Source organism: Peromyscus californicus, unplaced genomic scaffold (assembly GCF_007827085.1).
Source record: "Peromyscus californicus insignis strain IS unplaced genomic scaffold, ASM782708v3 Scaffold_11__1_contigs__length_118956290, whole genome shotgun sequence".
NCBI classification, from domain to species: domain Eukaryota; kingdom Metazoa; phylum Chordata; class Mammalia; order Rodentia; family Cricetidae; genus Peromyscus; species Peromyscus californicus.
In genome coordinates, this window is record NW_026294402.1 from 105,322,584 (window position 1) to 105,394,335 (window position 71,752).

General features: G+C 46.0%; 2 protein-coding genes across 2 annotated transcripts; one reads left to right on the forward strand and one right to left on the reverse strand.

Moving 5' to 3' along the window:
• The first annotated feature begins 317 nt into the window (after positions 1 to 317).
• On the forward strand, positions 318 to 28,706 carry Ltf (lactotransferrin). Its single transcript, XM_052729839.1, has 17 exons — positions 318 to 389; positions 2,863 to 3,023; positions 3,970 to 4,078; positions 4,337 to 4,519; positions 4,864 to 5,011; positions 5,832 to 5,887; positions 8,475 to 8,653; positions 9,090 to 9,261; positions 10,303 to 10,457; positions 11,804 to 11,894; positions 12,942 to 12,989; positions 13,986 to 14,141; positions 16,712 to 16,853; positions 21,492 to 21,559; positions 24,491 to 24,675; positions 26,317 to 26,506; positions 28,530 to 28,706. Exons 1-17 carry the CDS (start codon positions 347 to 349, stop codon positions 28,562 to 28,564), a joined length of 2,121 nt encoding a protein of 706 aa, XP_052585799.1. The 5' UTR covers positions 318 to 346; the 3' UTR covers positions 28,565 to 28,706.
• An 11,301-nt stretch (positions 28,707 to 40,007) lies between these two features.
• On the reverse strand, positions 40,008 to 41,657 carry Ccrl2 (C-C motif chemokine receptor like 2). The gene is made up of 2 exons (XM_052729840.1): positions 41,466 to 41,657; positions 40,008 to 41,162 (listed from the first exon to the last, which is right to left on the reverse strand). The coding sequence occupies exon 2, from the start codon at positions 41,149 to 41,151 to the stop codon at positions 40,078 to 40,080; it is 1,074 nt and encodes a 357-aa protein (XP_052585800.1). The 5' UTR covers positions 41,152 to 41,162; positions 41,466 to 41,657; the 3' UTR covers positions 40,008 to 40,077.
• Positions 41,658 to 71,752: the final 30,095 nt, after the last annotated feature.

Sequence of the window (71,752 nt, forward strand, 5' to 3'; positions counted from 1 at the left end):
GCGTCCCACCTCTAGAAGGCACTGGAAACAGAGAAAGAGTAATAATTCAGGACTGTGACTGTGGCAATGACCCTGCAGAAGCTGGGTGGGGACTGAGGAAATCATTAGGTTTCCTGTACCAGCAGAGACTGTGTAGGAGGGACTGGAGTCCCTGCTTCCTCCTTCCTAGCTCCAGGAGCCTGGCCTCTAAGAGCCAGCATACCTGGCTGAGGGGAATGCGGATGGGAGGCAGGTCTATTGGGCAACAGGGCAGGGCCAGTCCGGTGAGGTCATCCAGCATGGATAAAGGGCCCCAGGATGGGTGCAGAAGCCAGGCTTGTTCTCTAGGTCCCCCAAGACCACAGACATGAGGCTGCTCATCCCTGCCTTGCTGTTTCTTGAGGCCCTTGGTGAGTACAGATGTCACCTGCTGGGAAGGTGGGCTTCCCTATCCCTGCTTCTACTTGTAGGCACCTTGAACTCTTACCTAACGATTTGAACACATGAGTCCTTGCACCTGTAGTCTGGAAGATGGTCAGTCCGTGGACATGGTCCTGCCTGCCCTTGTCTAGATTGGGGACAGGAACTCACTCCACTGATCCAGGACAGTGTTATGCTTAGGGTTGCTCAGAGCTTCCCCAGAGAATCTCTGAGGATGCTGTCCCCTTGTGTCCTTCCAGAACTTTCGGCACCAAATGTACTGTTTTGTCAGGGAGGAATGTAAGGCTCAGAGAGGGTGAACTGCTTGCTTAAGACACACAGGGGACCTGAGTCTAGATACTAGCTTCTGCAAGGACTGTGCTACTGTGGCAAGACATTGCCATACTGACCCTCAATTTCTTCCTTTTAAAAATGATACAGAATGAGAGGGGAGGACTCAGACCCGCTTCAGGGAGTATTTGTCTGCTGTAGTGGCACCCAATTCCATCGGGAAATACCTGGCTACTGAGGGAACGCCCACCTCCTTCCAGAACTCTGGCTGCTGAGAGCATGTTCAGCACAGGGCTACAGAGGGCTGGCTGGGAGGGAGCGTGTTCAGTACCCAACACTGGTATTAGTGAGGTGGGAAATTGGGGAGCTTGACATAACAGTCTTTCAGCACCCTGGTCACACCTCTCAGGAGCAGGAAGGAGCTCCCCCATTGGCTTCTTGCCTTCCATATGTCACTCCTTGGTTTGAGACGTGGTTCCCTTTGCTGGCTCTTTTCATGTCCAGAGTTCATCCATTACCCAGCTACCCCAGCTCCCTATTCCTGTGCCCCTTTCTGTCCCCAGTGCTGTCCCCCTATTGCATACAGACCATCTTTTCCCTCACAGATTCTCTGGCCACGCCTTCTCCGCTTACTCGGTGTCACCTACTCTGCCCTTTCCTGAGGCAGCACTCCCATCTCTATCCTCTCCCGTGAGTCCCAGCTTCACTGCCCCCAGAGAAAGTCTCTTTGTACCCACACTGGGGACCCCACACGGTCTGATCCTACACCCTCTCTTAGCCCTGCTGCAGCTGAACCCCATATCTAACCCAGGGATCTTAAACAGGCAGGCTAGCCTAATGGTCAGTGGTGCTGGAGCCCAGCTGCGTAGGTTCAAATTCTAGAGCCAACACTACTTAGCTAGAAAGTCATATAACTCGATAAAGCTACAAAATCCTGGAACTATGAGGGTGTTGACAGACATCACACTGAAGGGTGGATGAGGTGACTCACTGGGTAAAGGTGCTTGTTGCCAAGACTGAAGACCTGAGTTCAAATCCCAGAACTCACACAGTGGAACTACTAATTTACTTTCTATCTATAAGTTTACATTTTCTCATCAAGTGTGGTGGTACACGCCTTTGATTCCAGCACTTGGAAGGCAGAGGCAGAGGTAGATCTCTATGAGTTCAAGGCCAGTCTGGTCTACATTGTGAATTTCAGGATAGCCAAGGCTACATACAGAGACTTTGTCCAAAAAAAAAAAAAGCCTTTCTGACCTTTCCCATTATTAGAATCATCCAGTATTTTGTCTTGTACGTGGCTTCCCTCACCTAGAATAAATGAGGCTTACTCATGTTATAGCATATATGTATTTCTTTCCATCTTATAGTTGAAGAATAGTCCATTGAATGGATGTACAACATTTTGTTCGGCCATTCACTAGTGTTGGAATTTAGGTACTTACACATTTTTTGTTTTGTTTTTTGATATTCTAAATAATGCTACTATGAATATTAACGCAAAATTTTTATGTAAATAGTGGTTGGTTTTTGTTTGTTTGTTTTGGGTTTTTGAGACAGGGTTTCTCTGTGTAACAGCTCTGGCTGTCCTGGAACTCTCTTTGTAGACCAGGCTGGCCTCGAAATCATGGAGATCCACCTCCTTCTGCCTCCTGAGTGCTGGGATTAAAGGCATGCACCACCACAGCATGGTGGAAATCTATGTTCTTATTTCTATGTGCAACTGCCAAATGGCTACATCATTTTACAGTCTCAGCAATGCATGAAGTTTCCCGTGTTTGCAGCATTAAGACCCAGTTTGCACATAAGTAAAATATGAGCTACAATCCCTTTCCTGCTTCCCTGCCAGGTTCATCTAGCAGGTAGACGTTAATAAAGTGATTTTTAGAGTGGACCATCTTTTGGGGGGTAGGAAACATGTTAACCATAAGAAGAAAAATAATCTAGGTCCTCCATCACCTCTAACTTGCTGACTCTCAGTCCTCTGGCCTGGACAGAGTTCCCTGTGGTCCAGCAGCTTAGCTTAACTAGAGAAGAGTAGCTGGACATGACCATGTAACATGGAGGGAAGGAGGGCAGTGGCCATGGGCAGTCTACAGAACTCCATTAGACAGGGAAGAGGTCTTCTCCACAGACATTGCTGGGCTCCTAACTCCTTTCTCTTTTCCCCAGGACTCTGTCTGGCTAGGACAACAACTGTTAGATGGTGTGCCGTGTCAAAATTTGAGGCCCAGAAATGTTCCAGGTGGCAGAAAGCGATGAAAATAGTTGGTGGCCAGCCACTCAGTTGTGTCAAGAGATCCTCCACCAGCCAGTGCATCCAGGCCATCGTGGTAAGTTAATACCCAACTCGAATAAAGGAAGGCAGGGAGAGCAGTGGAGTCCAGCCAAAAATTCTCACCTCTGTTCCCTCGTGTATCACAACTGGGTTCTTATTTCACGTTGTTCATAAGAACTATTGAAAACAAAGCAGAGGCAGTCATATTTGGTGAGTGTGCAATGTCTCTAAATCCTTGAGAAATAAACCTGACCTAGGCATAGGTGCCATATGCCAACTGTTGGGCAGGATGGCCAGGACTCTAGACATTAAAAAGATACACTTTCGCCTTCCAGCACCTGTGTGGCTTTCACACATGGTCCCAGCATCCAGGAAACAGAGGCAGGGGGGGCCTCTGGAGTCTAGACAAACCAGTGAGTTTCAGGTTTGGCAAAATAGTTTGTCTCAAAAAAGTAAGGTGGAGAGAGATGGAGAAAGACAACAGAAATCAAGCTCTGGCCTCCACATGTTCATGTACTCTCATGTGTGTGCTCACACACTGCATACATCCTCAAGACTGAAAATACATATGAAGTCAAAACAGGGGATAAAGTATGTAAAACAAACAACTTCAAATACAAATGATTGTGTCAGTGTGACCAAGAGTGACTGAAGTGGATAGGCATATGTAGAGGAAGCATACAACTTCAGGAGTTCAGGGCCTGGGGATGCTTACTCCTCACAGCAAATGACCTCTGACCTGTGCCATCATCTTCTAGTTAACTCATTCTGGAGCCCCAAAATACCATTTGCAGAGTTGGGTTGCTTTTCTCTTGAAGCATGTCTGGTCCATTTCCTTTTTCTTCAAGACAGGGTATCTCTGTGTAGCCCTGGCTGTCTTGTAACTTGCTTTGCAGACCAGGCTGGCCTCAAACTCAGAGATCCACTTACCTCTGCCTCCCGCATGCTGGGATTGCAGGCATGTGTCTCCACCACCTGGTGTCTGGTCTATTTTCTTTCAGACAAATAAAGCTGATGCTATGACTCTCGATGGTGGTTCGATGTTCGATGCAGGATCACCCCCCTACAAATTGCGGCCTATAGCAGCAGAAGTCTATGGGACCAAAGAGCGTGAGTTCTTCCTAGGGACTCTGAAGCCTGGTGGCCATGTTGTGGCTGTGGACCAGGCTCTGTGGAGTCAGAATGCATGAGCACAAAGAGGCCGACCTAGTCAGCATCTTACATTGGGGAACCAAGTCTCTGAACTCTGGATGAAGACAGAATTTCCTGATGCATGGGTCCCCTTCCTTAAGGGGCTTGGGTGGAGTGGTTTGTTCCTCCCTCTCTTACCCAGACTAAGCTCTGCCTATTCCCTCTGTTCCTTTGCAGAACCCCGGACTCACTATTACGCTGTAGCGGTTGTGAAGGCAAGTAGTAACTTTCATCTGAACCAACTACAAGGCCTGAAGTCCTGCCACACAGGCCTTGGCAGGAGTGCTGGGTGGAAGATCCCCATAGGGACACTTCGTCCATTCCTGAATTGGGATGGGCCACCTGCATCCCTTGAGGAAGGTAAAATGGCCTGGGGGATCCTGGGTGGTCTCAGATGGGAGTTTCCATTCTCATTGTAGACACAGGCCACTTTGGGATGGGTGTGTGTATATGGGATGAGTCCAAGGTTGGACAGAGGGTGGCTGACCAACTAGAAACAGGGGCCAACACACCAACAGATCTGGGAGGTGCCAGTGAGTACTCTCTGGGCAAAGATGCATGTCTGAGTTCTCAAGACCACACCAGTGCTGTCCTGTCCTGCAGATGGAGGAAGGCGACTGTCTGTGGGGACCCCTGCTAGGAGACAGGCCTGCAGTGGCTGGGACTGGCTCACATTCTGTGGTCTACTCTTCTGTGTTTGACAGCGGTGTCTAAGTTCTTCTCAGAGAGCTGCGTTCCTGGTGCCAACAAGGACCGCTTTCCCAACCTGTGTAGCTTGTGTGCAGGGACCGGCGCAAACAAGTGTGCCTCTTCCCCGGAGGAACCATACTCTGGCTACGCAGGTGCCTTCAAGTGAGTGGTACCGCTTTCTTCTCCCCACGGGTCGGTCCATGGTTATACAGCTTCAGGGCAGGGTGCCATTTCCCTCATCCCCATTAGTGCGCAGCCTGCTAGGGGATGGAGATGTGGTTCTACTGCTGTTCAGATTGAGAGCCTGAGTCCTAGGAAGTGCCTGGCCTCGGGCTGGAGAGATGGCTCAGAGGTTAAGAGCACTGGCTGCTCTTCCAGAGGTTCTGAGTTCAATTCCCAGTAACCACATGGTGGCTCACAACCATCTGTAATGAGATCTGGTGCCCTCTTCTGGACTGTAATCATACATGCTGTATACAAAATAAATAATCTTTAGAAGGAGAAGGAGAAGAAGAAGAAGAAGAAGTGGCTGGCCTCTCTCCTGCATGTTCTTCTCTAGCCCCTAGAAGCCCAGCAAGGCCCCAAACTCTGTACCGTGTTGATAAAAGCCAACCTGGGTATGGCCCTTTCTGACCACCTCTGATCCGACTTTGCTGTCCTATTGTCTTGGGTTAGCCTGCCAACTTCTGCTCTCCCCAGTCTGGGCAGGGCAGCTACTGTGGCCATGCCATCTTGTCCAACTCAAGCCTCTCTCTAGAGTAGGAGAGTGTGACCTCTGGTGACACTCTTCCACCCTCTCCACCTTTACCCAGGCTCAGCACCCCCTCTCCAGGCTACTCCTGGTGCTCAGCGCTCAGACACTTTTGTGGAGTGACTTCCCTACCTGCTTGCTGGCCCAAGCACATTTGCACACTCAGCCTGGATAGAAAGATCCACATGGTAGGGGACACCAATCTTTAACTGCTTTTGTCTCACTTCACAGGTGTCTGAGGGACAACGTTGGGGATGTGGCTTTTACCAGGGGAAGCACGATATTAGGTAAGGGCGAGGGAGAAGCTATGGGTGCAGCCCCCCTCTTAGGTCCTTTCATCCTCTGACGTGCAGGTCGCCAGAGTCCTCAGTTTCCAGCCACACTACTATCAAGTTGCCTTCAGGGTCCAGCCCTTATTTTAAGTGTTTTCTTTAAAAAACAAAAATCTTCAAAATTAATTTTTATGTTATGTGCATGGGTGTTTTGTCTGCATGTATGTCTGTTCGCCACGGGAATACCTGGTGTCTTAGGAGGCCAGAAGAAGGTGTCAGGTCCCTTGGAACTGGAGTTACAAATGGTTGTGAGCCACTATGTGGGTGTTGGGAATTGAACCCGGATCCTCTGGAAGAGCAGCTAGTGCTCTTAACCACTGAGCCACTTCTCCAGCCCCCACCTCACGCTCTTGAAATCCCCCACTCCTATTCCCACTCCCTTTTCCCCCAGACACGCCCACCAAAGAGCTTGTCATGTCTTCTCCAAGATGTACACGGCTCTGCAAAATGACCTTCACTGGCTTGTGTCTCTGGATTCTAAGTTCACACACATTTCACTGAACGTTAGAAGCTCTGCTGGCCAGAAGTTTCCACTCATCCTTGAGGGTCAGAGATTGGTCCATGGTTTTAATCTATGGGCAGCTTAGTGGTTCTGACAGTAGAGGAGTGATCCGTGGAACACGTCCATCATTGTTTACTTCTCTGTCACTCTAATGATGGACAGCCAGGGACGTTGTCCTCCTTTCTGCCACCCACAGTCATGTGTCTGTCTTCTTATTGTGCTGTCAGAGGGTCTCCATTATGAACATGATTGCTAGGTATGTACAGGCTGAAAGCAGCATTGGCCCAGGTTGACCCCAGACAGGGCATCGCAGTCCTAGGACCCTAAGGGCTAGGCCTCCACAATCCCAGGATCTCCAGAGAAGCCTAGCACAGTGGTGCATGCCTTTAATCCCAGAACTCAGAAGGCACAGTGGTGAGAATTATTTTGTTGAACTTCTTCATAAAATAACACTTCCATGTGGACTGGGATTGCATGGAATTTAAATTGATCTATGAAAATTTAACTTACTTATAATGTTATGACGAGAATGTGACTTCTCCCTTTTTGATTTTTTTCTTTCTTTTTAAAATAAGGCTGAACATAGCATGACCTGCTGGCCTTGAATTCCAAATGCAGCCGAAGATAACCTTGAACTCCTGAGCCAAGTGCTGGTATTTCAGGGCAGGTGCCATAATGCCAGGCTATACCCTTTAAAAATATCATTTGACAGGCTGTGCATTTTTTTTCTTATTGTGGATCTTGTGCAGTTTTTTTGAGTAGAATTATCTTATTCTATATAAATTAGTTGCTATAGTACCCAATTCTGTATTATTTTGTGTTTTGTTATTACTAAAAATTATTGAGTATTACAGGTTGACCCTGTAACATCTTGCCTTCTGAACTTGCTTTTAGTTTTATTAGTAGCCTGTTGGTTTTATAAGCCTCTCTCTCTCTTTCTCTCTCCTTCTTTCTTTCCCACCCTCCCATTGAACTATATCCCCAGCACCTACCATTTTTTTCACTTAAAACAAAAAAGTATTTATTTGTGTGTGTGTGTGTGTGTGTGTGTGTGTGTGTGTGTGTGTGTGTATGGTGTATGTGTGCATGTACTTGTGTGTGCAGGCAGAGTCCAGAGGAGGACTTCATGAGTCTTCCTCTATTGCTCTCTTTTGAGCAGGTTTTTTTTTTTTTTTTTTTTCCGAGACAGGGTTTCTCAGTGTAGCTTTGCACCTTTCCTGGAACTCGCTTTGTAGACCAGGCTGGCCTCGAACTCACAGAGATCCGCCTGCCTCTGCCTCCCGAGTGCTGGGATTAAAGGCCTGCGCCACCACCGCCCGGCTTGAGCAGGTTTTTAAGACAGGCTCACTCACTGAACCTTAAGCCTGCCTTCTCGACTAGTCTGGGTGGCCAGTGAGCTCCAGGGATCCTCTGTCTCTGCCTCCTCAGCACTGGGTTGATAAGTGTGGATCCCCCCTTATAAAAGTGAGTTTTGAGGGCTTGCACTCAGGTTGTCATGCTCATGAAGCAAGCACTTTAATGACTGAGCCATCTCCCCAGGCCCACAACTGTGTCACTTTTACTCTTCTAGAGGTATGGGTGACGTAACTTCCCTTGACACACCGCCCCTGCCCCCATCACCTCCTCTTTCTGTTTTTTGAGACAGGGTCTCATGTAGCTCAGGCTGGCCTTAAACTTGCTATGTAGACAATGCCGGCCTTGAACTCCTGATCTACCTCTCAAGTACTGGGATTGTGTGTGCATACCATGACAACTGACTTACCAGGCCGTCTCATTGTGATGACCTTTTTGTCAGAGGCTGTAGGGACCTTGACAGAACTCAATCTGCCTCCTGGAATCACAGGATTCAGGGCTGAACTCAACACACCCGGGTACTTTCTGGAGACTTCTCTCGACCTTTCTGAGCATCCAGGAGCAATTCAGTCTTTTTAACTCAGTTTTGTCAACCCTGTGGTCAGAATTCTGTTGGGGAGAAGGGGAGTCAGAGCTCATGGTCACGGCCAAATGTCGGCTCACTTTTCACCTCTCCCTTCCTCTCAGAGGAGCTACCAGATAAAGCCGAAAGGGCCCAGTACAAGCTGCTTTGCCCAGACAACACCTGGAAGTCAGTGGAAGAGTACAAGGAGTGTCACCTGGCCCAAGTCCCTTCTCACGCTGTTGTGGCCCGAAGTGTGAACGGCAAGGGAGATGCCATCTGGAAACTTCTCAGCCAGGCACAGGTACACCCACCCTCAGTCCCCCAGGCCTGCTTAAGTTTAGGGGTGTGTGTGTGGGGGGTCTGTTCATCCCTAACTTCTGCAGCAGAGAGAGTTCTCTAGCCTAAGGACTGTGGCCTCGACCCCCTCTGGACAACAGAAACATTGGACGCTTCTCCAGTGTCAGCCCCTGGCAGGCTCTCCTGGGCTCCAGCAGAAGCAGGGGTGGAGGGGGAGGGGACAAGGTGATATTCTTAGGTCCCCAAGGACCCAGGGACACAATTTTCTAGGGCGTAAGCTATAGCTGAGCTTGTGTCTCTGTAATGGGAAGAGTCCCCGTGAGAGAGGATGTCAACTCTGCCTCCTGCTCCGTTAGAATTGTCCTCAAGTCCTGGGCAGCCATTTCCCAGTTCCTTGCTGCCTACTGCTGATGACCATAATTCGACTTTTCCCCAAACAGGAGAAGTTTGGAAAGGACAAGTCTTCCAAATTCCAGCTCTTTGCCTCCCCTGAGTCAAGGGACTTGCTGTTCAAGGACTCTGCCATTGGGTTTTCAAGGGTTCCCCCAAAGGTAGATGTTGGCCTCTACCTGACCTTCAACTATATCACATCCATCGAGAACCTGAGGAGAAGTAAGTGAAGCCCAGGCACGGACCCAAGGGTGCCCTGGGCAGGCAGGAAATAGGGTGGACGGACACACACCTTGTCTTCTGTCAGCCAAGTCAAGGCCACTGTGACAAGTGTCTCCAAAACCTGCCCCAGACACTGGATTAATGTTTCCATGTTCCTCTGTGTATGTCAGGATCCCAAGGCCTCTTATAAAGTGAGAAACAGAGACATGAACCAAGAAAACCAGGATTTGGGGGGATTACCCCAGAAGCTAGGTGGAGCACCCTTGTGTGCTGGGATTTGAACTTGGCTCGGGAGATTACAATGGGTTGAGTGAATGTGGCTATGTTTATCTTACCGTTGGGACTTAGGGAGCCTGAGTGAGTGAGGAGGTTATGCTGTGGTATGTGATGGTGACTATGGCCTTATGGGTGGTCAGGGCTGAGTCTTTTTTTTTAAAATTTTTTTTTAAACTTTCTTTTCTTTCTTTTTTAGATTTTTTTTTAAAGATTTATTTATTATGTATACAGTGTTCTGCCTACATGTATGCCTGCAGGCCAGAAGAGAGCACCAGATCTCATTATAGATGGTTGTGAGCCACCATGTGGTTGCTGGGAATTGAACTCAGGACCTCTGAAAGAGCAGCCAGTGCTCTTAACCGCTGAGCCATCTCTCCAGCCCCAATAATTTCCACGTTCATGATTTTTTTTTTTTCCGGAGCTGAGGACCAAACCCAAGGCCTTGCGCTTGCTCCGCAAGCACTCTACCACTGAGCTAAATCCCCAACCCACACAGGGCTGAGTCTTCTAAGCCAGCTGTTGGGGTATACACTAGTCTCTCAGAAGCCAGGAAACCCACCAAAAGAACAGGAGTGAGAAACATAGAAAACCTTCATTAAGGCTGGAAGCGGTTTGGGAGCTGTGATGTGGGGAAGTTAATAATGAATGGGTCTCACACAGAGTCTTCTGTCTCAGAAGATCTGGGCAGCAACCTGATCCCCAGGGAGGACAGAGGTGGGAATGAGCCAGCGCCTAAGTGCTCCTCACTATTGTCCCTTCCCGCAGAGGAACAGGATGTGGCAGCCATACGTGCCCGGGTCACGTGGTGTGCAGTGAGCAGTGAGGAGAAGCGCAAGTGTGACCTGTGGAACAGAGCGAGCAAGGGCAGGGTGACCTGCACCTCATTCTCCACCACGGAAGACTGTATTATCTCAATCATGGTAGGGAGCTGGTGTCACGTGTGGTGTGGGCAGCGGGCTTCTTGGGCACAGGCATGGTCGTCTGCTTACAGTGAGGTTGGTCACCCGGGAGACCACTGGGAAGGAGGAATGCCCAGAGAGGGTGGGCTTGGGGCAACGCATGCACATGTGCCGCACGCAGGAGCACCTTCAAGGTCTGAAAAGCAGTTTGTTGTAGAATTTCTTCCCTTTTCATTAAAAGAACAATTTAGGGTTATTGGGGTAGTTTAGAAAATATGAAATGATTTTCCTCTCTCTCTCTCTCTCTCTCTCTCTCTCTCTCTCTCTCTCTCTCTCTCTCTCTCATACACACACACACACACACACACACACACACACACACCCCACCTGTATGTAGCTTCATACAGAGATATCTACAATGAAAGTTTTGAAATTCCCCATTCCAGGTTCCTTTGTGTGTGCAACCTAGAGCAATTCTGGATTGCATGGGTTATATACTTTGATCCATTTTAAAAATAAACAGCATATCATGGTTTCCCCACATCAATAGTTATTCTTGGGAAACTATGTGTGTGTGTGTGTGTGTGTGTGTGTGTGTGTGTGTGTGTGTGTGTGTGTGTGTTTCAAGACAGGGTCTCTGTGTAGCCTTGGCTGTCCTGGAACTCACTTTGTAAACCAGGCTGGCCTTGAACTCATAGAAATTCACTTCCCTCTGCCAAGATTGAAGGCGTGTGCAGGAAACATGTTTTAATTTTTATGTGTATGTGTGAGTACAGGAGTGTACGTATGGGAACCACGTGGATGCAGTGCCCTCAGAGGCCAGAAGAGGGTGCCGGGTCCCTGGAACTAGACTTAGAGACAGGTCTGAGCTGCCATGTTGCTGCTGGAACTGAATTCAGGTCCTCTGGGAGAGTAGTGGGACCTTTAACTGCTGAGCCAATCTCCAGCCGCCTCTAATTATTTTTAATGTAGTTGTGAAAAGATGGCGCCCGGGCAAAGGAACATGGCAGCCTTGATGATCCGTGTTTCTGTACTGGGGTGTAGCTTGTTCATTCTAGTCATGAGTCAATTTGATTAGCCAACTTCTGGGCACTACGTCGTGTTGAGCTAATAAACAGAAGATAGATGAGAGCAGTTGTTCTCATCATGTCAGGCTGGTTCAGAAAGGAGTTGCCGAGAGTTCGTGTCTCAGGTGCGTGGGTGACGGTCCAAAGGCCCTGGGGTTGGCAGAGGATTGAGAGTGCCAGTGGCATTTCCTTGGGGTGTTTGGTTCAAGCGTGTGGCTTGAGGCCATCCCTCAGAGCTGTGAAGACAGCAGGTTGGAAGACGGCTGTCTGTAGTGTGTGTGACCCTCTCTGTCCCCACAGAAAGGAGACGCTGATGCCATGAGCTTGGATGGAGGGTATATCTACACGGCCGGCAAGTGTGGTTTAGTTCCCGTGCTGGCGGAGAGCCAGAGTAAGTGGAGTTGATATCCTTTCTGGGTTATTCCATACGAGGCTGACATGTGAATGGGGAGGCATGACCCCACTCACTAGATCCTGGAGAAGACGGCTGAGAGACTCAGAAGAAAGGGTAAATGAAAGGGCCTTGCAATCCGCTTTGCCGCCCCATCCCCCCAAGTGACAAACCGTGGGTAGCTTACTTCTTGTCAAAACAAAAACAAAGACATTTTTTGGGATGGTGAGAGAACTCAGCTGGTAAAGGCACTTGCTGACAAGCCCGATGAGCTGAGTTCAATGCCCAGAAGGAGATGACTCTTACAAATTGTGTTCTGGCACCACACATGCACCACACATGTCATGTGCACCTGCACACACACACACACACACACACACACACACACACACACACACACACACACACAATAAATAAATAAATAAATAAATAAAATTTAAACTTTTTTTCCATAAAAACAACATAGAAAAATATATAAGTAAACACCTCAGTGGCATTTTACAAATTGCACCCATGTACTGGCACCCAGATGAGGAGTCAGCAGGCCTCAGAAGTCACCTTGTGCCCTGCTATCAGCACACTCCTGAAGAGTAGTGACTCCTGATTTCCAAAGACACAGATCACCACACCTCTCTCTCTTTTTTTTGCCACACCTCTCTTTTAAATTAAGGGAAAAAGAATTGCATGTTTAATGTCTGCTGTATCTTGCTCAGGATTATTTTTTGTGATTTTTACTCATATAAATGTGTGGCTGTTGATTAATCAGTCTCATAGTTGCATAATATTCTATTATGTGACTACCATAATTCTTCACCATTGTCCTTGTGGATGGAATTCCGGTAATTTCCATTTGGTAGTTATCATGAACAATACTACTATGGCCAGCCATGTCCTTGTCGATGATGGAAACGTCTATTTATTTCTCTTGCATTGAAATACCAAGTCATTCTCTTTGAATTTGATCTTGTATTGTGGGGATTTAAAAGTTTGTGGCCTCTCAGTAAATCTGGGTATTCAATGATGTTTTGTTTGTCTTTGCTCTTTCAGAATCACCCCAAAACAGTGGCTCTGGTTGTGTGGATAGACCAGTGGAAGGTGAGTCAGGGTCAAAAATAAGTCACTGCTCAGGAAGAGGCATAACCTAATCACAGAAAGAGGTTGAGTCTGGAAATCATCATTGACAGCTTCAAATGATTCATGGAGGAATAATTATGATTAATGTTTGTATGGACCTTCACACTTGATGGGGAACTTCCATATGGTCACTCAGTGCAGGCTTAGGTGGAAAGAGAAATGTTACTCCCCCATTTGATTCATGCGAGGAAACAGTGGCCTGGAGGATTTCCCAGTGCCTCGGATCCCACTCATAGCTATAGACAATGCTGGTACAGACCCTGGCTTTGAACCAGGACTTCTAGCATCAGCAAGCCTGTGGCTCTGTGCACTAGCTCCAGCTGCTAGTCAGAGTCGGAGCTTGCTAAGCCTGGGAAGACTTGGTACTTGCCCTCAGAGGGGGTGTAGGATACCTTTGACAGAAGGGGGACTCATCACGTCAACTTCCTCACCATGCTGGGTTGGTTGCGCTCAGCTCTGGGTGGTCCTTGTGCGCATGTCCCCAGCATTCCTGCAGCAGCTGATCTAGGTCATGACTGCTCTTGCCTGATGCAGCTGCAGGTGGCAATTTGTGCATTGTTGAGGCCACTCTCGTTGTTCAGTGTCTGTGCCCACAGATAAAGGCTTAGAACGCAGCAACATTATGTGGCTGGTTGGGGATAGTTCCCTGTAATCACTTTTTTCTGTAATCACCTTTTAAGATCAATTTTTCATACTTCTTTATTCCATAGCTCAGATCAATCTCCCCTTGATATAGAACAACGTAGAACAATTTCTCTCTCTCTCTCTCTCTCTCTCTCTCTCTCTCTCTCTCTCTCTCTCTCTCTCTCTCTCTCTCTCTCTGTCTTCCTAATAATGGCCAAAGATCCATGGTAATCTAAACCTGTTGTTTTTTGGCCTGGGTTGGAGGCACTGTACTAGAACTAGAACCCACGTGCATCCTGGAGGTTAAGATCGCCTCTGTCCTCTGTTGTACAGGGTACTTGGCAGTAGCAGCAGTTAGAAAGCAAGATGCTGGCTTCAGCTGGAGCTCCCTGATAGGCAAGAAGTCCTGCCACACTGCTGTGGACAGGACTGCAGGCTGGAACATCCCGGTAGGCCTGCTCGTCAACCAGACCGGATCCTGCAAATTTGGTAAGAATGTGGGAGGGTCTCACGAGAGGGCCATCCTGGGGAGGGGTGAGTACTTGAGCCTCAGGGAAGCGAGTGGGCAGGAGGATTGCTGCCTGGCTGTGGCTTGCTGGTCTATTTTAGAATAGTTAGGGTCTCTTGTGGTCACCTCATGGAGCCTTGGATGCACAGGGTGTTTCTTACAGAACATTTCCTAACCTTCCCCAACTCCACCCGACTGCTATGGAGATCCAGATCTCAACATCAGCCTGCTTCCCTGTGTCCTAAGAATGGATACAGGCTTGGAGAAGCACACACTTTTATTTCTTGGTGTCCCTCACATTGTACCTAAATTCCTCTTAGAGCCCAGCCTGTTTCTGGAGCCTGGTCATTCCACTCCATCCAGTGCCCACCTTGGTCAGCGTGAACCACGTCCTTCCTGCTGCAGGCTTGGTCATGCCAGGCCACACGGCACCTCTTAGGTGTGAGCCCCATTGTGTTATGATTGGGTCTTAGGTTCTGGTTGGGACATATTTGGGGCACATGGTTGCTGTTCTTGCCAATCATCACGGTGCCCCCTGAGTCATAGGACAGCTGCCACGAAGTGTAAAGCTCAGCCTTTCCAGAGACCGACACACATTGTGGCTCTTCCAGCAGCATAGGCTTCTGGAGTCTGACAGCAGAAACCCCTGCTTGGGGAACAGGGCTTCTGTGTCACCTCTATCTTCTCTTTTCTTTTTCTTTTTCTTTCTTGGTTTTTTGAGACAAGGTTTCTCTGCCCTAGCCGTCCTTGAACTCGCTCTGTAGACCAGGCTGGTCTCGAACTCACGGAGATCCGCCTGCCTCTGCCTCCCGAGTGCTGGAGTTAAAGGCATGCACCACCATGCCCGACTATTTCCTCTTTTCTTGAGTTAAATCACACAATGGGTACACTTAAGTTAGGTCTAGCTGCAAGGAACAGAAACTCTCCAAACGTCAGAGCCTTAGGCAAGATGGGTGCTTATTTCTCTCTCACATAAGAGAAATCCAGAAGTATGTTATCTAGAGCGGGTACAGTGACAGCTTGGGCTTGGGGACCTGGGCCTTACATATCTGGTTATTCTGTTGGATGTGGCTGGTCCAGTACCCGTTTCTACCATGTCATGCAGAGTGAAGGAAAGAGAGGGGGAGGGGACAATGGTGCCCCCACCCCCCATGTGTGTGCATGTGTGTGGATGCCAGAGGACAACCTTGGGTGTCATCCTCACAAACAAAGTCTCCCTCAGACCCAGAGCTCACCAATTAGGCTAGACTGACTAGCTAGCCTGTTGTAGGAACCTCCTGTCTACTGCCCCAGGGTTGGAATCACAATCGCATGCTGCCACACCCAGTTTTTTTTTTTTTTTTGGTTCTGGCGATCGAACTCAGCTCCTCATGCTTGTATAGCAAATACTTTATGGACTGAACTTTCTTCCCAGCCCATGCCACGCCCCCCAACAGCAGGTTTATTGTTTATTAAGCCTCTGTAGTACATTATCAATTAGAACAATGTCATACATATATGAATAATATCATTACAAATGACCTTTTGTTGTTGTTGTTGTTATTTTGAGACAGGGTTTCTCTGTGTAGTTTTTGGTGCCTGTCCTGGATCTTGCTCTGTAGACCAGGCTGGCCTCAAATTCACAGAGATCTGCCTGGCTCTGCCTCCCGAGTGCTAGGACTAAAGGCGTGCGCCACCACCGCCCGGCAAATGACCATTTTTAATTAAAAAATTAAAATATGTCCAATCTTATGAGTTAGCAGCTAGCCGAATTATTAATAGTCAGATATATCTTTTTGTAATCATAAGTCTAGTAAGATAGCTTGAGTTTTCTAATGTAGGCGAAAATGTGATAAAATAGACATTTCCAAGTGTTTTGGTGTGTATAAAAATCCCATACCTTTTAGGAATGTTTCCAGAGAGTTGGCACCCAGCGCTCCTGAACATGCCATTATACTTAGTACCGATGGTGTACCTGGCCACAGGGGTGTACTCAGTCACAGGGGTGTACCAGCCACAGGGGTGTACCAGCCACAGGGTTGTACTGGCCACAGGATTGTACTGGCCACAGGGTTGTACTGGCCACAGGGTTGTACCGGCCACAGGGGTGTACTCAGTCACAGGAGTGTACTCAGCCACAGGGGTGTACTCAGCCACAGGGTACTTTCTTTCTATTGAGAAGCCAGGCACCCAGGAAGAAGGCAGTATTTCTATTTCTGATTTAAAAATAAAAATAAGAAGTCAGATTGTGGAACAGGTGGCCAGCAGGTGGCCCTGCTGAAGACCCTGATGTCGTGGTCTTCAGCAGAGTTCCCGCTAAAGGCTGTGACGACAGGGCCCCCGGGGTGACTCCCCAAGCACCAGGAATATCCTGCCCATGCCTACAGTCTGAAGCTTTTCTGATTCCCAGTGGGTCTCTGGTTGGTGGTAGAATGTCGTTCCGTGATGATGAGTGTCCTACCTCTCCTGTCTACATACTGAGCTGAAACCACGCTACGTCATATGAGGGTAAAGACCTCGTGTTGATTCTGCTCCAAAGCACTAATTAATGCGCATTCTTCCTCCTGTCCAGATGAATTCTTCAGCCAAAGCTGTGCCCCTGGGGCTGACCCCAAATCCAATCTCTGCGCTCTGTGTGTTGGCGATGAGAAGGGTGAGAATAAGTGTGCCGCCAACAGCCAAGAGCGATACCACGGCTACACTGGGGCTCTGAGGTGAGTGAGTCTGCGACAGGGCACCGCCAGCATAGGGCCTTAGGCCTCATTCTCAGCATGTGGCATGTGGTCCTAGGGGGCCAGGTGTGGCCTGCCATAGGACGGTCGAGAATCAAGTAGACAGCAGAAGCAAGAGCCTCCTATTATACCCGACACCCCGAGAGTGGAGGTTGGATGGCAGAGCTGCAGGGGCTCAGCTTAACTGTCCAGCCAGCAACCCACGTGGAGCCTCGGTGTTCTCAGCAGGCAGCTGAGTGTTTCAGTGTTTTCTGGGGAGACATTTAATAACTGCCACCTTCCCCTCATCAGGTCATCATTATATCTTATGTCTTCACTTTCTCCTTGACTTTGGCCTTAAAGGGCCTGAGAGATGGCTCAGCGGCTGAGAGCTTGCTGCTATTGCAGAAGAACTGAATTCAGCTCCAGGACCCCTATCAGGCTCACAGCTCCAGGGGATCCAACGCCCTCCTCTGGCCTCCACGGATACCCACACACACATATGCACACACAGACACACATACACATAAACAAAAAATGTAGTCGGGCAATAGTGGTGCACGCCTTAAATCCCAGCACTTGGGGGGCAGAGGCAGGTGGATCTCTGTGAGTTCCAGGACAGCCAGGGCTGTTACACAGAGAGAAACCCTGTCTTGAAAAACAAAACAAAACAAAACAAAACAACAAATTTAAATAGGTCTTTTTTAAAAAAAATGACAAGGAGAAAGCCACCAATAGTACTATCAAAAATGAGCTTCCAGATTTCATTCATTTTAAGTGCTGCATGGGTCAGAAAGACTGTACAACTCACATTTATTGGGGTATTGTTCTCATGGTCCTGTGTAGGGAGGGTGTGATATGTGTAGAGGCTCCTTCTCCCATCCCAAGAGTATGCTTTACCACTAGATGGTGTCACAGGTCCTCAGATGACAGTAGTCAACTGGACTTTGAGCCTTTAAGTATAAATTCGATAATTTTTCTCCCACTCAGAAATATTAAGTAGACAAGTTTATAAGAACCCGAGGGAGTCCTGTGACTCATTTTCCTCAGACTTGCACCACGATATCGTTTCTCTGAAAATAGCTGCACGTCGGTGTTCCTGTTTATACTAAAAACACTATTTTATCTTCTTCCCATTTATATCTAGAACCCAGACTGGGAGTGTATAACAAAAGAGTCAAAAGCCAGAGCCAGGAGTCCTGTTTTCTCTTCTATCTATCTAAAACTCTCTTAGGTTAGCGTACAACCTATCAGCTTTCATCACGTGTCTTCAGACACGCACGGCGTTGTATTTGCCCCTGCACTCTGTCCAGCTCTTCTCTCTCTTCCCAGCTCATGCCACGTTTGCTCCCCTGGTACATGTGCTGCGTCACTCTCTCGTTCCCCGGCTTCTGGCTTCTTTACGATCTCTCCCTTGCAGGGCTGCAGAGATGGCTCAGCCGTTAAGAGTCCTGACTGCTCTTGCAGAGGGCCTGGGTGTGATTCTCAGCATCCACATGGCAGCTCACAGCCTTCTTCTGGCCTTGACAGGCGTTCATGTGGCTCACAGACTCCAAAGCAAACAGCCATACACATAAAATAAAATAGAAAGTCTTTTTAAAAACATCTCTTCCTTCCGTCTTGTGTTCTTCATTCTGGCTACACACACACACACACACACACACACACACACACACACACACACACACACACTTTTACACTTAGGCTCCACATCTGAGAGAAAACATGTACTATTTCTCTTTCTGAATCTGGCTTATTAACACAATAATCTCCAGTTTCATGCATTTTTTACAAACAATGGTCTCCTTTTTCTTTATACCTCCATTGTGAATATGTAGACCATTTTATTTACCCATTCTGTTGAGGGACATCTTGGCTGCTTCTCTTTCTTGTCTATACACATGGATATGCAAATGTCTCTGTCCTCGTGTATATACCCGGGTGTGGTATAGCTGGGCCAGATGGTGATTTTAGTTTCCGGTTTGTAAGGCACGTCCACAGTGCCTGCGCTGGTTTCAGTCTTGTATTCATAACTAGCGTACGAAAGCTACTGGTTCTTCATTTTTACCTTTCAAGTATTTTTTCTGTCTTGCTGCTGTGGTGTAAGACCTAGCCTCTCACACTGCCTCCTGTCTGTCTGTCCTCAGCCTCTCACAGTGCCTCCTGTCTGTCTGTCCTCAGCCTCTCACACTGCCTCCTGTCTGTCTGTCCTCAGCCTCTCACCCTGCCTCCTGTCTGTCTGTCCTCAGCCTCTCACACTGCCTCCTGTCTGTCTGTCCTCAGCCTCTCACAGCACCTCCTGTCTGTCTGTCCTCAGCCTCTCACAGCACCTCCTGTCTGTCTGTCCTCAGCCTCTCACAGCGCCTCCTGTCTGTCTGTCCTCAGCCTCTCACAGTGCCTCCTGTCCGTCTGTCCTCAGCCTCTCACAGTGCCTCCTGTCGCCTGTCTTAACACCTGGACTCATTTTATTGATGCCTGCGTTGCTGTGACTACTCCAGCATCACTTTCATATTAAGTATGTGACATAAGAGTGTGTGTCCCTAGCCAGGCACAGAGGTGCCTAGGAATCGAACTCACATCATCAGGCTTTTGAGGCAAGAGTTTTTACCCACTGAGCCATTTCCTCAGCCCATGTTTTTATTCCAAGTGTTCTGACACTTGATTTCTCTATGTGAATCCTCTCTACTTTATTAGATTGGGCAGTGGGTGGGCATTTCATTTAATTATTCAGTCTGGGAAAACAATTATTTTGTTGACAATTTCTAGCCTCTTTTCTGCAACTTCTCTTTAAGCCTTGTTTTTTAAACCATGGACTCCTGTGGATTGAGATCTGATTTCCTACTATTCATTAGCTGGCCCTTTACTTCCAGTTTCTGCAAAATTTGCTTGGTTGAGGGTTTTTTTTTTTTTTTTTCTTCTGAGACAGGGTTTCTCTGTGTAGTTTTGGTGCCTGTCTTGGATCTCACTCTGTATTTTTATCTTGTATCATTTTAAAGCATTTTTATGGCAAGGACTATTTATTTCTTTTTAAAAAATATATCTATCTATTTATTTATTTATTTTTTTCGAGACAGGGTTTCTCTGTGTAGCTTTGCGCCTTTCCTGGAACTCACTTTGGAGACCAGGATGGCCTCAAACTCACAGAGATCCGCCTGGCTCTGCCTCCCGAGTGCTGGGATTAAAGGCGTGCACCACCACCGCCCGGCTATTTATTTTATATGTTTTTTTCCTACATATATGTCTGCATACTACCTACATGCTTGGTGCCCTCTGAGTCAAGAAGAGGGAGTCAGATCCCCTGGAACTGGAGTTATAGACAGTTGTGAGCCTCCATGTGGGTGCTAGGAATAGAACCCAGGTCCTCTGGAAGAGCAGCCAGTGCTCTTAACCACTGAGCCACCTCTCCATCCAGGCCCCCCCCGCCCCCTTTTTTGGTTTCTCTGTGTAGTCTTGACTGTCCTAGAACTCTCTGTAGACCAGGCTGGCCTTGAACTCACTGAGATCCGTCTGCCTGTAGCCCCTATTTTTTACTTCCTAAATCTCTTTGTATTACGACTATTTCTATTTTGGAGCTTCCTCTACTTGCTTCATGAATGCTTCATTCCTTTCATATCTTGAATGATATTAAGTGTAGTTTGTAAAACAACAAACAAACAAACAACTCCTCTCTCTTATAATCTGGGGAGTATAATCCTTTTGGGGTATGGTCTCCCTTCAAATATCTATCTGATAGCTTCAGCCTGTTGCCCCACATTTGGTACTGGGCCTCATTGTAGGGCTTTTGGTTTATGCCATTCATTGTGAGCATCCTCATATCAGAGTCTATGGATATTTTCTTGACTTCATCAGATTCTGCTGATGAAGAATCTTACTGCTTCGTGGGAAGGATAGTCCTAATAACCAGCCTGGGTGGTGCGCGGGGACTGACTTCATCTTCCAGAATATAAACTTTTCCCTTTACTCCTTTATGGGTGGTGATGGGGGAATGCGGAGATAGAGGTCTTACTCTGTAGCCCAGGCTTGCTTCAAACTCACAGCAACCCACTTGCCTCAGCTTCCAGAGTGCTGGATCATGGGTCTGAGCCACTCTACCCAGCCCCCCCTCTGTGTCTGCCTTCCTCTGGATTTGTTTCCCTGTGCTGTAGTACTGCTAAGGCTCAACCTTCCAAATGGAAGGACACCCGTGTTAAGCCCTACCCAGGCACCCTGTTCTCAGGCACTTTCAAGGATGCTGGCGTTTCCCATCGCTAAGTCTTTCTGGACTCCTGTGGTGCACGCCAACTTTCATCCACTGCCACCACCCCCACCTTATGTTACAGTTTTCTTCCTTCAGGTAGGCCAGTACCGCTTGGCCATTGTCTTTCCAGATCTCAAAGGGTGTCATTATTATTTTCTCCTTTTCTTTTATAAATATATAGGCTAAAAAAGAAAAATCTCATTGGTGTCATTTCTTTGGGGTTTTAGGAGCAAAGATGCACAGATGCTTGCGATCTGCCATCTTAAATCTTAAATTCCTGGAAATAGTTTCAACTTTTGCATGTTTACTTCCATGTTTTAGTTTTTGGAATGTGTGTCACAAATATTTACGAAAATTCTAATGGTTTCTCTCTTGTGGTATATTTATTTTGGGAAATATTTTAGGTGCCTGGCTGAGAAAGCAGGAAATGTTGCCTTTTTGAAGGACTCCACTGTCTTGCAGAACACTGACGGTATGTGAAGACGTTTCACTTCCTTCTTCAAAGCAATCTTTAGCACCATAACACCCCCTCATCTCTGGTTTGTGTTTGAGAAGCTAGCATAACTATTTTCAGACTTTTGACTAGAAGAATTCCAAAATCTTTTCAGTTTATTTATTTGTTTGTTTGAGACAGGGTCTCATTTTGTAACTCAACCTAGAACTTACTAAGTACCTCACACGGACCTTGAACTCATGGAAGTCTTTCTGTCTTGGCAAACTGAGTTCTGGGAATTATAGGCATTAACCACTCCAACTGGTGAATTCTAAAGTCTCTACTGTATTAGACAGCATGGGAACATCTGTAGTGCCACAGTGATTTTGAAGCAATTCACACACACACACACACATACACACACACACACATACAGATATATATACATTCACACAAACATACACACATATACACACATACATACACACACAGGCATACACACTCATACACATATACCTATACATACACACACATTCACACATACATACACACATATACATTCTTATACACTTATGCATATACACATTCACACACATATACATTCACACATATACATACACACATATACATACATATACACATATACACATTCACACACATATACATTCACACAGACACACATATACATACACACATATACGCATATACATATACACATTCACACACATATGCAGTTACAGACATACACACACATGCACACATTCACACAGACATATGCACTCACACCACCAGCCATAGTTGGTAGCACCTGTGAAGAAACTCACTGTCTGTCTACCAGATAAAACAAGTACAGACAGTAATAATAACTGAATGTATGTAAATCAAATTTCCTTTCGAAATAAAGTTAATAGAAGCCTTTCTTCAGCTTGGTCTAAAAACTCCTTGAGAGTCAGTGAATGAAAATCCACAGGAACATGGAGGTTATGAAAGACAATGTACCAGCCATGGTTTGAACAGAACCTCTTCTTCTGGTCTCCCGACTGGGAAAACAAAGTTAGGTGTTCAGCTCCTGCCAGACATTTGCTACTTTTCAAGTTGCACTTTGCTTCTTAGGGCTTCTCAGCCTCCCCGCTCTGCCTGTGCAGGTGACTTGCTGTTTTGTTCAGTAAGCTGTCGATCCAGCCTCCTCTTCCTTTTCCTTCTCCCTGCCTGTTGTCCCTGGATAGGCATGTGTGTGCTAGGAAACCTCTGAGTCTGAAATGATCAGTATTAAGAGAAAATCCCAGAGGACAATGAGGTGTTTCCCAAGGAGAGGGATCCAGGAGGATGGTGAGGTGTTTCCCAAGGAGAGGGATCCAGGAGGATGGTGAGGTGTTTCCCAAGGAAGGGATCTAGGAGGATGGTGAGGTGTTTCCCAAGGAAGGAGAGTCAAGCACAAGCTTGGATGATGAGCCTGTGTGTGCACATTCAGGCGTGCTTACACTTACATCTGGAATTTATGGCAGCCTGTGTGATGTTCAGGGATCAGACTGATGTTAAATTTAATTTGAAGGTTCTCAGGTACTTAATATCTATATTTATTGGAATTAACTAAACACATTTGATAAACTTATGAAGTTCCCAACATGTTTTCCATGTTGAACTGAAATGAGAGGGAAAAGATTGTCTTTATTTGAAAGTTTGAGCTTGGAAATGCTTTAAAATTGGAAACTTTTTTCAATACTGACATGATAACTAACATGTGGGAAATCCTTCACTTGACATCATGTGATGAGTCATAGCCTGATTGTAATCACTCTGGAAACACTGTGCAATATCACCTTCAGATGACATCTGCAATTTGCCTGTGAAACATAACGGAATATTTTGTTTATTTTTGCATTGCCACCTCCACAGTATTTCATCATGTATATGCAAATGTTCTAAAATTTGAACAAATTCCAAAGCAAAAGTATTTCTAGTTCCAAACATTTGGAATAATGGATACTCAACCTGTTTTTTCTTTTGGATCCTTCTGGAAAATATATGGATAGATGGAGTTCTTTTATAAAAGGATGGGGCTGGGAAGATACATCAGTGGGTAAAGTGTATGTCATGCAAACATTAAGACCTGAATCCAGATCCCCAATACCCATGTAAGAAGGCAGACAAGGTGTCATGGACCTGTAATCTCAGCTCTGGGGATGACGGAGGTGGAGATAAGTGGATCCTGAGCCTTCTGGCCAGCCAATGCTGCTGAATCAATGAGCTCTGAGTTCAGTGTAAGACTGTGTCTCAACAAATGAGTGAAGAAGTCGTTGAGGAAGATATCCAAGTGTCAATCTCTGACCTCTACACAGGCAAGCACATCTGTACATGTGTATGTGTACACACACACACAACACACACACACACACACACACACACACACACACACACAGACAGACACAAATACTTAAAAGATCATTTAACAGCTTGACTGAAATACAACTTGAATATTACAGAACCCACCCATTGTCTGTGTACAATTTAGTAGGCTCTGGCACATTCAGAGCGATACAACCACCAACACAATCCAACTCCACAATACTCATTTGAACACCATGAAGAACCCCTTGCACCTGTTGGCAGGCCTCCATCTTTGCTATTTCAATATCTACTTCCTGTCACCATGGCTTTGCCTGTACTCATAAATACAATCGTCATTTGTAACCTTTTGTAGCTGGTTTCTTTCAACATAGATTCATGATTTTGAGTGTCAGCCATGTTACCACACGTATGAGCTTCACTCCCTTTGTTATTGAACAAGATCTCCTATATGGCTAAGCACTGATGCTTGGCATATTTGTAGCCTGAATAGCTTGTGTAGGAGAAAGCTTCATTTTGTCTCCTGCATATCATCACAGCCCACATATGCTTTTCAAAAGAGTCATACCAATGCAGAAAGACCAAGCAGGTTAGCTGTGGCTGGTGACACCTTTCTCTCACCAGGAAAGAACACTGAAGAGTGGGCTAGAAACTTAAGGCTGGAGGACTTTGAGCTGCTGTGCCTTGATGACACCCGGAAGCCTGTGACTGAGGCTAAGAACTGCCACCTCGCCATAGCCCCAAATCATGCTGTGGTATCTCGGACAGACAAGGTGGAAATCCTTCAGCAGGTGCTGTTTGACCAACAGGTATGGACCACCAGGGCCTCCAGCAAGGTCTTTACTGTGTGGGCTCCTGTCAGGAGCTCTTCATCCGTTTAAGCCTTTCTTCCTAGCCCTTCTGCTTAGTTGATGGGGATAGCATTTGCTTCAGGTTGTGAGTCTTTCTAGGGGATCAACTAGACTCTTGGCTCCTGGACTCGAACTTGTGTCACGGCCCAGAGGCAGTTCTGACCATTCCTTCCTGCTTCTTCCTGTCATGACTCATACTAGAACACTGGCCAAGCAGACGATGTTTATGACAAAATCCATAAAGCTGCAATCCCAGAGTGCACTTCACGTATAGATGATATGAGGCCCTTGGGCTCACAGATAAGCCCCAGGGAAAGCAGGACTATTAAACACAGTATTGCCTCTTCAAAGAAGAGATGTATAACCTGTTTTCTGCCAAGAAGGCCGGGAACTGATGTGGTTGATAGCCTGGTGACTTCTGTGCTATCTGCATGGCCAGGCCACACTGGTCCCAGACTCTCTGGTTTATCTCTGTCAATCTGTAGTGCCATGCTCCCTGACACTTAGCAGGAGCTTTGTTTGCCTTGAGCCCATGTCATCCGTTAATCTATAAACCTATCTTTACGGAAGATGTTACTCGTACTTTACAAGAGTTTTGATGTAATCATGTCTTAGACTTTGTTGTACACATGGGATTGAGTTAATTACCACCAGAAAACATTTTCCAAATTGTCCTGTGCTCAACTATGCCTGAAATAAACCACTGCATGTCAGATTTTTGAAGTTTGAGCCAACACTGGCTACTGAATTGTGTTGAACTGGACTTCCTTCTTGCCTCACATGGATTGACACTTTGCTGGCCATGATGCTTGTAGGGACCCCCCCCTCCATACCCATGGATTTGTGACTGACCCTGTTTTGGGGTGCCCTGTTCTAGTCTCTATTTTCCTATTACGACATGCTGGCCCTGGGTATGCTTTTTTTTTTTTTTTTTTTTTTTTTTTTTTTTTTTGAGACAGGGTTTCTCTGTGTAGTTTTGGTGCCTGCCCTGGATCTTGCTCTGTAGACCAGGCTGACCTCGAACTCACAGAGATCTGCCTGGCTCTGCCTCCTGAGTGCTGGGATTAAAGGCATGATCCACCACTGCCCTGCCCCTGGGTATGCTTTTGAGCTGGACAGTCCTGGGTTTGGAGAAGGAACTGTTGCTGAGAGAGGTTGACTGTCCTACAATGGCCCAGTTAATAGAAGCATGGGAGTTTTCCTATTCAAATTGCCCCTCTGGACAGCTGGAATACTACAATGTTCTAGATGATCAGCTTTTAAGGGCTGATCTCCAGAAATCGTCATCTGACCTCTAATCACCAGCGAGATGTTCTCTAGGAAGAGATAATAGATTCAGTAGGAGGAAAGATGTGGGAGGCAAGTTCAGAAGTGGTATAAAGCCTGGACCCTGGCTGAAGTGGGCATGCTACCAGGAACACGGGTAGGGAAGAGTTGCTACCAGGAGCATGGGTAAGGAAGAGTCACGCCCAGCAGGAAAAGGAACACTGCTGCTTTTTTGCTCTGCTGTTTACCCAGGATGGAAGGACCCTTGACTTTCCCATCCTCACACTCATTTCTTTTTTAACTACTCACAGACTGTTGGCTCTTTTGACACAGGATCTGTTTGGAAACAGTGGATCAAAGTGCCCAGGGGAGTTTTGCATGTTCCAGTCTGAGACCAAAAATCTTCTATTCAATGACAACACTGAGTGTCTGGCTAAGCTCCATGGCAAAACAACATATGTGAAGTATTTGGGAAAGGAGTATGTCACAGCCACCGCTAATCTGAAGCAGTGTTCAAGTTCCCGTGAGTGGGTTCTAGATACAATTACTGAGGAACCAACATGGGAGAATGTAGTAGGCTTTCTTTTGGGCCACCAACCGGCTCCCAAATCATGGCACGGAGACTTCTTATTAGTTATGAATGCTTGGCCATATCTTATGCTTGTCCCACTAGCTCTTATAACTTATTTTAAACTGTTTCTCTTCATCTATGTTTTGCCTCAGGGCTTTTTACCTTTCTTTCATTCTGTATGTCCTACTTTTCATGCTTCTTCTCTGTCTGTCTGTCTGGTAGCTGCACGGCTGGCTGGCCCCGGGCATCTCCCACTCTTTCTCTCTTTCTCCCTCCCCTCTCCCTCTCTCTCTCCTAGATTCCTCCTCCCCCTCCTTATTCTCTCTGCCCATCAGCTCCACCTATCCCTCTACTGCCTAGCTATTGGCCGTTCAGCTTTTTATTAGACCAATCAGGTGCCTTAGGCAGGCAAGGTAAAACAGCAACACATCTTTGCCTAGTTAAACAAATGCAGCATAAACAACTGTAACACACCTTTACATAGTTAAAGTAATAATCTGCAACATAAACAAATGTAGCACATCTTTACATAGTTAAAGTAGTATTCTACAACAGGATAAGGTCAAGGTTCAGAGGACAAAATGCATGTAGAAATGCAAATTCCTTAAAAACTTAAAATGTAGAGCCAAAGAGATGGCTTGGGGGTAAGAGCACTCATTGCTTTTCTAGATGACCTGGTTCAGTTCTAAGCACCTGCCCATGTGGCAGCTCACAATGTCTGTAATTCCAGTTCCAAGGGATTTAACACCATCTTCTGGCCTTCGTGGGTACCAGGCATGCAGGCAGATCACCCATACACACATAACAAAATAAATTCAGACGTAGGAAAGTGTATAATTTAATCCTTGAAAACTATTTAGAACAGTGACTGGAGATGTAGCTCAGTTAGTAGAGCATTTGCCTAGTATGCACAAAGCCCTGGGTTCAATCTCTGGCACAGTATGAAGTGAGTGAGTGTAGTGATCATATTGTAATCCCAGTACTTGAGAGGTAGAGGCAGGAGGATTAGATGTTCAAAATCATCCTTGGCTACATATGGAGATTGAAACCAGCCTGAGGTACATGAAACCTATCTCAAAAAAAAATTTCAAATACATATTGTACATTTACACACACACACACACACACACACACACACACACACAGAGTGCACAGTGGCCTCTTGAATCCCTACATCTGGTCCCCCACTCAGAGGCAGAGGCATGGCAGGTGCTGTGGTCCAGGGGTGGGAGCAGGCCCAGAATCTCTTTGTTAGCTCTTCTCAACTTGGGATGATTTTGTTCCCAAAGGAGACATTTCCTAGAAACATTGTTGATGACCACAATTTAGTAGGAACTGCTGGTTACAGACAATAAAGCCTGGGTTGTAAACAAGCAATGCACAGGAGACCCCATTCTACAAAAAAGGATTATCAGGTTCCCCACACTGATTGTACCGAGGTGAGGAGCCAGGTTCTGTGTTGGGCGGCTTCTCAGGTTGCTGTGTTTCAGCTGTGGTTCACACTTGACCTAGGGCTATTGGATGAACCATGTGAACAGGTAGCACTGGTGTAGAGGCCATGTACGCAAGGACAGAGCTGTCTGCTCAGGCTGTCCCCAGATCATGGAACAGTGACTCACGCAAGGCAGATGCTTAGCCAATGTTTGCAGATGAAGGATAAGCAAATAGATCAGCCTTTACCATGCACACTTTAGGAGTCAGAGGGCCACAAGTGTCTTGTGAACCTAAGAGGTGTGAACTGATTCATTTAGAGGTGGAGTCAAGTGCCCCTCGGGTCAGAGCAGAGGGATATCCTAATGTTCCCAGGAGGCCACAGTTGCTAGAAAAGTCAGTAGAAAACACACAGATGGATGAGGCAAGCCCTGACTCACAGTGGTGGGACAGGGGTTTGGATATTGTTTACCTGACCTCTTTGATTTATAGATTAAAAAAAAAAGAATCTGTTCCTGAACGTCCTGCTTTCTGTGTCTCACAGCACTCCTGGAAGCCTGCGCTTTCCTTACCCAGTGAAAACACCGAGCAAATGGCCGAGCCTTCCCAGGGAGCCTCAGCCCAGATTCATGGCGTCTTGGCACCTTGCAGAAAGTGAGCTTTGCTGATCATCTGTTCTTATAACTCCCTGCTGTCACTTGAGGTAGAAATAAAGTGAGAAATAGTGTTGGTTTTCTTGTCATATGAAATGTCACCCATCATGTCTCAAATTTTACACTGAGATCGTTTGTCTGACCAAACGCCTGCACACTTGGACTTTCCTTTGGAGTTTTCCAGGCCCAGCCCTCCCTTTGTCTTGAAGTTCTGGGCATGATGCCCATTGATCTTGAATCTGGGGACAAGCCAAATGACTATTTCCTTCCCAAGGGGATCTGGTTTATTCACATAGATATTGCAGAACACACACACACACACACACACACACACACACACACACACACACACACACACACACATATATGTGCATATATATACACATATATATATGCACATATATGTGTGTGTGTCCCAGATCATGTGTGCCTGTATATGTATACCTCATCATTTGATTGCATATAGGACTGTGTGTACTCCTATACTCCTGTGTACACTAAAGCTCATGCATGTGTGTGCACATGCATGTGAAGGCCAGAGGACAATCTCGAATGTCATTGCTCAGGCACTGTCTACCTTTTTCTTTTGAAAGAGACTGTAATGCTTTTCTTTCTAGTGCTGTGGTAAACACCATGACCAAAAGCAACTTGAGGAGGAAAATGTTGATTTCATCTTACAGCTTACAGTCCATTGGGAAAGGAAGCAAGGCCAGGGACCCGAGGCAGGAACCTGGAGGCAGGAACCAAGGCAGAGACCATGGAGGAATGCTGCTTACTAGCTTGCTCCCCATAGCTTGCTCAGCTTTCTTTCTTTTTTCTTTTCTATTCTTTCCTTTTCTTTCTTTCTTTGGTTTTTCAAGACAGGGTTTTTCTATATAGCCCTGGAACTCAATCTGTAGACCAGGCTGGCCTCGAACTCACAAAGATCCACCTGCCTCTCCAGTGCTGATATTAAAGGCATGTACCACCATGCCCAGCTCAGCCTGCTTTCTTATAGCACCCAGGACTACCTACCCAGGAGAAGCACTGCCCCAGTAGTCTGGGACCTCCCATATCAATCATTAATAAAGAAAATGCCCCACAGACTGCTCTTCAAAGCACAGACGATCCTATAATTCTGCTCCATCATGCATTTGCCCAGTGCTCACCATTGCTAACAAAAATGGGCATTTCTGTTGCCACCTGCAGATCCTTCTGGAATTTTCAGAAAAGAGACCAAGACTTTTTTTTTCTTCATTTGCTACGTTGAATTAAGGCCAGACATGTTGTCCTTCACTAGCTTGAGGTGCTTATTCTATGAGAAACATTTGATGGTAGAGTTTAATGCTTGCAAATGTAAAACATGACAATTTGTTGTAGGATATTTTGACCACACTCTGACACGTCTAAGACTGCCAATAAAGTTTACCTTGAATCAGAGGGTGGAGCTAGCTACTAGCTGACCAGAATCAGCCATAGAGGTTTTGGAGGACCCAGGACATATAGAGAAGCACAGGAAGTACTAGGGAGGGGTTAGAAAGATTTTCAGGCAGTTTGGATCAAGGAAAGAGAGAGAGAGGAGGTCACTGGTCGATTCTCACTGCTTCTCTGATCAACCAGGTTTTAACCCCATATCTGACTCCCAAGTTTTTATTAATAATAGAATAATTTAGATAATCTCTATGACAACTAGACAATTTAAGTCCTTTTGAATCAATCAGATATTAAAGTGAAATTAAAGACTCATCAGTGAGCTGGATGTTGTGATACATTCCTTTAACCCCAGCCCTGGGGAGGCAGAAGTAGTCAGATCTCTGTGAGGCCAGCCTGGTCTACATTATGAATTCCAGGACAGCCAGGGATACATAGTGGGACCCTGTCTCAAAACAAATAAACAAACAAACAACAACAACAACAAAACCCAAAACACACACACACTCACACACACACACACACACACCCAAAAGACCCCTAAAGAACAACAACAAAAAACACCCACCAGTGAAGTCCCTTTCCCTGGCTGAAATGAAATCTAGTGTCATCTGTTGTGGGAAGCTACACAACTGGAGCAAGGACCCTAGATGTAAGCCCTGCTGGCTTACCAACAACCTTTGCATCTGTGGCCACCACGGGTCAGCGCTGGCCCTGCCATTCATCCTGCTGGTCTGAACCCAGGATGGTGTAGAAATCTTCATTTGGGGCTTGTTAGACCTCAAACATGGGAAATGAAAGAGAAATGGAGGTGTCAGACAATAACTCTAAAAGTTTGTATCTGATCTCCATTATTTCAATGCAGAATAAAGTCACATGGCACATGTTAGTGAAATGGTCCAGCAGAACACCCACCCCCCTTCATTTCTGGATCAGAAGCAGAACCTTGAGTTATTCCAGTTTCAGGGCTCTTCTCTGTCCCTGTTGTGGTTGGAATATGAGATGGCCTCTATTGGCTCACGTATTTAATTAAACACATGGTACCCAGCCGCAACAGTCTTTTGGAAGGTTGTAGAACTTTTCGGAAGTGGAATCCTCCTGGAGGAAATGGGTCACTGGGGTCTTCTAGCCTGGTCCCACAAAGCCGAGCCCCTTCCTGTCTGTTTTCTGCTTCCTGTTCTTCCAAGAGTTGAGGTGGACTCCCAGCTGCCCACTGCCACAACCACAGAGTAGCCTACTCTGTTCCTGCTACTCCATGATGGACTCAAACTGCAAGGTGATTTTCTTTTCAGGGATTGGTCATAGCAACAGGAAAAGTAACTAAGGGGCTGGAGAGGCAGCTCAGCTGTTAAGAGTGTCTTCTGCTCCTCGAAAGGACCCAAGTTTAGCTCCCAGAGCCTGTAACTTTAGTTCCAGGGGATCTGACACCTTCTGGCTTCCATGGGCACCCACACATATGTCTACCAAGACACACACACACACACACACACACACACACACACACACACACACACACACACGTAAAGAAAAATACAATTATTTTTTAAAATTATTTTTTAAATTTTATGTGTATGAGTGTTTTTCATGCATTTATGTCTGTGTACCATATGTATGCCTGACATCCTCAGAGACCGGAAGAGTGTCATATCCCCTGGAACTGGGATTACAGATGATCGTGAATCATCATGTGGATTCTGAAAACTGAACCTGGGTTCTCTGTAAGAGTAGCAAGTACTCTTAATCACTGAGCCATCTCTTCAATCCACATAAAAACAACATTTATACATACATACATACATACATACATACATACATACATGTATGTATGGTAACTGAGCTGGAGAGATGGCTCAGTACCTGTGTTGGACGATCCACAGCCACAGGTAATTCCAGCTCCAGGAGGATTCAATGCCTCTGACCTCAGCAGTCACCTACATGTGTACACACATACAGACACACAGACACACAGACACACAGACACACACACACACACACACACACACACACACACACACACACTTCTTGTACTTCAGGTTCACAACTTAGAATGTAGAGGATATTAACAAGTCACCAGCCTCTGCAGCAGCTGTGGGCGTGAGCACTACCCTGCTCCTTACGTTGAAAGTGATAGTATAGTACTGCTGGCTCCCAGTGCCACGCTCTGAAATAGATTCTCACAAGTGTTTCAACAGAAGTGGGGGGAAAAAATACCAGAAGCAATGCTTGAATGGCAGGGTGGAGCCAGGAGTCAGTGTTAGATCCAGTGTCCATTAGGGAAGCATCTTGTGAGGCTGTGTTACTCGAGAAAAGTAAGGGTGAGACCTCTCAGCTGACCCTCTTGGAGTGTTAACAGTGATACCCAGGATGTAGGGATGGCCACCCTTTGTTGACTCTTCTGTCCTTTCCTTTGGTAACAAAGATCCTGGAAGGTCGTTTGCCTAAGGGAAAAGCACATGGAGAGAGGACAGGGACCCCAAGATGAGAGGTAACCCAGGGGAAGACTGGGAGGTGGTGGAGGCAGTAGTCAGGGGACATCAAGGCTCTCAGGGTCTGGGGTTCTCCTAAGAGAAATCCTGAGCATTCTGAAGATATATTGCTGACTTTTAAGAACGAATGATACCCTGAATATTAGAGGTGGTAGGGACTCTTGGCTAAGGCAGAGATAGATGGGGGAAATAAAGAAGAGGAAACTCATCCCCTTGGCTTCTGCTTTGCTAGGGCTATAGTCAAAACTTTCTGGTCATCAGAATTATGAAGTCCAATGTGGATGAAATATTCATCTGTGAAGGCTGCTGGGGTTCTGTGCTTCTCATGGTCTTATGGGAGAAAACCCCTAAATAATAAATAATACCTCTAGTGAACAATTTTAGACAGACACATATATGTAAAATCTAGATGTGTGATGTGGACTCCAAGACCTATCCTGACACTTCTGCACAATGCTGGTCCCACAGACTCATGCCTCCTGCATCCTCCATCCTCACACTCAGCTGAGTGTGTACTCCTGTTACTTTTCTAGTTACTGTGACAAAAATCAGTTTAAGGAAGTTCCTTTTCACTCAGTTTGAGGGTATAATTTACCATAGTGAGGAAGGCACAGAGGCAGGAGTGTGAGGCAGCTGGTCACATCATGTTCACAGTCAGGAAGCAGAGAACGATGAATACTGGTGCTCAGCTCACTTTCTCCTTTTTAATTCAGACAGGCAACCCAGCCTAGGGGATGGTGCTGCCCACATTCAGAGTGGATCCTCCCCTTTCAATGAAACCTTTCTGGAAATTCCCTCACAGACAGGCCCAGGGGTGTGTCTACATGGTGTTTCTAAGTCCAGTCATTCTGACAATGAAAACTAATCTTCACAGAATGGGTTCTGCTCAGTATCATGTTGTAATTTCCTCACACCCACGTTCTCAGGAAAACCTCTGAACTTTGGATTCAACACAGCCTATCTGTAGTATCATTTTCTGTTTCTAACTGTGACAGGTTCTCAAGGCTTTCCCAGGATGATGACATGGTACAGTGAACCCAAGTCCTAGTGAATTTCCCCAAGGTCCTTGCAGTCCCGAGAAGGTCCCTTGTCCTCCGTCTCCTTGGTGGAAGAATGTCAGAAATGTAACTTGACATTATGTCAGATCTTTGCCCTCAGAAACCCAGAACAAAGCAATATTTTCTTGGTCGATGATTCTTCCTCAGGCCTCTTGTCTTAAATGTTGAATTTTTAAGAGCTTAATTAGGTTAGCTGCACAGCAGAAAAACAAGCAAACAAGCAAAGAACTAAAAAAAGTCCCTTAGCTTCTGTTTCCTTCTTGTGGAGCCGAGGGCGTTGTTTCCTGGTGGCACACTCACTGGGAAAGAGTCAACCGTCCAGATACAATGCCCTCCACTCTCTCTGGACCAGGGAACAGGGAAGAAGGAAGAGAAGGCAGAGTCTGACCCAGAGCCACAGTGTGAGAACATGTTCACTGTCTCCACAGACTGAGCCAGAAGAACCCAGGACAGGTCCAGCCTTTCCCAGCCCACCCTTCCTCACCCATCATCTGCTTCCAGTTCATAGGACTGTCTGAGGAAAGCCAAAAATGGCCCATCAGGCATCTCTTCTGCTCTGAAGCAGACCTTGTGAGGGGAAGTCATGCCTTCCACACCTTCCTAAGATGGAAAGAACCTACTAACATTGACTGAACCGCTGCTGGCAGGGCTCATGCCTATGAATGCCCTCTCACCCATGGTAGGGGTGAGGGTCAAATGTTTCCAGGTTCTTGGCCTCTTATCCAAATAACTGAAATGAAAGCTTATACAAATTTGCAAAAACCACAAGGAAACTTCATTTAAAGCAAAGCAATAGAAAAGACCAGAATGCACTGCCAGGAGCAGCGGCCTCATGAGTGAAGATGCTCAAGGGCCCCAATTGTTGTTGGGACTTCGCTTGACTGGATTCAAGAGAAGGAGGAATTTGGACTAGGGGAATACTAAGGGTGGTTCTCTGTTTTGACCAATAGATTAAGTTATATAGTCACTTTTTCTACTGTGCATGTCTCTTCCCAAGATGCGTCTGATTTTCATCATATGCAAGCCTAATTATACCCAGGCATAAGATGATAAATAGGGTGTGCTGCTTAGTTTTTGTCAACTTGACACAAACCCAGACATATTTAGGAAGAGGCAATCTCAACTGAGGAATTGTCTCCATCAGACTGGCCGGTGGGCGTGTCTAGGGGGCGTGTTCTTAATTGCTAATTGATGTAGGGGATCCAGCCCCCTGTGGACCATACCATGCCTGGACAGGTGGTCCTAGGTTGTACAAGCAAGGTATCAGAGCAAGCAAGGAACAGCAAGCCGCTAAGCTCCTCCGTTGTCTCTGCTCCATTCCAGATTCCTGCCCTGGCTTCCCTCACTGACATCCTGTATCCTGTAAGCCAAATCAAGCCTTTCCTCCCCAACTTGATTTAGGTCAGGATGTTTAGTCACTAGAAAAGCCACTAGAACACGGGGGACTCTCCCTAAAAGTTCACTTGGGGACACAGTTTTGCCTTAACGCACATGCACTCAAATCCAGTTCAGGCTTGATGACTTTACCCTCAGCTAGGATGTACTAGGAATACTTCTGAACAGAAACAGTCAGAATTTGATAGAGAACAGAAACACAGCCCACTGTTTAGAAAGGGGTGTAGGTATAGCCTGACAAATGTGGGGTCTGAGGTTGCTAGTTGCATTGTTCAGAGAGAGGCATGTGTATATAGCATGTGTAGGTAAAGGAGCTAGGCTGCCAAGAGTGTTGTTAGAAGGTAGGCATGCACAACCCAAATCAGGTAGAGTCCTGGGTTACTACACTGTCCCCTATGCTTCTCTACCTCACCCTGCACAAGGATGTCTCACAGTGCCATTTCAGAGAGGTGAGAGGGCTCTGGGGCCCTCTGTACAAAGTCTTCAGTGGTGTCCTTGTTACCTGGAGCTGTTGGCTTCAGAATGTGGGTCCTGACAACCCCCGGGCAAGCCACATTAGGCTTGCAGTAGAGGTGAGCTGGGACAGTGGTGATGGGCAGAACTACACCCTAACCCAGACCCTAACCCAGACTGTCCTGCCGCGTGCCTCTTGCCTTCTACTCAAACCAAACCCTTGAGTAGGACCCAGAGGGACACAGGAGGACACAGGACCTCTTTGTTCTTCCCAATGTGGCATATCAATCAAATCTCTCTCTCTCTCTCTCTCTCTCTCTCTCTCTCTCTCTCTCTCTCTCTCTCTCTTTCTTCTTTGTACCATTGCTTCTTTGTTTAATTGACTTGTTGAGGACAATTCAAGACAAACCAAGCCTGGTTTGTTTGGAGTCTGTCAGGGCTCAGACTCTGATCCTAATAAATATGGTAACACATGACACACCCACCCAAGTCTATACTTGGGGTCCTGACATGAGGTTCAGGTTTAAATAGGGAGCAAGAGCTCTGTATAACCACGCCTGGTCAAGGTGTGGTGGCAAATATCATCGTCTCCAGTCCAGTCTCTCCTACAAGGTGGTCTAACCAGTGTTCAGAACTGTGTGAAATCTCTTCCCAGAGGACCAGTTCCCCATCTAGCTGACAGCAGCTCCTCCTTCTCTATCATGAGACTCCCGGGAAATTCCAGTTCCCTCCATTGTTTCAGTAGTCTGATCTCCAAAAGGAGAGAGGCATACAAGTCTTCATTCCTGCCAGGCTGGCTACACCCTTTCCTGGGAATGTGTAGTCCTTTTCCTAGGCAGTGTGGTCTGGAGAGCCGGAAGGTTGGATTTCAGTGCCCAAACACAGGAAGGTCTGTCTTTGTAGGGCTGCCATGGGAAGACTGAAGGCTGATGACTGGAATGCCCTCACCCAGCCGACTGCAATATTCCACAGTTGGTCCCAAAGTGATGAGCCTTCCTCATAGACAGAGCCAATCGGCAGTTGCTTCCACTGGCAAGTAACTTGCAAGCAAAACAGAAGCACTATTAATTTTTTAAAAACTATACTAGCCATTTTCTGTTTGCTTTCTACTGTTTGTTAGTTTTTATTACAGTATTTGTGGAAAAATAGAAAAGCTAGTGTTATTTTTAACTTTTACTGCATTTTTACTTGTGTGCATGTGTGTGTGTGTGTGTGTGTGTGTGTGTGTGTGTGTGTGTGTGTGTGCCAAAGTGCACAAATAGAGGTCAGAGGACAACTTGTGGGAGTTGGCTCTCTCCTTCCACCCATTGGATCCCAGGGACCCAACTCAGGTCATCAGGCTTGATGCCTTTACCCTCTGAGCCGTCTCACTGGTCCTCAAGTACTGTTTTTATTTTTAGGGGACAGTCTACTTGGTCTGACACAGAAGGAAGGCCTTGCTACATTCAAGTTTTGAGGATGCCGCACTCTTTTTTTTTTTTTTTGGTTTTTCGAGACAGGGTTTCTCTGTGTAGCTTTGCGCCTTCCCTGGAACTCGCTTTGGAGACCAGGCTGGCCTCGAACTCACAGAGATCTGCCTGGCTCTGCCTCCCGAGTGCTGGGATTAAAGGTGTGCGCCACCACCGCCCGGCAGGATGCTGCACTCTTGAGTCTCAGCACCTGTCTTACAGCTCCCATTAGTGTTTCCAGATCTTTCCACTTTCCGAATTCCATTCTGGAAATTTTGACAAGGCTGTCCTTTGAGTTCATCCCTGTCAGTAAGTGTCGAGAATGATGTTATTTCCTCTGAGCCGTCTGTTTGACATAGAATAGAAGTGGGTGGAGAGCCCAAACCTATTTCCTTAAATCTGTGAAGATATTATATTCTCAGCCAATCTTTCTTGAACTTCCCAAACCCTTTTGCACATCTCCTGGGATACTTTCTCTCTAAGTCTCTCTCTTGCAACTGTGCTCCCTGTCAAGGGTAGGGATGGGATGGTGTGGTCCATGGGCAGGCATCCCTTATGCTGCTTGGAAACTATTTGAGTGTGTGATGGAAGCCTGAGCAGCAGAGGACCCTAGCCTGTGCTCTGAGACAGCTCACACTAACACACTGCTGTGTTTCAGGGGCTTTTAAAATCAATCATATTGGGGCACAGTTGGTGCACAATAGATGACATATTTAAAGTCTACAATTTGATAAGGTTTTGGCATATATAACTGTTAGTGAAAACACCACTGTCCAGATAACAAACGTTCCCACCAGGCCCCTCAATGTCCTTGTTCTCTTTGTAATGTATCCCAGACCCCTCCTATCTAAGCATCCCTTACAGCCACTGACTTCAGCCACCAAGGATTAGTTTGTGTTTTCTAAAATTTTGAAATAAAAATAAAAATGAACATATTGGAAATTAAAAAGCCTAACTGAGCAGAAGTCATCTGTTGCTCGGCCTCTTAGGACTTCATACATGAAGCTGTGTGGTCCTGTAGTCTGCTACTGTTTCTCCATCCATCTGTTGAGGGACAGGTGGATCGGTGGCAGTTGATGGCTCTATAAATACAGTTTTCATGAAGGTCCATGTACAGGTATGTGTACAGGCATGTTTTCATCTTCGTTTCCTTGGGTAAGCATTTAGAAGTGGGATGACAGGTAACTATATGCTTAGCTTTAAGAAACTTCCATCTTTTCCAAACTGGTTGTGCCATTCTGTATTCCCACCAGCAGTGCATCAGAATTCCAGTTTCAGTTACTTGGAGATGCCACTGTCAGGTTCTTCCTTTTCTAAACGTCTTTCCGTTGTGTGTGGTGGGGGTGTGGTGTGGGGTGATATGTGTGCGCATGCCTGTGTGTGTACATAGTAAGCGCATGTGTGAAAGTCGGAGGGCAACTCTTTGGTTAGATCCCCCCCTCCCCCCCTATGTGGCTTCCAGGGGTTGAACTCAGGCCACCAGGCTTACACAGCAAGTGTCTTCACTGAGCCCTCTCTATGGCCATTTCTTTTTCCTTCCTTCTGTTATGATGATGACTGTCGTTGACCTGTGACAATGGGCGAATCCTTTGTCCTGGGGAGGATTCCTGGGCGAATGCTCTCCTCATTCTCTGAACCTGCCTGCACTTGCCCCCACTTGGAGGCCTGTAGCCCCATCATAGCCCTAAAAGAAGAGCTGTGGCCACAAGCCCTCAGCCCAGATGGAGTGTGGAGTGCAGCTTTGAACTGAGAGAGGGGTCACTCGGAGATCTCGGGTGCTCAGAGACATGTCACCCTGGGCAAAGAGCTGGCCTTTTGCTGACTGGCAGGTGGAAGCCCGTGCTGTGTAACTCAGCTACGAAAGGAAGTGGGAAATTATCTGTAGTCACAGGCTAATGGGGCCTGAGGTATGTGTTATATTTCAAAGGTCACAGTGCTCATTAAATCCAACGTTTCTAATGTACATCTAATGTACACCACAGTGCTCATTAAATATAACTCTCACATCTACTTTTGTTAAATTTCCTAAGACACCACAGCCTTCATGGTATAGTCAGAGGCAAGTATCTCTAAAACCTTGGAAGACTCCCAGGCTGGAAGAACCAGGGAAGCTTGGGTACTAGTCAAGAAAGCCTAGCATGTTCGCACAGGACCTATTGCCTTACCTTTGGTTTCCACGACCTCCATGCAGTCAATTCTCTCAGGACCTGAGAGAGCATGTGCCTGGAAAATTGTTTCCACGCTAGTGTTTGCTTCTAATTTAGACTGCAGTCAAACTGGGTTTAAAGACTTTTCTTTTTGAGATAGGGTCTAATGGACCCAGGCTGGCCTTGAACTCACTGGCCTGAACTCATCCAGCCAAGGATGACCTTGAACTTCTGATCTTCCTGCCTCTGCTTCTTGAGTTGAACTAAAATTAAGATGTACATTGCAGAGCTGGACATGATGGCACACACCTTTAACCCAAGTACTTAAGAGGCAGAGACAGGGGAATCTCTGAGTTCAAGGCCAGCCTGGTCTATAAAGAAAGTTCCAGGACAGCCAGGGCTACATAGAGAAACCCTGTCTCAAAAAAAAAAAAAAAGCACACAACCATACTAAGTCCATGCTGTGGTGGGCATCAAAGCCAGGGGTACAAGGCTGACATCCTACCAACTGAACTAACCCCAACCTTCAAACTGGGCTTTAAAAGTACATATTCATTTGTTGAACAGAAAAACTGGCGTTGGGGAGGTCTTGCTGTGTTGCCCTGGTTACCTTTGCGTTTGTGGGAATCCTCCTACCTCAGCCTCCTAGAGTGCTGGGGTTACAGACATACGCCACTGCCCCCCCTCCGGCCCCCGACAACTATTGGAAGGTTGACACACTTGGATGACTCACAGGCTCTGGGCCAATGATGTCTGAGTTTGCACTTCAGCTCTGCCACCTTGTAGTTAAGTGACATTGGACAAATTACTGAGCCTCAGTTTCTTTCTTAGAGATATGGTACTAACACCACCCACACTGCAGACAACTAGCAAGGGGAGGGGGTGGAGTTCACCCTTATAAATAGCTTAGCCCTGTGCCCGAGACAAATTCAATGCTTACGAGTAAATATTCACTAGCCAGCCCTCTTTCTTCTTATATTCTATTTTTATACAAACATGTAAAAAATTACATAAAATAATACAAAGAGACAAGGATCCATGTTTATGTATCCTGCCTTTGATGCAAACTACTGTAGAGTTCAATGGGCTGGTCATGACCTCCCCTTGGTGCCGCTCGCCGAGAGCCCCCACCACTTTGAAACGGGGTGTCATTGCAGCGTGGGAACAGGCTGCAGAGATAGCTCGTAAAGGCCTTGTCAAGAAGCAAACAGATGAGAGGGTTAACACAGCAGTGGATGGTGGCGATGAGCTGTGTGACTTGAATACTTGCATCCAGGCGGTAGCTGCTCTTCTCATCCTGCAGGGACAAGTGTTCCTGGAACTCGGACAGGAGGAGCACAACATTGTAGGGTGCCCACATCAAAAGGAACATACCCATTATGACAAAGGCGAGCTTTCGAAGGTCATTCTGCCTCTCCCTGAAGGCCTGCGCTTTCCTCATTTGTCCACAGCAGAATATAAAAACCACCAGAGGAAAACCAAGAACCAAAACGTTCATCTTTAAAGTCAGAAAATGCTTCCAGAATGGCTCTTCAATTGGCAAAAAGTGAGGTTTGCCAAAGGCACACTTGTGTTTCTGTCTTTCCATCCGAAGCTGATAAAACACAGCTTCGGGCAAAGCAAGTACAATAGCTGTGACCCATGCCAGGACACTTACAGCAACACTCCCGGGCACCTTCGTGAGGATGGAGGCCAGCCTCCCTTGGGAAAACACCTTGTACCCTTGCACGAGGAGAAGGATGTTGAAAAGTGTCTCGCTGTATAAGCCGGTGGAGTGAAGTCCAACAACAGCTTTACAAGTCCTATTGCCAGGGCTTTCCCCATGTGCAGCAGTGTGTGCCCAGAATGGCAGGGGAAGCAGGAAACACACATTGGAAAGCGCCAGGTTAAGAAAGTAGATGTTCCGCACATTCTTGAATCCTTTGTATCTCACCAGGATAAACACAGCCAGCGCGTTGGTGAGGAGACCCACCGCAAACACGGCACAGCAGATCTGCAGTACCTGCTGGGCAGAGAGGAACTCGGGGGCGAGGGCTTGGTCCATCCCACTGCTGTCCAGGTCATCCTCTATGAGGACATCATACTCATCCTCTGGGGACGCTGTGTAATTATCCATCTCGGGCTGCCCTGTGGGGAAACCAGAGATTATGTTTCCCTTCCCTATGGCAAAAGATTGAAAGTAAGCATGCCCCCACTCTCCAGAGTGGTGGCTGTACTCAGTCTACCCATTAAGCACCCAGGGACTGAGCTGGTAATGAGACAGATCTGCCAGGCACAAAAGGAGGCAGGGATATTACAGTCGCTTAGATTCTTTTGGTTAAAATGAGACTCGATTAATAGGAGATAGGATCTAAGGAAACCAAGAGTTAAAAACAACCAGAGAAGTTGGTGTTCCTCCGACCTCCCAGCTATTTAAAAATATTTCCTTACCTTGCTCACGGCTTGAAATGAAACAGTGAAACAGCGTTCTCGGGGCAGGCTGCTTGATGTTTTTCTCTCGGGGGGATATAAACAGATGTTTGCAAAAGTGAAACCCCACTGGTCAAGCACGTGGACAAACTGGCGAGATAAAGATAACCACTTGACGGAGTTCCCAAGGGTGGGGAAGGGTGCAGCCCCACGATCTACCATCCAGGGGGCTGTGGGAACACTGGGGTCAGAGAAACGCCACTTCCTTCTGAGCAGGCTGCTCCTGACCCCGAGGAGCTGGAGACGGCGAGCACTGTTTATCCCTCTGAGGCTCTCCCCTTCCAGGCACAGCTTTCAAGGGCCAGCTGGAAAGAAGTTCTGAAGCCGCTCTCAGGAGCCTCTGTCAGCCTCGGAGAAACTGAGACGCTGCTTTCGTCTCTCCCTCTCCCAGTATCCCATGTTTGATTCCAGGTACCTTTTAGCCAGCTGTCCTCCAAGCTGCCTCAGATAAGGGCGCTAAGTCAAGCCTGCTCGCAGTGATAATAAGAGTGATGTCAGAAGCTGAGCTGTGCCGCCCCGCCCCCGCGGCTTCTGACATAAGTTCTCTTGAGTAGATTTCGGCTTCCAGAGCACAAAAGTGTCCATACTCACCAGAGTCCCGACCCTCAAGGCAGCTGTCACCAGCACGGGTGACAAGCCGCTCTGCTGAAGCAGGGCAGGGACTAGTGACCTGCAGGGGAAACACAGTGAGTGGTGGGTGCCGGTTTTTGTTTGTTTGTTTGTTTTCTCTGCCATGCGTTTTTGCTAATGGATCGAGCGCTACAAGATGATTTGGGGAACATGGGAGCTAGAGTGATATCAGTAGGCAAGGAAATTGGGAACAGAGTGGGACAGAGTAGTGTTGCTGAATGCTGGGCTGTTGTGGAAATCCCTCCTGAGGAAAGCAAAGAGTGTTGCAAGCAGCCGGAAGGAAGCAGTTAGACTCCCGGGACGCTTGGCATAGCTGACCCTGCTCAGGGAAAGTCCCGGGAGGCAATCCTGTGTGAGAATGCGTGGGGCGTGATCAGGTGGGAGATACTGTGAGGTCAGGCTTAGCCTCACGTGGAGGGTGGGGATGAAGACAGGAAATTGACAGTTGCCTGGCCTTGAGTGGTGGGGATAGGGCAGAGGAGAAAGGCTCATTGAAGGTGGAGATCATAATAAGAAAAACCTGAAAGAGCTGGGAAAAAAATGTGTGAACTGCCCTCAGGCCAATGGCTCCATGCTGCTATGACTGAACTAATCCGGGACAGTGGATATCTCTGATTTAGGCACATCCTTTGCATTATCAAAAACGTGTCTGACACACATGATAAAGAAAATGTACCTATAAAAATAGAAATAGATAATGAGGGGACTAGTAAGAGAATATAAAAAGAACAGAACCAAGATAAACACAATTGAGCACTAAGCTCCAAGCTTCCTGGCAGAGAGGGAAACATGGCTTGGTTGTAGCGAGAACAGAGACTGGAAGAGCTTCCCAATAAGGCTCCCCCGCTGGTGGGGAGCATCTAAGGGTGAGTGGGAATCACCAGGACATGTCAGCTGTCACCTTCCTCCTGAGGTCTCTGCCCTATGCAGCTAGATGCCTCGGAGTCACATGGCGACACCTGGCCTGTGAGTGAGCAGGCTAAGTGGTTCATAGTTCACTCCCAGACCCAGGTCAGATTCACAAGCGTGCACACTGCTCATTAGATGGGAAAGTGGGTGGGGATAGCAGGTACCCTGTATGTTTCCTGTCACACAGTGGTGGGAAACTGAAATCTCTTGAGGAAAAGGAGTAGTCTGTAAATTCAGGGTCACTCCGACTTCTCCATCAGTGTGGTCTTCCCTTTCAGTGCTGTTTTATTTTGGTTTGATTGCCAGCATTCTACCTGTTCACACTCAGGCCATAGGATTGTTTTTTTTTTTTTTCAAACTGGCATACAAAATAGTGTGTTTCATTATGACATAGTCACATACACATGTCACTGTTCTTTGCTCTTCTCTGTCCTCAACCCTGATGTGCTGCCTTTCCCCGTCCCTTCTTGTTGGTCCTCTGTATCCCCAAGCTGTCTCTCCTTCTGTCTTCATGTCACCGATTCTATCGCCCTCTCTTTCTCCTGTTCTTCCCTTAAGAACTCTTCCTCTCCTCTCATGGCCTCCTTTCTAGTCTCATATCACACACACACACACACACACACACACACACACACACACACACACGCACGCACACACACATTTAGGTCTAGATTCCACATATGAGAGAAAATACGCAAGATTTATATTTCAGAGTTTGGCTTAGTTCACTTTACACCATGATTTTCAGTTTCATTTTCCTGCAGATGTAATAGTTTCATTTTCCTTGATGCCTGAATAAAACTCCATCATGCCTATAGATCACTGTGTCCTTATCCATTCATCTGTTGTTGGGCATCTAGACTGGCTCCATTTCCTAGATGTCAAGAATAGTGCAGCAGTAAATGTGGCTGTGCAAGGGTCTCTGAGGTCTGGTGACATAGTCGATTGAGTATCTACCCAAGAGTAGCACAGCTGGGTCACATGGTAGTTCTATTTTTAGGGTTTTGTTTGTGTTTGTTTGTATGTTTGTTCTGAGTAACTCCCACTCTGATGTTGTTTTTTGTTTATTTTTCTGCCACTACTGGGGATTGGGCGTAGGACCACATGCTGGTAAAGTGCTCTATCCCTGAGCCCCGCCCTCCCCCCCCAACCACCCCCCCCTCCCCCGGCCCCCGCCCGCCCGCTGTCACACTGATTTCCATCTTGGCTATACCAGCTTACATTCACACCAGGAGTGTAAGGTTCCTGTCTCCTCACATCCACACCGGCATTTGTTATTGTTTGTTTTATTTAAGGCTATGGGAGAGGAGAAAATACATCTCTGACCCAGAGGTCTGAGGAAAGCTTGCTCTGGCATCTGAAAGCACACGGAGCCATTGTCTCTGTCACCTTTCCATCACTGTGACATGATATTTGAGGCAATGAAGTTTTCTTTGACTTTCAGAAGTGTCGGTCCGTGGTTACTCAGCTCATCGCCTCTGGGACTGTGGTGGGAGCACATGGCAGAGAAAGCTATTGGCCCAATGTTAGCTGGGAGGTGAAGGGGGAGGGGATGGGGTTAGGACCCTAACATTCCCTCCAAACACAGTCACCAATCACTCCACAATCTTCCTCTAGGTTCTACCTTCTAAAGGTCCTACCGCAAAGTACTCAGACTAGGGAGTCTTTTTTACACACGAGGCTTGAGGTGGTCCTTCCTGAAGCCACAGCATCCTTCCTTGTGAAACCAAAGCACCTTCTGAAGTTTGGTATGAGGCTCACAAGAACTTAGCGTTGAAGGTCTGAGTTCCTCCTAATCACTGTAACTCAACCCTGCTGTCAGTCTAAGACGCTATGACCACGAACTTACTCTCCTATACATGTAAATCACTCATTCATTCAACAGACATTTCTATGGTCACATTCTAGGACCTGTGTAGCCCTGGCTAACCTGGAATTTGCTAGGTAGACTAGGATGGCCTGTTGTTGTTTGTTTTTGCTCTTTTGGGAGCCTACCACCCAGCTGCCAAATAAATCACACATGGAGCTTGTTCTTACTTATAAATGCCTGGCCTTAGGTTGGCTTGTCTCTTGACAGCTTTCCTTAACTTAAATTATCTGGTCTACCTTTTGCCTCTTGGCTTTTCCTGTTCTCTTACTTCTGTAAATCTTACTCTTACTCTGTGGCTTGCTGTGTAGCTGGGTGACTGGCCCCTGGAGTCCTCCTCTTCTCTGGTTACTTCTTCCTCCCTCTCAGATTTCTCCTTCTATTTCTTCCTTCTGCCTGCCAGCCCCACCTATCCTTTCTCCTGCTTCACCACTGGCTGTTCAGTTCTTTATTAGACCATCAGGTGTTTTATACAGGCAAAGTAACAGAGCTTCACAGAGTTAAACAAACACAACATAATATTCTCCAGCACTGGCCCTGAACTTACAGAGATCTGCCTGCCTCTGCCGGTGCTGGGATTAAAGGCATACACCACCATCCTGGCTTAACTCTTGACTTTAAAAGCAAAGAATACAGTGCACCAGCCATCTCTGGAGAAGGGTCCCCGGACATCTTCCAAGTCCTCTTCTTTGGGTGCTCCATGTCAGCCTAGAATCAATGGCTGCTCCCCGCATTGCCATTCCTGTGTTCTTTAGAGTTCTCCTTATTCTCGTCAGTAGCCCCATCCCCTCAGTTAGTAATCCTTTATATATAATGTCTGCTGTTCAGGTTGTAAGTGTGGTTCTGATTGACACATTATATTCAGCTCATTGACAGGATGGAGAATGCCAGGAAGAAGAGAGCTGAAGGATCTTAGTTTTCAGATGAGAGATGAATATTAGTTGCTTAGAAATATGATAGCTTAATCTATTCCTTTTAAAATCTGTTTTCTCATATTTGTCTATCTATCTATCTATCATCTATCTATCTACCATCTACAATTTCTATCTACTACTATTCATCTATTAGATCATTTATCACCTATCTATAACTATCATTTATCTATTTACTTATCTATCTATTACTGAGCAGCAGACTGGAAGAGTAAACAGTCATGTGTTATAATTTCAGGGTCATTTGTTTGTGTCCCAGAGACAGACAAGATAAGGGGAAGTAGTGGAACTTCAAGCTCATGTCATTTTCTAGTCTATTGACATGTGCCTGACTTTCCATGTAGGAGAACACTGAATCAAGGGTCAGACTCTGGATTGTATTCTAGGAATCCAGAGCCTTGAGAGGCAGAAATGTGAGTTTAAGTTTGTTGTGCACGGGCTTCCAGCAGACCTATCTGTAGGGGATAGAATGAGGCAGCACCAGGCAGAGGAAGAAGTGACCATAATGTGGTCTCTGGGAGCTGTCCTGAACTGTGGTGCCTAGGCCATGTTCCTGCAGTCCCACATCAGCAGTTGTCCTTAGCTATCTCCTGGGAGGTGGCACTGTCTGGAGCACAGACTGAGGGAGGCAGATGCAATGGCCCTGAAGTCCCACAGCATCCTCTGTGACCCTGGAGGGCTCTAGACTTCCTAAAAATTGTGTTTACCCAAAATAACAAGAAATGGAAATGAAAACTTTCCAAACCCACAGTGTCGTAAGTCCAGGGAACCCACAGGGGCTTGAGCACATTGAAAAGAGGAAGTCACATGTCCTGTGAGGCCACACTGCCCATTGCTGCACCTGATCATTTGCTTGGTTACTCATCTACTGTCATCTGAGTGCAGAGAAGGTCAGAGAGGAAGGGAGTAGTCCCTCCCAGCCCCGCTCCTCCAGCTCTCCCCCTTTTCTTACTTCTCTAGCAAGTCAGTCACTCTCTAGTTCTCACAGAGATGGGTTGGGTGGGACAGACACAGGTCCAATACTAACCGTATCTCACATGAATGAGAAGCGCTTCTTCTGTGAACAGCGGTTAACAGAAGCAACATAGGTGTCTGGGGAGATGGCTTCGTCAGTCCCCAGAACCCATGTAAAATGATCTAGGCATGGTAGTACAAGCAGATCCTGAGTTCTCACTGCCCAGCCAGCCAAGCTGAATCAGGAAGTTCCAGGTCAGGGACAGATCCTGTCTCAAAAAAAATAAGGTCCCTTGAGGAACCACACCCAAGGTTGACCTCTGGCTTCCACGTGTACTGACAAACATGTGCACAAATTGCACACGTGGATAAGTACATATGAACATGTACATACATACACAAAAGCAACACACAAAGCATTCTCATTTAAAAGTATTTCTTTTGGAGCTGGTAATATAGTTCAGTGGCAAGCTCTAGATTCTATTCCCAGTAACACACACACACACACACACACACACACACACACACACACACACACACACACACGGGGTGGGGGGAGGGAGGGAAAAAGAGAGAGAATCCTTTCATTATGTAGGGAAAGGGTTTTCTCTGCAGCCTGTATGGCTGTCTTGGGTCCTGCCCATGCCCAGGCCCATGTGAGCCTGCTGGGCATGGTGAAGATCTTGGTTCCTTCTTGCCAGCCCCCTCCAGGGATAGTCCCTGAAGCTCCTCTGAGGCTGTACTGTCACTCCTGCCCCAGGCCCAACAGTACTGTCACTCCTGCCCCAGGCCCAACAGTGTCTAAGGGCATGACTTGAGCTAGCTCCTATCTGCCCAGAATCCACAGCCTGTGTCTCCATCTTGTCTCAAACGACCCAGCCACACCAGACCCACACTGGAAAGAATGCTGGGAAGGAGCTCCCACCCCGGTGAGCTAGCACCTCCAAACCACAAGGCTGGTCCTGTGCTCTGGAGACAGCCCAGGACTTGGAGACTAAGGTGGAGCTTTGTGGGAGGAAGGAGAATGTGTTCTTGTGCCCTGATGCCATGAATCGGCAAGGATAAACCAGGTAGGGCTGAATGGACAAGCATTCTGACTGCACCCCATGGCCAGGGCCTGTTTTGTCTGCCTTTATCTTGCTTCACATCTCTGCAGCATTTGACATTGCTGGTGCTTCTGCCTCCTCTGAGAACTCTCTTCTCTTCAGAGACATGCCTCTGCTTTTTCAGGGAGCAAAATGGGAGTAAAGCCAGAGGACATATGCTCTCAAAGCCTCCTCCCAGGGGCACGCTTCCTCCCGCAAGGCTGCATTTCCTAAACCTTCCCAAACAGCATGGACAACAGGGGACCAAGTGTTGAAGTGCCTGAACCAGCGGGGGCATTCCTATTCAAACTGCCAGATGAGGTGATCTGACTCTGCTCCGAGGCCACAGTCACCCGTATTTGACACCAGAATAAACTGTCTCTTGTCCCCTTTGAGGTGAGAGCTGTGGTTTTATGTCAACACTATGCACCATTCCCAAAGAAGTTCCCTGTAATTCCTGGGCTGTAAGAGACCACATCCCTGAGACAATAAACTAAAAACCACTTGTACTGCCACGATCTAAGGACACTTCAGCCTTTGGGGGCAGCTGACACATGGCTGCCCGGTCCACTCATGCCCCTGAGAAGGCCTGAGAGAGGGGCGTTCTGACCCCTGCTGGGACTCACGGTGGCATGAAGAAGGCAGTGGACGTGACAGGAGAGACACGCTTATGTTGTTGAAAACACTGTTTGGGGAGAGAGTTCAAGTACCTGTGGCCATGCAAAGAATCCAGAATATTCCATGAGTCTGGAGTCAGATGCAGAAGTCTGCACCATTTCACCACATGCTTTACGATCCTCCTCCGTGAAACTACAGTGAATCGAAGGCACTACAGTGGGGTGGTGGTGTTCAGATCCACTGGGGAAGACCGCAGACTTAGACGATTCAGATTTAGACGAATTTATTCTCACTGATAGCAGAAGGATAGCAAGCAGCCTTAGAGGTAAACAGCATGTCATGCCCAAGGGGGCTAAAGGAAGGGTTTATAAAGGTGGATATCAAAGGTGAACATGATAATTATCGATGGAATCCATGGCTGGGCAAGAAAATTGGTTTATTCCCTCAGCTTCTCTTTCCCATTGTATAGTAAGAAAAAGACTGGCTGGGCAGGTGCACGCCTTTAATCCCAGCACTCAGGAGGCAGAGCCAGGTGGATCTCTGTGAGTTCGAGGCCAGCCTGGTCTACAGAGCAAGTTCCAGGACAGGCCCCAAAGCTACACAGAGAAACCCTGTCTTGAAAAACCAAAAGAAAAAGAAAAAAAAAAGAAGGAGAAGAAGAAGAAGAAGAAAAAAGAAAAAGACCGCTTCAGGGTGTGGGGCTGGATGGAGGGGGAGAGTAATGAAAGAGACGTCTTGACGGGGGCGGGGGATACATTTTGGGGTTAGGGAGAAACCTGGTACCAGGGAAACCCCCAGGAATCCATAAGTTTGACCCCAGCTAAGACTCCTAGCAAGAGTGGAGAACTGGCCATCGATTGTAATCAGATTGTAATCAGATTGATGACTACCCTAATTGTCATCAGAAATACTCTATCCAGTAACTGATGGAAGCAGATGCAGAGATCCACAGCCAAGCACTGGGCTGAGTGCCCGGAATCTTACTGAAGGAAGGGAGGAGGGATTGTATGAGCCAGGGGGGTCATGACAGGGAAACCCACAGAGACAGCTGACCTGAGTTCATGGGAACTCATGGACTCTGGACCAACAGTTAGGGAGCCTGCATGGGACTGACCTAGGCCCTCTGCATGAGTGTGACAGGTATATCTTGGTCTCTTTGTAATGCTCCTAGCAGTGAGATCAGGACCTGTCCCTGGCACTTAGCTGGCTTTTGGAAACCTGTTCTCCATGCTGGATTACCTCACCCAGCCTTGACACAAGGGGAGGAGCTTGGTCCTGCCTCAACTTGATGTGCTGTGCTTTGTTCAAGCCCATGGGAGGCCTGCCCCTGAATGGATGGGGAGGGGGATAGATGGGAAGTGTGAGGCGGGGGAGAAGGGGAGGGAAAGGAAACTGCAGTTGATATGTAAAATAAATAAAAAAGTTACTTAAATAAGAAATAATAAAGAAAAAGACTCCTTCATCCAAGTCCTGCAGCAGTAAGAGTTTATAAAAGCAGAAAGCAAACATTACCCTATTCTTATCTCTTGAGGCCACTAGGACTCCAAGGCATTCCAGGGCGAAGGTCAATGGCCCTTAAGGGAAGCCGAGTACCATATTAAGTTCCTTTAGTCATCACGGGGGAGTTATGTGTAAATTATTATATGATCTGAGCTCTCTGGGGAAAGTGTCACTAATTGACTGGGATAGAGCAGGCAATAACACAGCGCCATCAGGTTAGGGCTGGCTGTCACACCCCCACAATGGCTATATGGACATCTGGATTGGAGAAATTCTTACTATAGAATGTGATAGTCAATCTTCAACTTGTTGGCTGGATTAAAAGAGGCCCCTAATAGATTAGTCACACATTGGAGAGCATTTCCAGAGAGGACTAACAAAGGGTAGGGGAGAGACCCACCCTGAATGTGGGCAGTATTACCCCATAGGCTGGTAGTCCTAGAGAGAATAAAAGGGAAAAAAGGAGCAAGCCAACCAAATCAGGGATGCCTTCCCTCTGCTCTCTGGCTTCTGTGGTGGAAGCCACTTCATTTTCTCATCCTGGCTTTCTGAGACCGTGAACTGAGATAAATGTTTCTTCCCTGAACTTGTTTTGCTGAGAGCGACTATTTTGTGAGAGCGACTTGAAGGTTCACGGATTGCTACGTACACTACACTACAGGGTGTTGAATTGTACCTCTGGCCTTCACCCACAAGCTGCACCCCTCAGCTGTGACAACCAAAACATCCCCAGATATGACTGGATCTTCCCCAGGGCTAATATCACCTCCTCATCTTTTTTGTGAAGTAAATTGGTGCTGCCAGGAGCAGACATGTCTCACTGTCATGCAAAGCCTTATGTTATTAAAACAACTTTAAATGCCATATTCTGTAGGTCTGTGAAGTGTTTGAAGGCCATGTGTCTATCTAAACTATATCTGTTTGACCTTGAAGATATACCTAACACGGCCACAAACTTGATTGTTATAGATAACTAACTACTAACCTTAATTTCTTAATTATCCTAAATAAGCCACAAACTTGATTGTTATAGATAACTAACTACTAACCTTAATTTCTTAATTATCCTAAATAGTTTGTAATAATAATTTTCAAGGACTAGAACTTTACATTACAATGTTGAATGAGCTGCATAGGTACAATACCTTAAACAAGAGTAGAAGAGTAGAATACAGTATGATAAAAAGAACCTTAAATTTGTATCAATATAGAAAAATACCTTAAACAAGAGTAGAAACATATATACAGTACAATAAAAAGAACCTTACATTTGTATCAATATACAAAAATCCATCCCAATGTAAAATATTTAAGACTAGTTGCTTTTTCTGTTTGTGTGTTTAAAAGTAGATTCAATAATCTATCCTTTTCCCCATCCCTATATCCCCTCTTTTCCTTTTCAGAAGGAGATCCCTGAATCTAATCTCCTTTGCTTAGTTTCCTCCCTGACCATGACCAATAACAACTTGCAACCAATGTCCCTTAAATGATGGCAAACATCCATAATCCACCAAACGACCAAAACCCACCTACCCCACCTCTTGGGAATGTGGGTGTAGTGGTTTTAAAATTACTTCCTGTTGTCTGGAGGTGATGGAATCTTTAGGGGACCCTGAGAAAACTGAGATAAAGTCAAGTCCTGAGAGATAGCTGTTGTCTTCACTCGGGAAAGTGTAGGACTTACCTAAAGTCCTGACTGGAATAGTCTGTGAGGCTAGACCATCTTAGCTAACTGCTTTGAAATTCTCCTGAGCAGTTGTAGTCCAAAGCTGATCTTTGGTCGGTGTTTATCAGCTTAGCTGTGTTAGCACAATCCAGGTAGATTCATTGTTGCAAAGTCCCATCATCTTCTTAGACGCCTCAAAGGTCACTGCCAGGAATGGTCATGGTTCACTGCAGAAAACTTAAACATTATAAATATCATATGCAAGAGATCTCTAAGAGGTTAAAGGACTTAATCCCTTGTTACCTGCTTCAGACTCAAGTCCAAAATCATGTACAAGAAGCTAGATGAAGCCTATTTCTAGAATTAGTTAGTACTCTATATGACCATTAATTTCTCAACAGAAATTTAAAAAATATATAATAGTCTTATAAATTTTGAGATAATATTTATACCTTAAGAAAAGTTTTAAAGAGTCAAAATAAAACCAAAGGGTTACGAGATTAGTAGCTGTAGAATAGTCCCTTAATTTTGTTTTTTCTTCTCCCATATCAGGTAGCTCTTCTGAAATGAGAGGGAGATTTTGGATTTTTCTTTAACAAGTATGCTTGGATTTAAAGGAGAGAGGCACACTTCAGCTCCAAAGTCAGTTTTAATTTTTAATTGAATTGGGACTACGAAAAGACCATTTGCCTTATATGTCTGTAGAGAACAACAGAAGCAAACATTTGGGAAGATTCATGAAATTTTATACTGTTGGAAGTGTGCTGTATCATTAGGCTAATTTATTCTTTTTCTTGAGACATTTTCTCTTGATCATTTGTCTAGCAATCTTCAGATTCCTTAGCTGGATGCCTTCATTCTCCTAGAAAGACAAAAACAAAACTCTGCCCCAACTCCCTAACTTTGGGGAGTTTCCCTTTTGGCAAGTTATATCTGATCAAATGAAAAGCATTTGCTAATCTTATAAATTAGTTTAAATTGAAAGGTCATGCTGGTTGATGAACTATTACCTTTCCAAATCAAGAGGTCTCTCTTGTTCAAATCTAATCATTATCAATCTTGATGGTATCATAGTTTTTCTTTTCCTATGGAAACAAAAGCAAAACCTCTTCCCCAATGCAACACATATCCAGGTTTCCATTCTGAGGTTAACACATCTTTAAAGTATACAGGTTGATTTAATTTTTTAAATCAGCAAATTTTTCTACTATCCAATGTCTCTCCACAGCTGTTGTTCCTTTCTCATTAGCATTTTAAAATTTAAAGTTAATAAGGCACTGTGTAATCTATCTCTGGAGGGCTGTCTTTATTACACCATTCTGTTTATTAAGTATATCTTCTAAAGTATGATTAGGTCTTTCTCTAACTACTTTTCCTGTAGGGTTGTGTGGTATACATGTAATATGCTTTATGTTGTAATGTGCAGAAAACTTTCATTTTACTAGGGACATATGCTGGAGCATTGTCAGTCTTCACTTGTACAGGAATTCCCACAATGGCCATAAAGTCTAATAAATGTATAACTACAGAATCAGCCTTTTTAGAGCTCAAAGCAGTTGTCCATTGAAATCCTGAACATGTAACTATGGTATGGTGCACATACATTAATTTTCCAGACTCCACAAAATGAAAAACATCTTTGAATACCCTTGGGGTTACATCCTGCAGGTAGTTTGGTTATACAAAGAACAAGTAGGACATTTCCTTATAATTTCCTTGGCTTGTTGCCAAGTATAGAAAAATCTTCTTTGCTAGGCAGTGGTGGCACATGCCTTTAATTCCAGTGTGGAGGAACCTGCCCCCACTTTTTCCCAGGGTACTCTTAAGGAGAAAGGAATAAGAGATATTAGTTAGAAAGATAGAGAGGAGAAAAACAGATAGAAACACAGGATAGCCTCAGGAGGGCCTGGATCAATATCCACCAGCCCCTCTTGTATCTTCTAAAGGGCCTTTTATAGGAATGCCACGGTTTGGAGCAAAAGACCTCCCCCTAGCACAGCAAGTGCAGACCCTTCCAATCACCTGGTAACCACACACATGGTCAAGCAATCCTTGAGTGCAGCCCTGCTGGATAAAGCAAGCTCAGATCTCACTAGGAAAACTTTGTGGGCCTCCACATCCCAGCACTAGGGAGGCAGAGGCAGGCAGATCTCTGTAAGTTCAAGGCCAGCCTGGTCTTCAAAGTGAATTCCAGGACAGTAAGGGTTAGGTGAGAAACCCTATCTAGAAAAACAAGCAAACAAACAAAATAAATAAATACATAAATAAATAAAAAAGAAAAATCTTTCTTCAAACTTTTGCTATTAACATGGTGTTTCTTGGGAAATTCTGAGGCTTCTAGCATATTTCCTACCATTAGCTGATCAATTTTATCATTACCTTGTGCTAGAGGGCCTGGTAGAGCCATATAGGATCAGATATGTGTTACAATACAAGAGATTATTTCTATTTCTGATTATTTTTTGTAATTGCATAAATAACAAAGTTAATTCTGAAGCATCTGGTATAAATTCAGCAGTTTCAATATATGAAATAACTCTTTCTGTATATTGAGAGTCAATAACTATATTAAGAGGTTCTGGAAAATCTAATAATACCATAAGAATAGCATATAATTCTGACTTTTGAAAGGAATCATATGGACTTTGAGCCACTTTACTTAAATTTAATGACTTATAACTCGCCTTTCCTGATTTATTTTTATCAGTAGAATATAGGGAATCCAGAAATTGGAGTTCTTTGTACAATGTGAGGCGTGATAGAATTAGTTCTTTTTATGAACTGAAGTCTCTTGTTTTGGGGAATATTTGTTGCTAATCTCTCCCAAAAAAACTACTGCAAGCTCTTTGCCAATGCCCATTTTGTTCTATCTGGTGAAGCAGACATGAGTTTTATTACTCACAGCCTTTATATACCCAAAGTAAGGGGAGGGGGGAAAGACCTTCCCCTTTCAAGGACATCACAGTTTAAGGTACAAAGTACAGTCAGGTGTAAATACCTCCTTAGTACTCAAGACATCTGGTGACCATGCCTTACGGGAAAGCATCCTATAAATAGGCCTTGAAATATAAGATTCCTGGTAACCAGAACATCCTATCATGCAGCCTTGCAGAGGAAAACAAGCTCAGACTCTCTGACCTTGAGTCAAGACGGAAACAAGCCCCAAGCTGGGGTCTCTGTGGCCCCCACACTCTTCCCGATTCTTCAGCCTTGTTCCAAGCATTCGAAGCTGCTATGTGACATAGGGACAAGGTGTAATCACCAAATCCAAACGGTCCTTGCACATCAGCATGCTGACCTTCACTGAGAAACTGATCTTGGCAAATACCAATCCCAATAGCCCTATTTTGTTCTTCTATGACCCTAGCTGCATCTTCCCATCAAATTTTCCACTGAAACTGAGGCCCAGCTTCCAGTATGGCTGGAGCTAAATCTGTCCAGTCTTGGGAGATAATTCTGTTTTGAGTTGCCCATGAATTTAACATCTCTTTCACAAAGGGTGAATGCTTACCATATGAAATGACTGCTTCCTTAAACCTCTAATCTAACATTTCTACAGGATCCCAGGTAACTTCTGCATAGCCTGGGGGTACCTATCATCTGGTGGTCCTTCTTGTATGGTAACTGGATGAATTAATGTTGGTTCTCTAATAACCTTGGGCCTCTCCTCTTCAGTTTCACCATGCCATGGTGTGGTAGGTTCTGATCTAAATTCCTCTTTCTGTGTGCGAATACTTTTCTTAGTTTCATTGGTAGGGTTTTCTAAGGCTTATATCTTATCAGTCAATTTTTCATGTTTGGCACAGATATCAAACCACTTTTTAAATGATAAAACATGAATTATCAAACTGATAATAATTACAATCAACATTATGTCAATTCCAGCTATGTTGGTTATTACTTCATTTATTTTCTCCAATTTCAAACCATTCATTGTGGAACCATTCAGAATCCTAACTCCTTGCATCATAATATTCCCCATTCTTATTTTTATTTTATGTGCATTCATGTTTTGCCTACATGTATGTCTGTATGAAGGTGTCCAGTACCCTTGAAACTGGAGTTACATGCAGTTATGAGCTGCTATGTGGGTGCTGGGAATTGAACCCAGGTCCTTGAGAAGAACAGTCAGTGCTCTTAACCATTGAGCCATCTCTCCAGCCCAATATTTCCCATTCTTAATGTGGGAAAGATCTATATCCATATCTATATATTTTAATAAAACCTAATTCCCCCCTTAAGAATTCCCAGGTATCTCACCAGATCTGCTGACTTTTCAGTTTTTCCACAGCAGCAATGGCGGAGCTGTGTGTATGTGTGTGTGTGTGTATGGTGGGGAGTAGCCAGCTGGAGCTACAGTGCTAGTGTGTCGGGGTGCAGCGGGGTGCCCAGGCAGCCAGGCTAGTACACTGGGCACTGGGGTCACAGTAGGCTGCCACTGTGTTGCACAGGCTGGGCTGAGGGCATCTGCAGCTGCCTGTGTGTAGCCGGGGATTGAGTGCGCAGGTGGTGGCAGCCACAATAGAAGACTGAGCAGGTGCAAGCGGGGCTTGAGGTGGGTGAGCTGGTGCACGCAGTCCTGGGAGTGGGTCCAGGGAAAAGCAGATACAGGGGCATGTGCGGGAGAAATCTGTGTGGCAGGAAGTGAGGGCACAGGGGCCAACTGAATGACAGAGCTGGCCGCAAGCTGCGACTCCAGCAGCTGCAAAGCTGGCGGTGAATGTCTGCCTCATGACCTTGTGTCTGCGTTGGATGCTAGATGAAGCATTTACTTATATTGTTCTATTATTGAATAAAACTTGGGAGTCAGATATGGAGTAAAAACCTGATTGATCAGAGAAGTGGTGAAGAAGTGGCCAATGACCTTCTCTCTCTCTCTCTCTCTCTCTCTCTCTCTCTCTCTCTCTCTCTCTCTCTCTCTCTCCCCCTCCCTTCCTTCCTCCCTCCCTCCCTCCCTCCTGCCCTCCTTCCCCATCCAAAAGGGTCCACAAATCTTTCTCAGGCCCTCCCTACTACTTCCTGTGTCTCTGCATATGTACTCTGGGTCCTCTAAAACCTCTCTGGCTAATTCTGGTCAGCTAGTCGCTAGCTCCACCCCCTGATGCAAGGTGAAACTTTATTGGCAGTCTCGGAGTGTCAGTGCAAACAAATATCCTGTAACAGTGGGTTGTATGACTCAAAGTCTTGTTTGTGTTGATATTACTATGGAAATTCAGAAGAATCTCTCCTCGGACTTAGGTTCTCTCTGAGACTTACCTGTTCCCTAAAGGCTGGGCGTCCTTATGTTTTGGCAGGGCTAGTCTGAGCTATATCAAAAGCAGATTTGGTTAGCTCAGCACCTGGTTTGGATGCTTTCCTCCTTGCCCTCGGGGATCACCTCCTTCTGGTTGTGATTGCTTATCTCTCTGGGTCCTGATTTTAGGCCCTTAAATCGATCCGGCTGCAGGAACTTGTTACTTGTTATTGCCCAACACCAACACAGTAGCTTCTCAATGAGCCTTTCCTGAATGAATAATGTGGGAAGCAAATCTCTGGTGATACTGCATAAAAGAAGAAAGGCTAATCTAGGTGTCATTTCCCCAAGAATGAGCCTGATTTATTTAAAAGCACTTTGGTTTCCCCTAAACCAAAATCTAAGAGTCTAAACTAAGAGCCAAGGAAACTCCTGAACAAAGGTCGTCCACTCTCTATATTAAACAACACAGCAAATATGGTAACATAAAGAAACAAGGGACTTTTGTGTTCATCAATCTTTGTCAGGAGTCTCATGAAGAAATTGTTTTTCTGGTCCTACTGACTCAGGACAGCACACAAAGCCAATAATCACGTATCATCACTCTGTACCCACATGCTCTTTCCAACATACTGGGGATAGGTTTCTTGAACACCTCGATGTTTTAGCGCATGTTCTTAGACCTGGTCATCACATATCACACATACACACACACACACACACACACACACACACACACACACACACACACACACACACTGTTCTGAGTTGGGTCATGGATGAATCACCAAGAAAAAAGATGGAACATGGTACAATTGAGGCTGTGCATTCAGCTGAGCTTGTCAGAGTTCATTACATTCTAAGTCCAACGTAGGGTAAGATTGATTACAATGTTGTTCTTAGAAGTCAGTTAATTCTGAACAGGTTTAACATATGATATGTGTTAGAATTCAGACTCGCCCCTTGGGGACCTGGCCAATAAGCAGGCAATACCTTGGCCTGCCCAGGGTCCCGAAAATGTCATTCTGTGTATCCCGTTTGCATAGTGCACAAAGTCCCCTCATAAAAGATAGGACCCTGCCCACCTTTTCTCTCTTCTTCTTTTCTTCTCTCCTCAGCCCCCACCTGCTCTCTCTCTCCCCCTCTCTCTCTTTCTCTCTCTCCCATGAGGCCACTCTGCGCTCCTTTCCCTCTCCCCCCACCCCCACTAATAAAACTCTCCACTTGAGCACTGTCTACATTGGTGTGTTTCTTCCTCACTGGCCCTGGAGCCCCCACCTCTAACCCACCAAAGAACTCTCTCCCACCGTTTTTAAAGTACAACAATATGTAAGCACAATGTATATAGTTGGTTTTTTTTTTTTTGTTTTTTTTCGAGACAGGGTTTCTCTGTGTAGCTTTGCGTCTTTCCTGGAACTCACTCTGTAGCCCAGGCTGGCCTCGAACTCACAGAGATCCGCCTGGCTCTGCCTCCCGAGTGCTGGGATTAAAGGCGTACGCCACCACCGCCTGCCCGGCGATGTATATAGTTTTAAGTGATCTGAAAGCATATTATCAACTTGGTTGCAAGTTGGATGACAGTTTGGGCTTAAAGGTGAACTATAGACAGCATTTCTCAGAAAAACTGTCCCCACTTAAATCTGAATTGGTAGGCACTTTCCACTATAATGATTCACCCTTTTGGAAGGAGCAGCTCAGTGTATTTGTGTGCCTGCATGCATGTCCCCGCACAAAATGCACGCAGTACCCACGAAGGCCAGAAGAGGGCATCAGATCCCCTGGAATTGGAGTCACACAGTTGAGCGCCTCAGTGAGCATGCTAGGAAGACAACCAACTCCGATCCTCTGGAGGGTCGACAAGTGTTCTTAACCACTGCTCCATCTCTCCAGCCCCAGCATTCATCTTGGAGTTTGCTGTTTGTTTGTTTGTTTGTTTTTTCCAAACTCTAGCCTTCTCTACATCGTATGTGGTTTGCTCAGCTCAGCCCCCAAGTGTACACTTATCAGAAACACAGGAAGTCCTCCATATTCCACCGAACAGGAGAATGAGGAACAGGGTGACTGTGAAGCTCTCAGTGATGCACCAGAGGCCATTTGCACCCGCTTATGAGAACAGATGACTAGGTCTATCTTGTCCAGATTCAGTGATCAGGGTGCACCTTGGTAGCTTGGAATCAGTCACTGTGGGAGTATTTATACAACAGAAACTGGCAAATGCTGCAAACTAGGATGTGGTTGTTAAACACCAACCAGCACACCGCTGGGCACCATAACCATTGAGTGACTGAGAAACTGAGGTCTGGATTTGGCTGTGGTCGGATTATGATTTATTTTCACTGAAATGTAATACACATTGTCAGATATTAAGAGTAGGATGAGGAGGCGCCTTTAAGAGGTGACTCAGTCTTCACTCTCAAAAATGGATTAATTGAAGCCAGACATGTGGCATACATCTGTAACACTAGGACTTGGGAGTCTGAGGGTAGAAAGTCATGAATTTAGGTCAGCCTGGGATACCCATCAAGTTCAAGACTGTCCTAGGCTTTAAAAAAACAGGTTAATTCATTCTGCTATTGATGGATTCGTGAGCTAAGGAATTATCTCAAGAGTGTGCCTGCTATAAAAGCACTTGCTGGGTTACACGCATGCTCTGTGTTATTTTATTTTATTTTACTTGTTGCTGTGCACTATCCCACACCACTTCATTTTCCATCCTTCTTTGTTCTGCTTTACTTCACACATCTGACTCTGATAGACCATATAAATCATATTCCCCCTCATCTCTTACCAACTGTACGTCTTTGCAAATTCCCCCAATAGACACACACTCAGAGCAGAGAGGGAATTCCACCATGGTGACTATGTTGTCCCGAGAGCCTAGGGACAGAAGAAGCAGAAATGGGGAAAACAAATCCACATCCATGGTAAAAGAGACACAAAGGAATCAACCTGCCACCTGGTGGCCGACTGGTCCCTCAGAGAACAGTGTTTTCAGAGGGCTTGACCATTACCCCCTTGATATTAGGGACTCCTGACTTCCTGCCTTGGTCATGAGGAGTCCATGTTGATGAGCTTGTACACACCCTCTGCAATGGAACCATTATGCCCCCCCCCCCCTCAAAAGTCCATTGGGCAGACATTTCGGTGACTGGGAAGTGGGGTTGACTGATAGCTATGGAGTGTCATTTTGTTGACCTGGTTGTTGAGACCTCCTCTGCAGGCAGTGTTCTTCCGTCTACGTGAGCGAGCATTCACATGGGATACAAGAGTCTTCTCTTGGTGTCCTGAGAGGTCCAGCCCTCTGCCTCTTCCCATTCTTCCTTGTCAATCATTTTCAGGTTCTGATCCCAGGTCTTCTCAAATCCCTGATCATCCAGCAACACTTCATGAATCCCTGTAGTTCTGAATTTCTTGCTAGCTCATGACATAGAGCAAGTTGTAGTGAAACGCACTCACCAGTCTTCAGCCCAAGGCAAGCTGTCTCTCCTGAGGGCGTGGAGGTGGGGTAGCAGAGATGGTCACTCCTAGCATATGGTGCAAACTCATCAGTAAAACCATGTCAAGTGTTTTCTTCTTCAGCTAACTGGTCCGGGGGGGGGGGGGGGGTGGAAGTGGATATGACCAAAGTATGTTGTACACATGTATGGAATTCACAAAGAAAAAATTTAAAACATTTTTAAAATTCATATGCTGAAACCTAACCATTAATGCAATGGTGTTGGGAAGTGGGGTCTTTGGGGAACGATCACGGTGCCCTTGGAAATGGGATTAGTGTCCACATAAAAGCCTGAGAGCTGCCATGTACCTTCCACCACGTGAGAACACAGCCATGAAAACTATCTACGACCCAAGAAGAGGGTCCTCATCACACACTGAGTCTGCTGGGACTTTGGTCTTGGATTTTAATCTTCAGAACTGTGAGAAGCAAGTTCATGTTGCTCACAAGCCACCAAATGTAGCACGAATCTTAGAAGGTCTTATTAATAAAATCAAACCTGAGGCCAGTTATTGGGGTGAATGCTGGAAGATCAGAAAGACAGAACAGGCCACAGCCACCTCACCTCGCCAGTTCCTCAGCTGGTCCTGTTTCCTCAGACTGGAAGCCTCTGAGTCCTCACCCAGAATGAATCTCAGCTGAACTGCTGCTAGAAGCCTGAAAGCTTAACCAGCCAGATGCTTCTAGTCCCTGGTCCTCACGCCTTATACATCTTTCCTTTCTACCATCACTCCCTGGGATTAAAGGCTCGCTTTCTGGGATTAAAGGCGTGAGTCACCATGCTTGGCTGTATCCTTGAACAGATGGATTTCTGCCTCTGGAATGCTAGGATTAAAGGCGTGTGCTACCACTGCCTAACTTCTATGTTTAATATTGTGGCTGCTCTGTCTCTGACCCCCAGATAAGTTTATTAGGGTGCGCAATATTTTGGGGAACACAATACCACCACAACAAAATCTACGGGACTTTGTTGTAGAAGACCAGTGGACTAAGATACGGATCATGTGCCAGGCCATAAATATGGTTTAAATGAACAAAACACTTAGTGTGTGCTTCACAGGAAAAATACAAAGACTCAGTAAGAAAGACCCAACTAGATCATCCTCAAATCCCTAGAGATAAATTGGCCCCTGTTCTGTCACTGTGATAAAATGACCAAAAGCAACGTCAGTAAGAAAAGGTTTATATTGCCTTGTGTTTCCAGAGGGGGGGTGTCCTTCACATTGGGGAAGACATGGCACAGAGGTAGGAGCAGGAAGCTGGCTGACCATATTTTCGTCCTCACACAGGAAGCAAAGAGAGCAAGAACAGGAAGTGAAACAGAGCTATGAAATCTCAAGGCTTTCCCCAGTAAACCACGTCCTCCAGCAAGGCTGTACCTCGTGAAGCTCCATAACCTCCCCAAACAGTGCCACCAGCTGGGGACCAAGTTTTCAAATAATACCTGAGCTTACAAGGGACAGTTTTTATTCAAGCCACCATACATATATGTTGAGAAGTGGATATATGTATGTGTGTGTGTGTGTGTGTGTGTGTGTGTGTGTGTGTGTGTGTGTGTGTATATTCCCTAACCACTTAAAAAGGTATTCAAATTGGAAATTGATGACATAAAGAACTGAAACAAGTGAAACTGTTACTTTAAAGCCTTTTGAGAAGGTCAGGAGAGACGGCTCAACAGTTAAGAGCAAGTACTTTTGTTGCCAAGAATCTATTTTATTACAACTATTGTAATGCCCAGGGAGAGTGAGAGAAATTATACACATGATAAACAGGCTGAAATTGAATGAACTAAGCATGTGTCTCAGAAGTCAGAATACAGTTGAGTAATTTCACGGAAATTCAGATATTAAATATTTTAAAATAGCAAGTAGATAAAAATACAAACAGAAGACAGTTGGCTCTTTTATGATATATTAAAATTGAAAATGACTTGTTAAACCCATTGAGAATGAAATCAAAGAGGACACAAATCACTCATGTCAGGAATGAAAATATTTCTGACATTTTTGCAGACACGGAGTATCTAAAAGTGAATCATGAGTGTCTGTTTCAACAGAGTTATGCAAATAATTTGATAGGAAAGAGAAAAGTCTTGGAAAGTCTAATGAAACATCAGATTCGAGAAGAAACAGAGGGTCTGGACGCTCAGCGGTTGGTCACTTGTCTAGCATACATGAGGACCTGGGGTCCATCCCTGGGGCAACATGAAAAAGAAGAGGAGGAGGGGGAGGAGGAAAGGGAAGGGACGGGAGAGGAACAGGGAGGGAAATTATTGATTTATCAAAAGATGTAAAATCAGTAGGAAAAAATCTTCTTACAGAGAAAACTGGTTCCTGGAGCCTCATTGGTAAGAAATCTCAGGCTTGCACAGATTCTCCAGAGAAGAGGTTCTTCCAGAGTGTACATGGTGCTTCATTGTGTGGACCCTCACACAATGGCCTCTATAAAACTCAACAAGGGACAAGGAAAGAATGATTACAGCTCTAACTCACTCAGAAACACAGAGGCAAGCACTCTGGACTCAGCTCTTGTGATGGATTATGGATAATGGACATTCCCAAAAAGAAGATTGGCTCGACATTAGAAAACTGTACACAAACTGCATTGTAAAAAAAAGAAATTTGCCGGGCGGTGGTGGTGCACGCCTTTAATCCCAGCACTCGGGAGGCAGAGCCAGGCAGATCTCTGTGAGTTCGAGGCCAGCCTGGGCTACAGAGTGAGTTCCAGGAGAGGCGCAAAGCTACACAGAGAAACCCTGTCTCAAAAAACAAAAAAACAAAAAAAAAATTTATTTTATTTTCATTTTTATTTTATTTAATGTGTATGGATATTTTGTTTGCCTGTGTGTCTATATACCACGTATGTGCCTTCTGCCCTCAGAGACCGGAAGACGGCATCATGTCCCCTGGAACTGGAGTTACAGATGGTTGTAAGCTACCGTGTGGGTGCTGGGAATTGAACCTAAGTTCTCTGTAAGACCAGCCAGTGCTCCTAACAGCTGGGTCATCCATTCAGCACCACCACCTGCCAAGAAATATCATATTAAAAGATGAAGAAAAAAATAGTGGATAAAAGCCAGTGAGTGTTTTTAAGAATACATTCTTTTTATCATACAAGAGGTATAAAGGAAATTTCTCAATCTGGTGAAAGACTGTTGAAGGAACCATATCTATAGCAGCCTTCAGGTTTTATAATAAAATGGTTTAAAATATCCCATTGGGACAAGTCAAGAACATCCGTCGTCCCCCCTACAAAGGTATATCTTTGAGGTGTACAACTTGATATTTTGATACACCCTGGGAAGTTATCACTGTAATTAAGCTAGTTAAGAAATTCATCACCTCACCAAATCACCTTTTGTTTTCTTTTATGGTGAGAACTATTAAGATCTCTCATCTTAGCTGGGTATGGTGGTACACACCTTTAAACACAGCACTCAGAGCCCGAGGCATGTGGATCTCTATGAGAGGCCAGCCTGGTCTACATAGTGAGTTCTAGGACAGCCAGAGTTACAAACTTTCTGGAATGCCGGGAGCCATTGCTCATGTAAGGTCACAAACCATGTGTTTTCACTTCTGTAAAAAAGGTTGGTTGCCCCATGTTGTGGGGTATGTGTGCACTGTGTGAAGGTGTACTGCTGTGATTGTATAATAAAAAACTGAGCAACCAACAGCTAGGTGGGAGGTATGGGCGGGATTTCTGAGGTATAGGCGGGATTTCTGAGGTATAGGTGGGATTTCTGAGGTATAGGTGGGATTTCCTGGGGAGAGAAAGGGAGAGGAGGAGGAATTCTAGGTGCACAGGAAATGCCAGGAGACACGGAGAGGAAATACGAGGTGCAAGATGGAAGAGAGGTCACATCACATGATAGATTGTAGGATAATATAAATGGGTTAATTTAAGTTACAAGAGCTAGTGGGATAAGCCTAAGCTAATGGTCAAGCTTTTAGAACTAATAAGAAGTCTCTGCCATTATTTGGGAGCTGGCTGGAAGGACAGAAAGAGAATTGTTACAGCCCCCACTGCATATGATGTGCTTGATCACACGTAGGTGGGAGGAACGTGGCCAGGAAGTATACTGGAATGTATGCTTGCCCCGACTGGATGAGGGCAGGAAGTATGCAGCCTGTGGGGTTTGCCTTTATAAGCACCTGACTAATGTAATTTGTGGCCATTCTCTGGGAATCCCGGGCACGGACCTGGCCAGTGACCATCCATCGTCCTGGCCAGTATTTAATTAAGCTTGCTTCAAATTTGGCTCAAAAATTGTGGTAGTGGTCTAATTCGTGCCTGCTGGAATTAATACAGCAATGTACGCTGCTTGCAGCCAAACCTCTGTACCATGATATACTTTTGTCCCTCTGGAACTGCAAACCAAAGTCAACTCTTTCTTCTATAAATTTCTTTTGATCACGGTGTTTTATCAAAGCAATAGAAAAGTAACTGATACAGTTCATTTAACTTGTTTTTGTGAATAGAGAATTACAATGTGTGGTTCTGGCATTCCATTTTTGAAATAAAACATACACTTGTAAATGACGCATTTGGAAATGTAAAACATTTCCTATCAGTCATACTGCCCCCAGAGTGTAGGCGTACTCTGAATGTTCTAGGATAACTAGTTGCCATGGTAATGTGGTGTCATATGTCCTGCCTTCCATCCCAACTGTCACTCAGCTTAGACATTCACATCTAAGAGCAATTGAGGTGTTGTCAGGTTGATACCTGAGTCTAGCGAGACAGCACAGCTTAACTGCTGCTGCATAGGCACGTTCACATTGATCTTCTGAGTGCCGTTCTTCAAATGGACTCCTTCAATTTTACTAAACCTATTCCCTCATGTTTTATTCATCCCTCTACAACCCAGTTTCTTTACTCATCTCTTTCTATGGACCATGAAGGTCACAAGCTCAGGTTGGCAGCAAATGCTACACTGGTTCGTGTGTGTGTGTGTGTGTGTGTGTGTGTGTGTGTGTGTGTGTGTGAGAGAGAGAGAGAGAGAGAGAGAGAGAGAGAGAGAGAGAGAGAGAGAGAGAGGAGGGGGAGGGGGAGTCTCAAGTATTGCAAGCTGGCTTTGAACTCACCATGTAGCCAAGAAGACCTGGAACTTTTGATCCTCCTCATGACTCCACCTCCCAGGTGCTGAGATTATGGGTTGTAGAGACCCACAGAGGTTTCCTAGTGAGAACTTATTCAGGGTCTGAGAATCTGAGCTTGCTTTACCCAGCAGGGCTGCATAAGGAGATGATTTGACCATGGGTATGGTTACCAGGTATTTGGAAGGGTCTACACTTGGCTGTGCTATGTGCTTTGATCTAGCAAGGGGGAGGTCTTTTGCCCCACCCCTTGACATTGTTATAAAAAGCCCTTTGGAAGAGGCAGAAGGGACTGATGGGTTTTGATCCAGGACTTCCCGAAGCTATCCTGTGTTTCTGTCTTTCTCCTCTTCGCTATCTTTCTATCTAAAAGTTTTTTATCCCTCTCTCCTCCTCATAGGAACCCTTTTAAAAGGTGGGAGCTGGACTCCCACAATGGATGTGTACCCATCACGACTGGTTTATGAGATGCTGAGGATAGACCCTAAGGCTTTCTGAGTGTTTGGTAACCATTCTATGAAGTGAGCTACATCCAAGCCTTGCTTTCTTCATATTCTTGACAGAGATTTTTCTGATTCATAAAGACTCATGGAAGCTGTAGGTTACAAGGGCCAGTCAAAGAAACACACCCTTGTCCTGAAACCAGAGCCAGTGAAAGAAACATACTTTGGTGCTGAAATCAGAGCCAAATAAACACACCCTGACCCTGAAACCAGAGCCAAAAGGTTAAAAAGGGCCAGTGAAAGAAACACACTTTGGCCCTGAAACCAGAGCCAAAGAAACACATTCTGCCCTTAACCAACTGAGTACAAAAACCAACCAATCACTGAGTAGGAAAACCAACCAATCCCTAAGCATTTAACCAACTAATCCCTGAGCATGAAATCCAGCCAATCTCTGAGATTGTCCAAATTCAGGGATTGAAATCCGACCAACTCTCACCTTGAAAATCTTTACCCTGGAAAAACTCCGTTCCTAGGAAGCCCTGTATAAGCCTGTGCCTGTTCAGTTTGCTGCTGCCTTTTTCCACCCTGGCAGGGGCAGCCGCCCTCCCGAATTCTTCACTCCCAGTAAATCTCTTCAGTGAGGTTTGGGTGAGGTCTTCTTTTGCTTGAATGGAGGAGAGCAGAGAAGTAACAACTTTTCTTAGGAGCTGGAGCCGAGAAGAATGGAGAACTGTAACACTTTCGCTGGGGAACCTCCCCTGCCAGAGCAGAGTTGTTACATTGGGGAAACCTTTCGCTGAAGCAGGGCTGTAAGTCACTAAGCTGGAGGTGACTTTGTAGTATTCCTTGGCTCCCGACACAATATCTCTTTCCATCTGAGCTGCAATGCTTACAGAGGCCCTCCATTTTGTGTTCCTCTTTCATATATTTTAGGTTCATTATTTGCTTTAGGGTTAGTTAGAATTTGAAATCTGAAATATTTTCATATCCACTCTTACTGTTTGGTGAGCATATTTAAAACTATGTTCAAATTTCAAAAAAGCCCAAGTTTAAAATTCGGATGGATTCCTCTGTAACAGGGACTTTTGCTTTGAAGTTTCAGATGAGCCAAAAGCAGAAATAGAAAGTGACTGTAAAGCAGGGTCTGTTAATCCCCCTATCGAAAAGAAGACCACAAGCACAGTTTAAAGCCAAATTTGAAGCAAGCTTTAATTAAATACTGGCCAGGTGGGTGGGCTCTGGCCAGGTCCATCTCTGGGTTTCCAGAAAATGACCTCAAGTCACGGTTTGCAGCAGCTTAAGTATTTCCCATCAGGTCCAATCAGGGGCAAGCATACATCCTGAAGCACCTCCAGCCTACATCCAATCAGGGGCAAGCTAACATCATGACATATCTCCTGCCTGTGAACCTGTTGCCCACATGTGATCAAGCACATCTCATGCAGATGGGTCAAACAAACTTCTGTAGGGGAGTGAAAACATGTGGCTTGTTGTCTCCCATAAACAATAGCCTCCAGCATTTCAGGAACTATCTGTCCTTGGGCAGGGGCTTGCAGATCAGAGGCATTTTTGTTTCAGGGGTCTCTTAGGCATAGTAATTAAACCTTAAAATGTAACTTTGGCTCTCACAGGTCCTTTCCTCTTCTTGTTTTGCTTGTTTTGCTACGAGGGAGGAGAGATATGTAAGGAGCAGAGAGAGGAGCCATGGGCATTGAGTGTGCTGGGCTGGGAAGACTGAGGTTGTATGGGACAAAGGAAGAGGCATCTTCGTGGCTAGTACACAATGCTGTGCCGTACAGATGATGCCCTGGAATTCAGAGGCTTGATGCAGCCAGGACCAGCTTATTCCTGGGCCTTATTTCTCATTTGGGTGTAGATGTGGCTCCCGTATGAAACTTTCCCTGGCCCAGATGTTGAATCATCAGCCTGGAAATAGGTGACCCATATTTGCCCTCCCAAGTCGAAGAAACACCAGGATGAAGGAACAACACCCGGAGAAGACAAACTGCCACCTTAAAATGTGTGTGGGTGTGTGACACAAAATAGGGGGGAACTGTCTAGATTCTGAGGAGCGATGTGAAGCTAGAGGTAAAGTCCCTCAGCGAAGATGTATACAGGAGGGTCGAGAGGAGGCTCACGACCTTTCAGCGGGGTGTGGCACGTGGGACAAGGAACTGCCCATTCTGTTGTTTGTGCACACTGAGATGACCTCAGCTCAGAACCATGTGCCCTCTCAAAACAAAGTCTGTCCAAAGATGGTGACCTAGGATGTTAGGGCCAGACACCCTAGTCATGGCTGGCTGGTATTGGTCGGGCTGAAAATGAAAATGTCCAGTTAGCAAAAGCAGGGAGAGTTTCGTGGATGTGAGCTGGTGAGATGGCTGGGTAAACCTCTTGCCTCCAAGACTGAGGACCTCAGTCAATCCCTGGCACCAGCTCGGTGGAAACAGAGAACCGGCTCCCGCCAGTTTGACTTCCACACTTGCCCTGTGGCACATGCGCACAAGGAGCAAATGCAATAAAAAGAAACGTGCCCTGAGTGGGTAGGGTTGTCCTGGCCCTGCCCTTGGAGAGTCAGAAACAGTGGCATGTTCAGGAGGACACCGCACAGGTAAGAAGCAAGTTGTCGCCGCCGTCTGCCTTTCTCACTGTTCACGGGTGAAGAAAGGACTTTGAGGGGGCTGAATGTTTAAGTCGACACCAGGGAAAAACCCATGCAGGGGTGAGGAAACCTCTTCAGAACAGAGGGAACTTGAGAGCGTAGAGCAGGCTTTGTTCTCACTTCCCCATGTTCCTGGGCTTCTATGCAAAGGGGCTCTACTTCTCCATGAGCATCAGTAGCAAGCAGCCCTGTCCTCGTGCTGATGACCAGAGAACTCCAAGGAAGTCATGTTGATAGACGTGGAGAAGCACATGATTGGGGACTTCTGAGGGCTGGCTACTGGCGTCATAAACCAAGAGCACTGGTGCTCTGTCTGTGAGCTGTTGGTACCAGGAGATGGCCAGTACTGCTGGCTGCGGCACAGGACACAGGGACCGTCTGTCTGCAAGACACAAAGACTAAGGCCGGCAGCACCAAGGCAGCTCAGGCCCACGACTGTGAAGAGAGGGCAAAGCACACTCTAAGAGTCAGTGGTGGGCCCGCCTGAGCCTGAGCACTGGGAAACAAAGCTTCGGCCAGCTGTCCTCATCATCCCTTCCCTGAGGCTTTACTCGCGGCGTCCTGGGTAAGGAGGTTAGGAGGAATGAGTCCAGGCCATGGCAGCGATTCTCCTAAGAGTACTGGGCCTAGCTTCCCAAGACATCCCTTATCCCTGGCCCTGCCTCAGAGAAGGGAGGGGCCTCTAGGGAGTCTGGCTGAACGTGCCTGTCTCTCCTCAGCCCTTTCTGACATCCCTGGATTCTAGACACTTTTGCATGCCTGGACAGCAAGCCTCAGCTGAGGGACGAAAATGACTTTGAAGTGTCTTCAGAGTCGGAGTACACGGAGCTGCTGACAGCTCAGGAAATGGTGCCAGCTCAGGGGTGCACGCCTCTTTCCTTCTGAGTCGCTCCCAGTGGGTCACACTGATAGCCCAGGACTTCCCCTTCCTAGTGACGGCATGATGAGTGATGTCAGGGAGCTAGACCATCATGGAGACCTAGCTACTCCTTTCCCCAGACACCAAAGGTAGAGGGCTTTCCTCAAGCCCTCCTAAGTTCCTTAGTTAGGATGGACTTGTGCTCTGCCGCCAGGTGTGGTCACAGGAGAACGGAAATAAACACCAAGGTCATTTACTCACATTTCTGCTAAAGAATGTTGTCTAACCCACTGTCCTATTGCTGTGAAGAGACACCATGACAAAGACAACTTATAAAAGTAGCATTTAATTGGGGGCTCGCTTCCAGTTTCTAAGGGTGAGTCCATGGCCATCATGGCAGACATCACGGCAGGCAGGCAGGGCACTGGAGCAGTAGAGCTTATATCTTGTTAGCAAGATGGAGGCAGAGAGAGCATGAGCCTGGACTTGGCATGGCTTTTTTCTTTTTCTTTCTTTCTTTCTTTTTTTTTTTTTTTTGTTTGTTTGTTTGTTTGTTTTTCAAGACAGGGTTTCTCTGTGTAGTTTTGGTGCCTGTCCTGGATCTCGCTCTGTAGACCAGGCTGGCCTTGAACTCACAGAGATCCGCTTGCCTCTGCCTCCCGAGTGCTGGGATTAAAGGCGTGTGCCACCATCGCCCGGTGGCTGGCATGGCTTTGAAACCTCAAAGCCCACCCCAATGACACACCACCTCCAACAAGGCCACACTTTCTAATCCTTTCTAATAGTTCACCAACTGGGAATCAAACATTCAAATATATGAGCCGATGGGGGCCTTTCTGAAGATGGGCAGTTTTTCTTAGGTATCTCCTCCTCCTCCTCCTCCTCCTCCTCCTCCTCCTCCTCCTCCTCCTTCTCCTCCCTCATCCTCCCTCCCTTCCACTCTCCCTCCTTCCCTCCCTCCCTCTCCCCACTTCTAAATTCGGGAAGTCAGAGCTTATTTTTTGTTTTTGTTTTACTCCAGACAGGGTTTTTTTGTATAACCGCTCTGGGTGTCCTGGTACTCATTCTATAGATCAGGCTGGCTTAAAACTCACAGAGATCTGCCTGCCTCTGCCTCCCGAAAGCTGGGATTGAAGATGTGCACCACCATGCTGGCAAGTCAGAGGTTCTTCCTGGTGTGATTTATACACAGCTTCTCAACAGAGACCGGCAGATCATCATTTTTCCCAGATATGCTTCACCTCCCTTGTTTTATTTTTCCATGTCTGGTGACAAATATTAAATCCGGTTGCATCATTTGGCTTGTGTTTGACTCTAGGTTTTATGATCTAGTAATGGCATAGCTCTGCGCATGCTCCGCTACAAATAACAGCCCCTGGGCGGATGGTTCAACTAGGAAAGCGTTCACCATTCCAACATGAGGATCGAGTTTTCTGTCCCAGAACCCACATGAAAAGTTGGATGGAGCAGCCATTTCCCCACTGGGGGGCTTGCTGGCCAGCTTGTCTAACCTAATCAGTGAGATCCGGGTTCAGTGAAGGGCACTGTCTCAGAAACTAAGGTTGGAGGGGAAGGGAGTAGAGTGCTTGCTGCTCTTCCTTAGGATCAGAGTTTGTTCACAGCACTCAACATCCAGTGAGCTCACAGTTGCCTGGATCTCCAGCTCCAGGGGATCCTATGCTCTTTTCTGGCCTCTATGGGTACTCACACACACTCAACAAACACACACACACACACACACACACACACACACACACACACACACACACACACATACACACACTTAAAATAAAAATGAACCTTTCAACAAATTAAGATGGGGCCAGCTAGATGGCTCAGCAGGTAAGGGTGCATGCCACCAAGGTTGGCAGCCTGAGTTTGATCCCTAGTACCCATGTGGTAAAAGGAGAGAACCAAATTCCAGAAGTTGTCTTCGGATCTCCACATGCTCACCCACACAAATATTTAAATATTAAAAAATAAGATGATGCGAAATAGAGGAAGATACATGCATGCACATACAAACACATATGTACCAGTCCACACACCAATATATAATACTTGGAAGAAAGAAAGGAACACCACCCACCAAACTCAGACATGGCATCGAACCCGGGCAATTTGAATTGAGAAGTGGAAAGCATTTTAATACATATATCTGAAGAATTCAAGATAACAAAAGCTTCCCCAGAAGTATGTTTATGTGTTTTATTATCAGAAACAAAATGAGAAATTTTATAGCATTTGTAGCAAAGTTGTACCGAGGTCTAACAAGACACAAAATTAAGTGGCAAA

What these genes read in the sequence shown, in the direction of transcription:
- Ltf (XM_052729839.1), top strand. Translation starts at nt 347, where the DNA reads ATGAGGCTGCTCATCCCTGCCTTGCTGTTTCTTGAGGCCCTTG. An exon ending in GGCTACGCAGGTGCCTTCAA is followed by an intron (nt 5,012 to 5,831) that starts GTGAGTGGTACC and finishes CTCACTTCACAG; the next exon opens with GTGTCTGAGGGACAACGTTG. An exon ending in CATCGAGAACCTGAGGAGAA is followed by an intron (nt 9,262 to 10,302) that starts GTAAGTGAAGCC and finishes CCCTTCCCGCAG; the next exon opens with AGGAACAGGATGTGGCAGCC.
- Ccrl2 (XM_052729840.1), bottom strand. Translation starts at nt 41,151, where the DNA reads ATGGATAATTACACAGCGTCCCCAGAGGATGAGTATGATGTCCTCATA.